Source organism: Gossypium hirsutum, chromosome A10, assembly GCF_007990345.1.
Source record: "Gossypium hirsutum isolate 1008001.06 chromosome A10, Gossypium_hirsutum_v2.1, whole genome shotgun sequence".
In the NCBI taxonomy this organism is placed as follows: Eukaryota; Viridiplantae; Streptophyta; class Magnoliopsida; order Malvales; family Malvaceae; genus Gossypium; species Gossypium hirsutum.
In genome coordinates this window covers 2520346-2591537 of record NC_053433.1, presented here as the reverse complement: position 1 = coordinate 2591537, position 71192 = coordinate 2520346, and the positions used below count along the sequence as shown (strand labels likewise).

General features: G+C 31.1%; 7 protein-coding genes and 1 long non-coding RNA gene across 12 annotated transcripts; 7 read left to right on the top strand and 1 right to left on the bottom strand.

Moving 5' to 3' along the window:
• The first annotated feature begins 6246 nt into the window (after window positions 1-6246).
• Window positions 6247-7182, top strand: LOC107924986 (protein DMP4). Its single transcript, XM_041079523.1, has one exon. It carries the CDS (start codon window positions 6732-6734, stop codon window positions 7125-7127), a length of 396 nt encoding a protein of 131 aa, XP_040935457.1. The 5' UTR covers window positions 6247-6731; the 3' UTR covers window positions 7128-7182.
• A 3314-nt stretch (window positions 7183-10496) lies between these two features.
• On the top strand, window positions 10497-14565 carry LOC107925315 (triose phosphate/phosphate translocator, chloroplastic). Its single transcript, XM_016855978.2, has 12 exons — window positions 10497-11061; window positions 11144-11218; window positions 11369-11434; window positions 11539-11617; window positions 12133-12253; window positions 12346-12441; window positions 12544-12656; window positions 12742-12819; window positions 12935-13051; window positions 13735-13834; window positions 13922-14022; window positions 14222-14565. Exons 1-12 carry the CDS (start codon window positions 10799-10801, stop codon window positions 14237-14239), a joined length of 1227 nt encoding a protein of 408 aa, XP_016711467.1. The 5' UTR covers window positions 10497-10798; the 3' UTR covers window positions 14240-14565.
• A 1271-nt stretch (window positions 14566-15836) lies between these two features.
• Window positions 15837-19375, top strand: LOC107925316 (tropomyosin). Of its 2 annotated transcripts, XM_016855980.2 has the most exons (9): window positions 15875-16141; window positions 16245-16372; window positions 16537-16584; window positions 16716-16829; window positions 17300-17368; window positions 17498-17551; window positions 17725-17880; window positions 18741-18821; window positions 18907-19375. In XM_016855980.2, the coding sequence occupies exons 1-9, from the start codon at window positions 15991-15993 to the stop codon at window positions 18970-18972; spliced, it is 867 nt and encodes a 288-aa protein (XP_016711469.2). In that variant the 5' UTR covers window positions 15875-15990; the 3' UTR covers window positions 18973-19375. The 2 variants fall into 2 exon arrangements, with proteins under 2 accessions (XP_016711470.2, XP_016711469.2); XM_016855981.2 differs by lacking the exon at window positions 17725-17880 and having other exon boundaries at window positions 15837-16141.
• A 6093-nt stretch (window positions 19376-25468) lies between these two features.
• On the top strand, window positions 25469-26817 carry LOC107925267 (protein E6-like). The gene has a single exon (XM_016855914.2). The coding sequence runs from the start codon at window positions 25679-25681 to the stop codon at window positions 26588-26590; it is 912 nt and encodes a 303-aa protein (XP_016711403.2). The 5' UTR covers window positions 25469-25678; the 3' UTR covers window positions 26591-26817.
• Window positions 26818-32599: 5782 nt separating this feature from the next.
• Window positions 32600-35082, top strand: LOC107924955 (protein NUCLEAR FUSION DEFECTIVE 6, mitochondrial). 4 transcript variants are annotated; one of them, XR_001691889.2, is made up of 4 exons: window positions 32625-32886; window positions 32967-33088; window positions 34230-34302; window positions 34849-35082. XR_001691889.2 is itself a non-coding variant. In XM_016855535.2 (3 exons), the coding sequence occupies exons 1-3, from the start codon at window positions 32738-32740 to the stop codon at window positions 34854-34856; spliced, it is 279 nt and encodes a 92-aa protein (XP_016711024.1). In that variant the 5' UTR covers window positions 32600-32737; the 3' UTR covers window positions 34857-35082. The 4 variants fall into 4 exon arrangements, 3 of the variants coding, with proteins under 3 accessions (XP_016711024.1, XP_016711023.1, XP_016711022.1); XM_016855535.2 differs by lacking the exon at window positions 34230-34302 and having other exon boundaries at window positions 32600-32886; XM_016855534.2 differs by lacking the exons at window positions 34230-34302; window positions 34849-35082 and adding an exon at window positions 33651-33882 and having other exon boundaries at window positions 32600-32886.
• A 3980-nt stretch (window positions 35083-39062) lies between these two features.
• LOC107924945 (uncharacterized) lies at window positions 39063-40057 on the top strand. Its single transcript, XR_001691885.2, has 2 exons — window positions 39063-39485; window positions 39756-40057. It is a non-coding gene; the product is annotated as an uncharacterized lncRNA (long non-coding RNA).
• Window positions 40058-45421: 5364 nt separating this feature from the next.
• LOC107925277 (ethylene-responsive transcription factor 4) lies at window positions 45422-46931 on the top strand. Its single transcript, XM_016855924.2, has one exon. It carries the CDS (start codon window positions 45911-45913, stop codon window positions 46643-46645), a length of 735 nt encoding a protein of 244 aa, XP_016711413.1. The 5' UTR covers window positions 45422-45910; the 3' UTR covers window positions 46646-46931.
• A 17856-nt stretch (window positions 46932-64787) lies between these two features.
• Window positions 64788-65805, bottom strand: LOC107924927 (ethylene-responsive transcription factor 12). The gene has a single exon (XM_016855506.2). It carries the CDS (start codon window positions 65501-65503, stop codon window positions 64994-64996), a length of 510 nt encoding a protein of 169 aa, XP_016710995.1. The 5' UTR covers window positions 65504-65805; the 3' UTR covers window positions 64788-64993.
• Between the last annotated feature and the right edge of the window lie 5387 nt (window positions 65806-71192).

The window sequence follows — 71192 nt, the reverse complement described above, 5'->3', positions numbered from 1 at the left end:
TAAATTAGTTCAAGTTTGGAAGCTAGGCTAAGAAAGTAGGAATAATTAGTTTAGGATTGTGCACAAAAATAATATAAGACCAAAAGAGAGAATATTGTTTTGTGAATTATGCCTTCTACTATAATATTTTTCTGCATTGATCCATTTTTGAAATCTATAGATTTATTCAAAACAATGTTTGAAACATAGTACTCAAAGAAAGGCAAATTCTATTGTTTTGCAAGCTAGTATTAAAAAAAAAGAAAAAGAAAAATTAGCCTTTGTAAAAGTGAGGTCATGGCTATGTCATAATTGAGGCTTTTTTCCAAGCATGCAGATCACCTAAATTTGAGGGGGGAAAGTTCAGGTATAGCTAATCAATTGGAGATGGAGGCCTAAGGGGGAAAAGGTTGAGGGTTTCAATTATTGGAGAGCAATGGGGTTGGTGAAGGGAGCAGTAAAAAGTAATAAAACAAATCCCTTCACCACCATACTTGTTTGTGCATCTGAGCTATATGCCCCCCCCCCATGAGTTTGTCTGCAAAAAAAGATAGTGGCTCATTCTCCTTTTTATCATCACAAAAATTAGCCTTTTTTTTCAAGCTTTCTCCCTCTTATTTATATGATTGGAGTAGTTGAGAAGGAAAATCTAACATGGTTGATCAAAGAAAGAGATTTTTAAGGATTTAATATGTGTTAAAGAGGTAAGGTTTAGGGTGTGGAAGAGAGCCTCTTATGTCTTTAGTCATGGAGAGGTTTTGATATGTATTGTGTAATGTAATTGGAAGATATGTTGTATTGCTAGGATGTTCTCTCACGTGGGTTTTGATTTCTTTGCATGTCATGTCTCGTTGTTATCAGGAAAGTTAAACAACATAGTCTTATTGTCAGGTTCGTAGAAGGTGTCTGACGAACGTTGGGTCTTTATCATGTTTTGTCGAGGGATTCCCCCTTCATTCATCTTTGGCAATCTGGCCATGGGTGTTTTGGGTGAGGTTTCTCGGGGAAGAACGCGAAGGTTTTTTGCCTTTTCTAGATTATAGTCTCAACAAGTATATATTTAAAATTAGACAAAATTAGGGGCACAATCAAGGGTGAGACTGTAAAGTTGATTATAGGTCAAGTTGGATTAGTGTAAAAATTTAGATCCGTTTTTTAGGCCTGAATTTGGTACGGCTTAAAAGATAGACTTCAAAATTTTACTCAAGTCCAATTTGAATAAAAAATGTTAAATCTGAGCTTGACTCGATCCGCTCGTATTAATTTTTTTAGATTATTTATTATATAAAAATAAATTTAAAAATATAATACATTAAATAGACAAAAAAATATTAAAATAAATGTTTTCCAACAAATTAAAAATACATATAAAAAGGTATTTATACTAACACTAATATAGTTGCAACTTAACAAGCAAATACCTCTAAAATAATAGTAAAATTAACAATAAAACAAAAATTATACAATATCCAAACAGTAACAATAAAATAGTAGCAATATACTATGAAAATGGTAGCAAAACAACATAACAGCAATAAACAACATAATTTTTTTGTCAAATTCGGGTCTAGCCAGGCCCGAGCCAAAAAAGTCTGGCCCGAGGCCTGACCTGCTTTCTAAACAGGCCTTTTTTTGTCTAAGTATATTTTTTGAACTTATATTTTTACTCAAACCCTCTCACTTTTAGAATAAGCCTTCAGATCTAAATGAGTACCTCGACTCATGATCAGATCTACCTGAGAAATCTTATTTTAAACCATTCACATAAATAAAACATTCAATTTCAATCTTGTTCACCTTTGATTGAGTGAAGATATTTCACTTTTAAACTTTTAAATACAAAATAAAATAAAACAAAGTTGACAATTTCTCTTGTAATTTTATCTTATATAGCATAGAAGAAAACAAAGTTACTATAAGGGTCCATTTTGATTAGGTTATTATTTGTATCTTAAAAACATAATTAGAAATAATAATTAATGTTGGAAATCATGATGATTATTTTCCCTATTTATTTTTTAGCTAACACTTGTTAACACAAAGTACAAAATTATCAAAATAGAATAAATTGATGGGGAAAAAAATACACATAAATTTAGAACATCATTAAAAAAAAAAGAGAGAGAGAGGAAAAAAAGAAAGTTTGGATGTCAAATTAGGCATGCATATGGTATCATTATGTCTTTATCATATCCATGTTACCAAATAGCCTCATGATCGATGCTCATAAGCAAAAAAGTATATTAGAGGTGGGTGTGGAAGTTTGTTAATTTAATGGTAAATTTAAACTCGAAATTAATTTTGAACTCAAACATTTGAAATGATTGCGAATGTCCCACACCAAAAGAGAACAGTACTTTTTTTTCCACATGTATCAAAACTCGTGATTAATACGCACATAATAATTTAAAGGATGTCAATTAATTAAATTGGACTCACTTAATTCGTTAAGATTGACTCGATTTGTGAAACATAAAAAAAAATCCATTTATTTGAAGTCTGGTAACAAGGGTAATTTTGTAGCTCGAAGGATAAGATTGTATAGAACTTAAATTCCTTGAGAGTTTCATATTGTAGTTTGATTTTAATCTCAATTGTTTATGTAAGTCATTTTGTATCGTTGAATTTTGAGAATCTCAACTATAAATAGAGGCATTGCCCTTTCATTTGTAATCACTTAGGGACTCAATTTGCATTTAGAGGTTTAAAGAAATTATAAAACACATTGAATCAAGTTGTGTTCTTTCCTCAACCTCTCTCTTTTGTTTTGTGGCTTGCTTCACTTGCTTTTATAAAGCATCAGTTCGTTAGAGAATTTTAGTTGAGATTCTCACTTTTTGAGGGCTTAGGCTGACTTAGGTAGATTTGGAATGAATTTATTATCTAAGACCACACGATTTGCTAGGCTAAAGTCCAACCCTGTGACACTTATAGGTATGTTCTAAGAATTGAACCGACCAGTTGATTTGATTGACTTGAAAATCAATTATATATAATTAGAAATAGAGCAAACCATTATGAATAAGTAAAAACATAAATTGAGATAAAAAATTGACAGTTCAATCGATTATAAAATTCTGATACTTATAACTTTATTCAGTCTATTAGAAATGTATTATTATCATGGTGTCTCGTATCAATAAAAAAAGATGTCAGAGGACACCATGATAATGATACCAAGTGACCCCATTGACATGGGGCACCACACAATGATCTCAATGTGGCGTTATTGACATGCAACACTATTTCTATAGTGCCACATGTTATTTTAAAAATTATAAAATTAAAATAATTATTGTTTATTAACACATATCACCACTTAATGACGCCACATAGCATCGTAAAATATGCCCTTAGTGTATATTTTAAAATTAGTCGTATTAACATGTGGCATCATTATCTATTGCCATACCATTTCTTCTTAATCGCAATAATGACAAGTACCACTTTAATAGACGAAGGGAAACTTGGGCTATTTGTAATTTTCAAAAAACAAGTATCACATTGAGAGATTTATTATAGTTTAGGGCTATTTGTGGAATTATCCCTTTCTATTTAAAGGCAATTTTTATGATATGGGCTGAGTTTCATCATTGTTGGGTTGCTTCAAGTAAATGGGGCCCAATTGGAAGTAGATGAAGATGAAATTTATTATTATTATTATTATTTTAAATTATAAGAAGAGGGTAAAATATTAACAGTAACAAAAGTAAGGTAACTCGACAGTGAATATCTTAATTATCGGATTAACACAGAATTTATTTAATTGCTTTGCTTAAAACTTGAAAAAAAAAATTAAAAATGCAAATTTAACCTTATTTCCATTGATAAAATCTAAAAGCACTAAAACGTAAACTGCTTTGATGGGAAGTTACTTTTCGTTTTAAAATGTATTTGTTTGGGAAATAAGGGATGATGATCAAACAAGAAATGGCCTCCTTTTAGGGTTTTACAGTCGGTTTGTGGATTTACCTAATTTCACAAGTATTATTCGACCAAAACTTCTTAATTATGTGAATTTAGAGGTAATTGTTTTAAGTTCATTTTATAAGTATGATCTGTAAAATAATTTAAAATTTTGTTCAAGCTCAATTCAAATAAAAAAATAAAATAAATTTTAAAAAATATAATATATTAAATACACTAAAAACATTAAAATAAAACAACAGTCATTTTCTTTTTACAAATTCAAGCTGGGCTCAAGCCAAAAAAGTTTATCTAAGACCCAAACCGTTTTTTAATTTAATCTTATTTTTTTACCCAAACTTATTTTCAGGCCTATATTTTTGTTCAAACCCCCATACTTATGTCTATGTAAATTGTGTGGTGCATGATTTGTCTCTTCAAGCACTCAATGAGGTGCTCCATTCTATTGACTCCACCACCTCTTTTAGACAACTTCGGTGGAGTTGAAAGACAAAACTCCAACTAAGGATGATATTAAATATGTTGAGAGGTTTGTCGATTTCAAAAAGACGTCATTTCAAAAACTTTTTCTAGAAAAAGACCAAAAACCTTACAACCTAATTCGAAGATAAAGAAGAACAACTTTCACTTGAATCAAGCTTTGACCATAAGATAAATCAAGCAAAGGATTATTAAGTTATGAATTAGTTAGAGTGGCATTAGGCAGGGATTGCGTCCACAACCCGAAGGGCAGCACATCACAAAGTCTCTCCCCCCATTAATCTATAAGTAATCTGTAGTTCTGACGTGCAAGCGATGGTTATATTCATTTCCCTTTTTTTGCAGAAAAAAATTTATACAAAAAGGCAGCTTGAAATTGCAGAGAATAATATTAGCCTCTAAAACAAGCATTGAAATAAAACCATAAACAAATAAGAAAAGACAACTTCAAATAAAAATTGAAAAGATTGCCGGTTCACATGTAGTTTATATTATGCATTGCGTCTCGGCAAAAAGAATGACATCTGCTGACTTTCCCATAAGCAACACACACTTCTCATCTGCTGACATTAACTCTAAAATTTTAGGGTAAATTCTAATGTTAGTCATTCGAACAGTTTTTATTTCCGTCATCTCAATTTTTTTTGTTAATTTAATCACTCCAAAACTGAAATTGGTTAAATTGATCACTCAACCGTTAAATGATAATGAAAGATTAACGGTATATTTATACGCAAAAAATTTAGAGTGATCAAAATAGTGATAACCCCTATTTATAGTGACTAATGGTGTCTAACGTAGAAATGCACCATTAGTCACCATTTAACAGTGGAGTAACATACTTGATCAATTTCTACTTTAGAATGACTAAAATAGAAACGATTCATATTTAAAGTGACTAACGGGGTAATTTACCCTAATTTTTAAATGAATAACATTTTTTTAATGTTATTTTTGTCCACAAAATTCAAACATTAGATATTACTTAAAAGGGGCATTAAAGTTTTTACTACTCCACCTAATAATCATTAGTTTTAATTGCTCTTTTTAATCACATTTTTTTCTATAACCTTGGTAATTATATTGGACTTCGATTAAATTTGATGTTGAACTAGACTAAATCTCTAAATGATCTGTCATAGGGTTACAACTAAATTCAATGTTGAGCCAAATCAAACCCTATTTGATTAATCATATTCGACAATTATATTGAATCCTTGTTATCTGAAGGCGAGTTGGATTGGATCTTAAAATGAGGCACATTTTTCTAATGTTGTTTTTCTCGTTCATAAGACTCAAACATAATACATTATTTAGTGATATTGAAATTCTTACTACTCGACCCAATAATTGTTAATATCAGTCAATCTTAACTTTTTTTTTAAAAAAACTTAGTAGTTAAATTAGACTCCCACTAAATCTAGAATTGAACTAAATCGAAACTTTGAACAGGGAGTAGCCATATTAGGCTATGACTAAATTCAAACTTGAGTTGAATTGGACTAAAAAACTCTCCAGACATTATTTTTTCTCCATCCACGATATTCAAATATTTAGCTACTTACTATTTCCCCATAAATTTTATCCAAGTAAAATTTTGAAACCAGTGGCGGATCAAAAAATATGACTTGGGAAGTAGGGGTGAAGTTAGAAATTTTGGGGGCAAAATTAAATTATATATTTTATGATAGTAAAAATATATTTTTACTATTTTAATAGCCTATATCTTTATAATTTTTAAAAAATTAAATCAAATTAAAAAATTAAATCAAATATTTATATTTTTGAAGGGTTAAAGTATAATTTAAAATATTATAAATTATAAACAACCTAAATATAAAATTTCCCGTTTTAGGGACCTTTAGATCTGCCCTTGCTTGAAACCAAAACTCCCATTTCAGGATATGGCGGAACCTCGATGATTTTCTATATTTTGGAAGCTTGCTTTTCCTTGCAAGGCATCGCTTCATTCTCTTCCCTTCCTTTACCACCACTCAAGAACATGTCTACTCAATGGATCAACTTCCATAATCTATATATATATACACAGTTTCTCAGCAAAAGTAACAGAGAAATTTTATATATGTATAATTTAAGAACATTTCTCAGCCATGGATATCAAATTTCAAGCTAATGCTGATGATGAATCGCATGAACACCTCCTACAAGACTTGGCAGTACTACCCGCACCCGAAAGAAAAACTCTCATACAAATAGCAATCAGTTAAACATTTCAAAGCACAGCACATTTGGCTAACTTATTACCCACCGGCACCGTCCTTGCTTTCCAGCTTCTCTCCCCCATTTTCACTAACCAAGGAGACTGTGACTCGGTGTGTCGGTCCATGACTGCCGGACTGATACTCCTTTGTGGGTTGTCGTGTTTCTTCACCAGCTTCACGGATAGTTTCAGAGACAAGGATGGGAATGTTTGTTACGGGTTGGCAACTTTGAATGGGTTGTGGGTCATTGATGGTTCGGGCACTTTACCGTCGGAATCTGCGGCGAAATACCGGTTGCGGTTTATAGATTTCGTACATGCTTTTTTGTCGATACTGGTGTTCGCGGCTGTGGCGCTGTTTGATCAGAACGTGGTGAATTGCTTTTATCCGGCACCGTCGAGACAGGCTCAGGAGATGCTCACTGCGTTACCGGTTGGTATTGGGGTTTTGGGTAGTATGTTGTTTGTTGTCTTCCCTACTACACGCCATGGAATTGGCTTTCCTTTGTCGGCCAATTAACGTTTATGAGATAAAATATTTATTGTTTCCATTTAATCTATTAAAATTATTATTATATGATTTTCTCTGTTTATATTACTGGTAACAATCGAAAAATTTTATTTTTCTTATTTTTTATTGTTTAGTTTTTTTTATAAAATAGTTTTAAATGTCATTAATTTATGAACCAAAATCTAAAAATCTTTCTTCTTTGATCTCTGATACTAAATATTAGATTAACTTAAATATAATGTATGTTCTTCAACTTGTCAATAGTACCATATATTAAATCGTTGCTTTGAGCTTGTTAGCTAAACAATTTTTTTAAAGAAAAATTAACAGCTCAACGACTTAAATAAAAACATTTAAATAGTTTAATGACCATTTTGTAACATTTTAAAGTTGATTGATCAAGACGTAAACTTTTTAATAGTTTTAGTGACCTTAACATATCAAATCCAAATTGTCCATACGATAGACATGAATATGGTTGACAATTAATCCGTGTGTTTTTTACATGTTCTTTTTTATATCAAAATTAATACAAATTGATAGATTAACCGAAAGAAAATACTTGATTAATGCGATATCGATACTTTAACAAGTTTTTGAAGTATTTAGAAGTAAATTATAGTCTCAACCATTGTTGATATGTTTAGGGAAATTAACTCTAGGAAACACGTATATAATTAGTTCTTCAGGATAACAGAAGCATAAGACCCAAACCTGAAACAATTCAACAGCCCAATCTTTTGGAAGCTGAAAAAGATAAGCTTGATACTCGAGAGCTTATTGTGTGTTTTGTTGGGCTTAATGGCATCATCTGCGTATTCAACCCAATATGCCAAACCGTTAGTTGCAATTTCCCTATCAAATTTGTACCCAAACATGCCTAGTAACCTGAGAAAACGAGTTATCACTACTAGCCCCAATCCAGGGTTGGGTAAAAAGCTGCGGAGGTTGTGCTTTTTATTTAAAAAGTTAGGTGAATTAATTTTTACATCGAAAGATAAATTAGTTTTTCAAAAGAAAATAATTTATTTTTAATTGGTGTAGTTAACAGTAGAGTTGTCCATGAGTCAAAACTTAATAAAAGGTTTGGCCCGAAAATGGGCTTAAATTTTTGCCCAAACTCGATTCGGATAAAAATGTTAAAACTCGACTCGACTTGTTCGTATTCATTTTTTTACTTTTATTTAAAAAATAAAAAATATAATACATTAAATGCACTAGAAACATTAAAATAAATGTGTTCCCGATAAATTGAAAATAAATTAAAAAAGGTTTTTTTACTTCAATAACATTAAGATAGGTACAATTTAACAAGTAAATATCTCTAAAATGGCAGCAAAATTAACAACAAAATAGTGAAATGGTAGCAAAGCAGTGAGAAAATAGTAGCAAAATAAAAAAAATACAAATTCAGGCCGTGATTAGGCCAAAAAATTCTTACCCGAGATTTGACCAGATCATTTTTTCGGACAAGCCTCTAGTTGACGGATAATAAGACAGTTATATGTGACATGTCAAGTATCAGTTTTTAATAATAAAAATAGATAAATTTTTTAATAGAATGATTAATTTGTTTTTTTATTTAACGTACTTAAACTAATTTACTTATTTTTTTAGTAAAGACAACAAAATGCAATATAACTTTTAATATAAGCGCCTATACGATACCTTTATTGAAATATTAATGCATACATAGGATCTGTAATTTGGTCAAGTTATTTTAAGTGAATATATAAGTTCTTTTACAAATTTATCTTTACTCATATCAATTATTGAGTTTGGTGTTTAAAATTATGATAAATTAAAAAGAAAAATGAAAATCTCAAATGATTAGAGACAAGTAAATGAGTTTGAATGCGAGAAATTATTTTATGAACTTTTTTTATTACATCATTCATGATTCTGCTCAATTAAAAGAAGATATATCATTTTTTATTTGAAAGTTTAATTTAAATGTATATACAATGTAGAAAAAAAAGGATGATACGTCTTTTTATTATTAAATGAAACCATGAATAATATGATAAAAACTGTCCGTAAAATAATTTCGGGTTTGAAAGGAGATCGAAACAGGTGTCGTGTTTACTAAACAAAAATACATGTGTCAGAACTATAACCACAGCTCAATGAAAATTACATGCAACAACAACCTTTCCCATGCATACCACTCGCTACCAATCTCTTTCTTCTTACCAATTTTTTATTCATATATATTAAACTATCAAATCTTTTTTAAAATGATCCTAAAATGGATATTATCTGACAAAAAATAATATATATATTTTTTCAATTTTCACCACACAAGAGAAAAGGAAAAGATTGAAGAAGATAAGGATGTTATGGAAAATCAAGGAATAGACCAGTAAGGATTGGACAAGAGTCACTATATCCTCTTCCCTTCACGAGCCTTTCATTGGGGATAAGAACCGGCCCTACTTTTCTCTTCATTCTCCAAATATCTTGCCACCCCTAAATCTTCAGCCACAATTTAGGTCTCCACCCTTTTACTTTTCATTCTCTCGGATTAGTCTTGACTCTAATAAATACTGTCTCACAATTGGCTACTAGTTAATAGCGGATTGCTGTGGTTGGTCTAGTTCTATTAACTGTTTACTGATAGCTGAAAGTAGAAATATGTAAAATGAGAAATAAATATATGATATATTTTATTTTTAAATATTTATTTGGTGAAATTATTGAAATAAACACTCTTACCAAAAAATTATAACATATATTATGAAAATTATTTAGCGAATATTTTTGAAAATTTAAATAAACAAATTTTATTAAGTTTCTTATTTGCAAATATTAACTTTTGTGGAAATTGATAAATATTAACAGTGTATCAATATAATTGTAAATTTATATTCTTAGTGAATGTCATGTTCTTAATATGTAAATTAGTGGTATTTATGTCACACTCTGAATAAATTTGTCAAATAGCATATTTCAATTAATATAAAGTTGCATAAGAAATTATTTTACACAAATAATTTAAAAGTACATAAATATTCAAGAAATAGATATATATCTCATTCTAAATATCTCGTTACAAACCTCTTACAAACCTTCATACACCCAAGTCCCCGGCCCTGGGAGTTGTTTAGAGGTGCGGTCACCCAAGGCCTAAGGCTAAGAGGGGTCTAAAATATTATTTTTCGATTTTTAAGGGTTGAATTTTTTTTTAAATTTTAAAAGTCAAAAAAAGTTTACCAAAGATGTAAAAAAGTTTTTCTCTAAAAACTCTATTTTATCATTTTGTCTAGTGCCCCAAAAATATCAAGAACAGACCTACCTATACTAAATACTATAATTAAAAAGTTTAACTATTCAATCTTCTATTTGTACCCAAATCAATAAATAAATAAAAAAAAGGGAAATGCTGTGTTCACCGAACCATATTCCCTCTTTCTATGTTCTTTTGTGATACTGCACCGTTGATCCTACATGATGAAGTAAGAGGTTTCATTATATTGTCCTGTGTTTGGGTGCAGAGGAACAAAAGTGATGTAATTGTTTTTGAAATTTGAGAACCACAAAAATAGAAAATATTAGTAGTTGAGAAAAATTAAAAAAAAAATAGAGACAGTTAATTTGCGTCTCTCCATTAAGAGCTCACTCTTGCTAGCATACACTCATTTTCGTTCGTTACTTTCCATTCCTTTTCTCTCTCTCTAGCAATGGAGTCGCGATTGTTATCACGCGCTTCTGTTATCACCGGCTTACCTCAGCTCAGGCCGAAGCTTTCGCCAGGGATTGTCAACGTTTCGTTTGCTTCGGCTAAGCCGATCGGAGCCGTCGGTGAAGGCGGGAACCTCATATGGGGGAGGCAACTAAGGCCCTCCTTGCTACTAGAATGCTCGTCGGTTAGCAAGCCAGAGGTCCTGAAACCGGTTTCGGCTGCCGCGTCGTCACCGGCCGAGGGAGGAAGCGATTCCGCCGGGTGAGGTCCGTTTCCTCCGTTCTGACTCGGTCAACTCGTCCACGCTTCAGTCACTGACTCACTGACTCGTGTGTTATTGCAGGGATGGGAAGATTGCTCCGGTTGGATTCTTCGAGAAGTATCCCGCTCTTGTTACCGGATTTTTCTTCTTCATGTGGTAAGTTACGTAAGCACAAAAAGAAAGAAAAAAAAAGAACCGTTCAACGATACACTTTCAAATGAGTCAAAACGGCAATTAAGATTCCGTCAAGTTTACTTCAATTTTTTTGAATTACACGATCATCCATTTAATTTAATTTTTTTCCAGGTACTTCTTGAATGTAATATTCAACATTCTCAACAAGAAGATCTACAATTACTTCCCTTATCCCTAGTGAGTACATGAATTTCCATTTTACATTTTTTTTTGGTTCTCAATGTTTGTTCATAGCATGGCTTTATTATGAAGGATTTTTTTTCATGGCATTTTCGGCGCAGTTTTGTATCGGTCATTCACTTGTTCGTTGGGGTAGTTTACTGTTTGGTGAGCTGGGCCGTAGGCCTCCCTAAGCGGGCTGTAAGTGAACCTTCAAGTCTATTATCTCAACTTACTATTTCCTTTTCTTTTTTTTTGACACATACTATTCGGCTAATTCTGGTTTTAGTCGGTGCATTATATTAAAATTTGAGATTTAAATTTTTTACTCTTTTTTTTTTTGGTGAGATTAAATTTTTACTTCAATTTCACACAATGTGATCTTTCTATTTTTAATATTATTAGTAGGTTGAAGTTGATCCCATTAAAAGTGATGATTTAGAATTTCTTTTACCAGCCTTATCAATTTGTCTGACCTGTAATTCGATTGGAATTCCACGGGCCCTAACTATATGACCAAATAACAATATAAAACTTTTACATTTTGGACTTACTAATAACATTACAAAAGAAGAGACACATAATTATGTAAAATTTTAGCATGGTAGAGGACAAATATCAGAATTAGACCTATTTTCTCCTCCTTTCCGTTATAATGTATGCGTTTGCATTTGATTCCTTACATTGGAATTGTTATATTTTTTTCATGTGTGTAGCCTATTGATTCAAACCTACTGAAGTTGTTGATTCCTGTTGCTGTATGCCATGGACTTGGTCATGTAACTAGCAATGTCTCCTTTGCAGCTGTTGCTGTTTCTTTCACCCACACTATCAAAGGTAATACATCATGCATTTATTCTCTTGTGCATATATGTATAGTGCACTATTGCTTATGAGGCTGATAAGGAACAACTTGTTTGCTTTTGCAGCTCTTGAGCCTTTCTTTAACGCTGCTGCTTCCCAGTTCATACTTGGACAATCAATACCAATCACTCTATGGTTGTCTCTTGCTCCTGTTGTTATTGGTAATTTCTCTGTTTCTCTGTTCGATCACCTCATGAAAACCAGTTCAAAGTGTGAATTTTACCATGTTTGAATGCAATTAATTAATTGCAAACTGAATGCAGGTGTATCCATGGCATCACTGACTGAGCTGTCATTCAATTGGACGGGTTTCATTAGCGCAATGATTTCCAACATCTCCTTCACTTACAGGAGTATCTATTCCAAGAAAGCCATGGTGACCTTTCTCCTCTTCTTCTTACTTTTCAGTTTGTTCATAACTTTGAATTATAATAATTGTTGGTTTTTTCATATATATGCAGACGGATATGGACAGTACAAATGTCTATGCTTATATTTCCATCATTGCTCTCTTCGTCTGTATTCCCCCAGCCCTCATTGTAAGTAAAAGAAAAAATGTTTCAATGCATGCAGCTGCAGCTTTTTAGATAGTTAAAAGCTTAAGCACACAGTCTGTTTAAAACCCTTCCGTGTTTCCCCATCTGATTGTCGCAGTTTGAGGGTCCTCAATTGTTGAAGCATGGTTTCAATGATGCTATTGCTAAAGTGGGTATGACTAAGTTCATCTCAGATCTTTTCTGGGTGGGAATGTTTTACCATCTCTATAATCAGGTGAATTATTTTCTCCATATTTAGTGTTTTAAGTTTATTTTCTGTTTTTGATATGCTTCATCTGTCTAAAGCATGACCTCACTTTACCGGTTAGAGGTGTTCATAGTTTATTTAAATCTGTTTATATTTATTTATGAATGATTAAATCCAACCTTTAAACTTGTCTCTATTATTTTTAGTTTTTTAAATAAAAAAATATATATTTAAATATATATTAAAATTATACTTTTATGAAATTTGTAAACATTAACACCTTAACGTATTTTTTAACATAAATTTCATATGAAATTAATTATATAATATATAAATAAAACAAAAATAACATATTATGAAATTAAAAAAAAAAGTTCAACTATGTTCAAGTTTTGAATATTAAAACTCAAGCTTTACTTATATTTTAAACAGTAACTATTTTTTATTCAAGTTAATGTTTCTATCATGATCTATCAACTAGCAATATCCGTCTAAGTTTGAATTTAGGAAGCGTACCTTCAAGTGATAAATCTTTGAGAGATCAATTAACACTCAAAGATAACAATACCATTATACTCATGGTGAGGTCTAAGGAAAGTGATACTATCTTGTTGATTGATGTTTCGTAATATTTTCGAATTTAATATTTTTATTCTAATCTTTTCAAATATGCAACCGAAGCTAAATAAGGTTTTTATTTTCTTTTTCAGTTGGCTACCAATACTCTGGAGCGGGTGGCACCACTGACCCATGCAGTGGGCAACGTGCTGAAACGTGTATTTGTCATTGGCTTCTCAATCATTGTCTTTGGTAAGTATAATATTTTGTAGAGTCCATGATTTTGTTCTTCATTTTAGGATACTGGCAACCATATCTAACGAACCATACTTGGTGCAGGAAACAAGATTTCAACTCAGACTGGTATAGGAACAGTCATTGCAATTGCTGGAGTGGCAGCCTACTCTTTCATTAAGGCCAAGATGGAAGAAGAGAAACGAGTGAGTTAAATACATTCAAGACATATATATAACTGCTTTATCCGTCCCTTAAATTTTTAATTATTTCAATGGTTATTTAAAAATTTTAAATTCCACAAATAAAATTATAAGAATTGTGAATATATAAAAAATGGTATGTATAGTTTTTAAACTTCACTTTAGTGTATCAAATACCGACCCAATCTGTTTCTCTTGGCAGCAAATGAAAGCAGCATGAGAAGAAAAATGGAGGCAAGGAAATTGGAGGAAGTCCTGATGAAGACCAAATTTTACTTTACCTTGCTGTTATTGTGAAGTTTTTCTTTTTCCCTCTTTCTTCTCTATCATTTCATTTTATTTTATTTTTTAAAAAATTCAGAGAACAAACTATTTATAACTGTGGATCAGCCTGTGTTGACTGAAAAATAATGTGTACTGCTATCACTTATTCTGTCTCTCAAATTAAGCTTTATTTCATTAGAAGCTTTTATAAATTGGGAGTTTGAAACAGAATATGTGCCCAAAATAAAAGATATCATGTGAATAGTATTTGTGATTTCATCATGTAGAGAACTTGTTTTTAAGGCTACATATTCTTGATTTAGAAGTGTCCAAGCTATGATATGATCCCAAAATTTATATTAGAATTTGAAATATATTAAAAACATTTTTTATTGATTAATCAATAATTTGATCACAAAAAAAATTCTATCTGCCAAATTTCAAAACCTTGTAACACGCATCATTAGCAACAACAACAACAGCAGCTAAAATGAAAGCATGTGCTTATTTTGCTGGCGGACCTCAGGGGACAGTCCTGAAATGATAGTCAAGTCTAGAGGAAGCACACCGTGGAGCCAAGTCCTATTACAGCAGTTATTGCTGATATTGCGGAAGGTATTTTGAAACCTGAGAACTATTGTTGATATCCAATAATCTGGGCTCAAATTCAGCCTAACAAAACACAAGCTTAAGCATAAAAGCTCATCAAACAAACTTAGCCCATTAATGGAAGATAGCTCAAATGCGCAACGAGCACCCCATCCAGCCTTCAAAGGGACTCCAGAAGAATGCTTATGCTCTGTACCTTGCAAAAGCATCGATGCTTTCTGAGGAAAGGAAACTTTTATAATCTCTCCTTGTAGTTCCACCAAAGAAGCACAAAATGTGTAAAGAATTTAATCACTTTAAAGAAAAGAAAAGCCAAGCAACAAAACGTTAGATTCGAGTAGAGCAAAAGCCTAGGCATGAGATTCAATAGGTACACAGGTAAATTAGTCCAACTCTAATTTTCTATTTCATATCAAAACATCTGATTATTGTGCTCAAAATGTCGCATAGAAGTCAACTTATTAAATTGGGTTCATTTGACCCATATGAACTGTCCCAATTCGTGGAACCATGAAGGAACTCGTATACTTAAAGCCTTTGTGGCTCAGTGAAACATTTCAATAAAACTAAAATTATTAGGGTAAATAGTATATATCTTAAAGTGATAAAAGATTATATATAGATTAAATACTTCAATAGTAGAGAAGTTTTAATCTTGATCGTCGATTTACTTTCCTTAAAAATAACTAAATCTGTTCAATTTGCCAAACTGAAGTTCTAGTCCCGTTATATTAATAGTAACTTAAGCTTTAAAAGATATTCCGAAAGTTTAATTTTGACTCTTATTAACTTTTTTCTTTCATTTTATAAAATTCTACTTCTCCTCCGTAATCAATAACTCACTCGCTAAAATTAAGTTAAATAATATCTAAAATGAATATTTTATCCTTTCAAAAATATTTTTTTAAATTACAATATCAAATAAACACTTTTTTTTTTAAATTACAATGGTAAACTAACCTTATATATCAAAATAGAAATAAAACTATAATGGGAAAGCAAATCTGTCCTTCCAAAGTCCACCATTACTGCATCTTTCTCTTAGCAACAAAAAGCTTCTTTAAGAAAAGATCGTATTAGCAACTTCAAGAAGCAGCAATGGCGGCTCCTCTCTTTCCCGCCATTTTCACTGGTTTCTTCTTCTTCGTCTTCCTCATCTCTCTCACGTCGCAAGATCAACTAAATAACAACGACCACAACCTCTTGATCCGTGAATTGGATGACGCCAAGCTAAAGCTCTCTCGTTTGGGTAATTTTCCCTCTCAATTTCTTTTTAACGATAGACGCTTCATTAGAAACAAATTACTAATCGAAATCTTCAATTCTTTGATGCTTTGTAAATATGATTGTAGAATCTGTTCTCGAAGAAACAATTCAAAGCATTGATGCTAAAACCCTTCTTCTCAAGGAACGCGAGAAGCTTCTCGAAGACATGGAAAACAAGATCACTTATCTGCAGTCTGTTATATCCACTCTTGAGGTTCAATTCTTAGCCAAGAAGCTTTGCTTTTTTATTATTATGTTTTCAATTATTTTCGGTTATTGAATGTCTTTCCCTAAAGAAGTGTAGATTGAAGAGTACAGTGTACTAAATTAGGGTTTAATCGGCTATGAATTTTAATTTCTATATTATGTTAATTGCAGGATGATTCATTACTTGCTGATGAAAAGCTTAAGGCTCTAGAAGAGGAGGTTCGTTTTAAATGGTTTAATATAAATATAATCCCTAATTCCATTTTTTTCTACTATTGGATTCCTTGCCTGTAATGCTTGCTTTATTTGCAATATTCATCTGACTTGAGTAGTAGGCCTCGTTCTCCTAGGTACGTTTGCTTTGGGATGCTTCGAGAAAGAACAACTTTGAACTTCATGTTTTGGAATCAGAAGCACAGGACACTGAAGATAGGGTGGAAGCTGTTAATTTAAAAGTTGAAAAGGTCAGCATTGTGCATGCATTAATTTTATTTCTGTGTAGAGACTCTGCTAGTGAATGTTGAATGACTAAGCATTTCTATGTATTATTATGACCTTTATCAACTTAAAGAATTTTCATCAAGAACAGCAAAAATGCTTTAAAGACCATCTTATTTTTCTTCTAATTTCTAGATTTATGTATCGTTTTTGGGGAAGGGGGTTCATTCAGACTTCAGTTTCTGGTTGCTGCTAAGATGTTAAACCATGAAAAGAAAAAGAATAAAGGAAGTTTTTTCACCAGGATATTCTTTTTAATTTGTTAATCGAAATGACCATTGTTCTCAGAACTCAATCTTGGTTAATTTGGCCTTTCCTTGATTGTGTTGTGTCGAAAACTTGAAAAAAATTATTCCGTTTTGATTTTGTTTTCTCTATTGCTGATGTTGAAACAGTTGTACTTTTCTCTCTTAAAGTTTCATTCCCTTGTTTTCAGATGGCAGAAGTTGTTACAGAACAATGGATTCAAATTCAACATCTTGAGCAGGCGCTTCAACTTGCACAAGTATTGCCTTCGATGGACCCTATTAATATCAGTTATTCGTCAATTCATAAGGAAGTTTAAAAGAAAAAAGTAAACATTCTGCCATTAAAATCAATTTGTTAATTAGCATAATTGCTTTTTGTCATACAGAGGAGGGCATTGCAAGATCAAAAGCAAAGGTACATGAGATGCTCATTCTTGAGGGTAATATAATAAGCTGACATAGTCTTTCAGACCTTTTATTATTATTATTATTATTATTATTACATCTCTCTCAGTCCATTTGAAATTTTTGTAAAAGTAATGATATTTTGCCAAATGCTTATCTTTCATTCAAGTCTTAATCAAGTCAAATCAAATCTTTTCTGCAAATATAGTTCTTTAATGACCTTTCTGAAAGACATCTTCCAAAGATGCTTGGTGTATTGGAATATTATTCATTCGGAAAAGGATCTACCATTAAGTACTACATGTCTCAAGCTCTGCAACAATTAAGAAGATTTTACTCAGCAATTAAAAAGTATCACCATCAGGTATGTTTAGCATTGCAATGCGATTTTCTAGGATTAATGTACCTCAAAACGAATCAGGTTACCCTTGGAGATCTTCACATGTCAAAACTACATAAAAGTATACTTTGTGAAAGTTTCCAACAATAGAAAATGCTCAGTGGATAAGTTGACCATTTCCTTTGGCTCTGTGTAAACTCCTAGGCATGATCTCTTTCTACTAAATCAGTTTTATGCTTAATCACCATGAATCTGGAAACCTGTGGCCTCTTCCAACTAGGTTGCTTAGTTTCGTAAACAAGATTGTCAGTAATCATAGAATCATAGTTCTATCAGCCAAAAAGATTCTTTTCCCCTGAATTATAGAGAGTATGATTAGTGTCTTGATGAGTTAGATTGTGAACCTTCTTTGGCTCTATCTTAGAGTCCCATGCGAATGTCGCCCAGAATGGTTTCAGCTTTATGCGGGCATTATTTTTCAACACACTGAGATTAATTTGTTTATGTTACACAGGTTCAAGAATTATCTTGCACTTCTAACTTGAATCCTCTGTCAATCATCTTTGTGCAACATTTGCAAACATGAATTCTGCATTCTAATACTTTTTGGTCCTTAAGTGATAACAATTCATTTTTCCTCCAAAGTGCAGAATTTGATTTGCTATACGAATTAAGGATTTAGATTTACCAGCAATTTGTATTTCATCAATTGTCTTGTTGCAATAATGTTAATGGTTTAAGGGGAAACAATATAACCAAGTTCCAGTTTACTAGTTAATGTGCATCAATAGTGCCTAAGAACAAAGATACATATGTATCCCTTCACTGGGAACCTTTGCCTTTGAAATAAACAAATATCTTGTTTCTTACCCGTTTGTTGACAGTTGCAAGGTTTCATCAAACAAGAAATGCGAAGAAATGAATTTACTGCAGCCTTTGTCAATGATGAATTTGTATTCTTTCTGGTATGTTCTCGTGTATCTACTGCCTTCTTCTGTTCCTGAAATTTTACTTGAATTACTGATATAATTCATTTTGGTTGTATTTCAGGCTTCGGCATTGATTACCTTCCCTGTACTGGGTGCTTGGATGGTGCTGTCATCACAGTTCAGCTAGGTCAAGAAATCTCTTCCATTGCAGTTTATATTCTCTTCTGTCATCTAGAATATAGAATCTGATTCCGCACAGCTAAAAGGTGAAAGATGAGTTGGGACACGCACACACCACACACAGGGACAATCTGCGTATAATCATCACATCAGCAGTAACCAACGACACGAGTTTATTCCAGTGTCCAGATTAATACAATATGATATGTACTTTTGAAATTTGCAGCCTGAGAGTTTTTCACGCTCGAAAATTGAAATAGTTACCATCAGGCTTGCTAGCTGCTACATTTTGATTTTACTTTTTATGCTTTTATCACCACAATTAGAGCTTTACTGCAAAGTAATAATGATTCATACGGAATAATGCACAAATATTTAGTTAGGGTAAAAAAGATGAACTCATTTCAGCATTCATATTCTCATAATTGTTACCATTATCCTTTTTGTTCTTTTAACCTTTACTTTGGACAACTTGCCTTCTCCCTTCTTCAGGTAAATTCTCCCATGTGCTTGAAGCACACACATATATCTAACTTTTACCAATTTTTCTAATGATTTTTGTTAGAAATGTTGGTATTGATATAAGTTAGTAAAAATTAAAAATTTTGCTACACTCAGCAGAAGTCCCTCTTCTTCAGCTCAAGTGGGAAGTCTCTCTTTTTACTCAAAAAGGGTTTCAGAGATTTCCTAGAGGTCCAACTGCCCCTAACTATCAATCACCCAAAAAAATCAAATCATATCTCGTAAAAGCATATTTTATAGGTTAAGGCTATGGGTAATTTTAGGCATTATGATAAAAAGAATAGATATGATCAGAATTTATGATAATATTGTTCAAAATTTTTGGGTCGGTTTAGATCAAACTTAAACAGTCTTCCCTCAAATAATATATCCAAAAATGTATTTTTTTTTAAATTTTATAACTGTTTTTATTTTTTTAATTAGAATTTTTTGAATTTCTATAAGGCTTTATAAAAGAATTTGTTTATTATATCAAGGTGGAGCGGGGCGGATTAGATACGAGTTGGAGATTTTTTTTATCGAGTTTGAATATTACAATTTTAAATAAAATCAAATTTGAAATGAAATATATAAAATTGGATTGATGGCAAAGAGGAATGGTGGTAGAGTTGATCATGGGCCGGGTAGCCTGGCTCAGCCCGGCCCGAAGGCCCGCCCGAAAAATGGGAGGGTTTGGGTAAAAATATAGGCCCGAAAAATGGGCTTGGGCAAAAAAAAACGAGGCCCGTTTAGAAAACGGGCCGAGCCTGGGGTAAGAGTTTTTTTGCCTGGGCCTGGCCTGACCCAGCCCGAATTATATATTAATATATTTTTTATTTTATTTTTAATCATTTTAAATTTTTAATATAACTATTTTTTATTATATTGTCAATTTGTGTATTGTTTTAAGAATTGTTTTAGTATCATTTTTATTTGTTTTAATATTTGTTTTTATGTTTTTAAATATATTTGATTTATTATATTTTTAAATTTTTTTATTTAATGAAATAAGCAAAAAAAAAATTAATATGGGTTGGGCCGAGCCGGGCTCGGGCTTAGTAATTTTATTTCGGGCCGGGCTCGGGCCTAGTAGACAGGCCTAATTTTTTGTCTGGGCCTGGCCCGAACCCGGCCCAACCCATGATCACCTCTAAATGGTGGGGTAAAGGGATGTTTATTAATTGAATTAGGTATTAGGAGTCAAATTGTATTTTGTTCGTTCTAATAAAAAAATGGGTAAATAATTTTTTAGACATTAGATCAAAGAATAAATTGATTATTTTATTAAAAATTTTATTCATTTCTACTATTGAAAACTAGTCTCTATATGTTAAAATGAGATACAAGTGACATATCATGTGTAACAATTTAGTTATTCTATCAATCATGTCGGGAAATGATCTACTTCTTCTTTAATTTAAATATAAAATTATTTTATTCATTTTTAAATAAATAGAACAGAGTGCAATCTAATTCTATAAAACCATCCATAATACTACTAAGATCATAAGTGGTTTGTTTATTTGGTCCCTTGGTGATTCTTTTACCACATGAAATCTAAAATTTCATTCTAGCACCTTGACCTTTGCCTAGCCCACACCTTATCAATGCCATGAGTAGGTTTAATCAATCAATTTGAATTTGAATTAATTTATTTTAAAATTAAAATGGTTTAAAATTAAATCGATTTAAAAAATTCAATTCTGAAATGAATCATATTTAAAACATTTTGAACTCAAAATAATTCAAACAAATAACTTAAAATGACCCATCTAAAGTGACAAAACCACCTAAATCGAAGCTTGAAGACGACATTGTTGGAAGGAATAGTCACAAACCCTGAACATAAACCTTAAAATGAACATGAAGAATACTAAAAAACAAATCTCAATCTAAACGATGAAAATTTGAAACAACTTGAATTTAAAATAATCTAACTAAATCGAAATTCATCCTGCTCAAAATGATATAACCAATCAGTTGATATGTCCATCACCCACTTATTTATTACTACAATACCAACTCTTATTTTAAATGTTGGTAGGGAATTACTGAACCCAACTAATAACTTTGAATTTATTCGATGTACAACTACTTTACCCATCAAATTTCCTTGAAATATAAGCCTACCAAACCCCAACCACATTAACAGAAACTCTACTTTTGTGAATTCAGTTTAGTTGAATTTTCCAGGCAGCTACCTTAGACTTTTTCCTCATTTTTAGGGACCAATTGCTTTGACTTTATTCATCATGTTCATGTACCAGCTTGTGTTTTACTACACTTTGGGGTATTGTTCACTTAGATTCAATTAATTTGAATCCAAATTCAATATCATATAATTTAATTATAAAAAGCCGAAAATTTGAATTTAGTCAATTTAAAACTAAAATATCCAACTTAAAATGATACGAAAGAGTAATATGAGAATTGAAAAACATGACTTAAACTCGAAACAATTCATACCTAAACTAATCCAAACTTAAAATAATTCAAAAATATTTAAAATCAAATTTAAGTAAATTCAAAATCAATCTGATTCACATAAATTGAAGTTAGCGATAACGCTTTTTTTCTTCTTTTTCGAACAATCTAATTATGGGTTTTGATTGTATTTGTTCTTTTTGATATAATGCCTAGAACTATTCATAGCATCTTCCGACCATAAATAAGAGGATAGTGCGTTTCAGTGCAGTTAAACCCACGCCCTATTGTATTGACAACAATACCCATATCAATCGAGTTAAAAATCTGCTTTTCTTTTTCTGTTAAAATACATGTCTTATTAATCTGTGCAAACATTGTTTTTCAAAATTAGGTTAAGAGGTGGGAGGAGTTTGATTGCCAGCTCTTATGGATACATGCTTTGCATTGGCTGAAATGTCCTCTGCCGCTGATCACGCAACTAAAACTTCACTTAAATCAATGGGATGCAACAAGAAACCAAAAGTAAAATAAAATAAGAATAAGAATTTACAATTATTTTCTTAACGAAAAAAATCGTGAGTTTGAACATTAAAAACGATGTTACATCTCTTCACGAAACCCCGAAAATAGATAATAAAACTGACCTAGAAAACATCAAAAAAAATACAATGTACTTTTCTTCAATTTTAAAGATTATTTTGCATCCCATTTATTTGTTAATATGTCGATTAATTTATATTTTAAGTCCTTATACTTTTTTATATGTCCAAAACTTTTTATTTTCTTGGGAATGAAACACTCTCAGCTAAGAATAATCAAAAACCCATAAATAGAAAATTGTTAATGTAAAAAATATTCAATTTTGTGTTAATCAAGATTAACCCTAGATTAGACTTTAAGTCGCACTTTCATGTTATTTGGTTATCAAAACAAAAAGTCTAACATTCATTTTTTTTTCGTATATATTTAGGTTGCTTTAGACATTGGTGCTTGAATTTTCATCGCATGAGTCATAAAGGTGAGTAAGAATAATTATGAAAGGAAATAAGTTTCGATTATATCTGTTTTTCTTTTATGTAATATCTAGAATTACTTATAGTTTCTTTCTAAATCCTTCAATGTACTTCAGCGTATTTAAGTTTACATTCTCCTGAATTGATAACAATATACATATCAATCAAACTGAGACTCAATCAATTATTTTTTTAAAATCCCGTCAATTTTCGTGAAATTTTATATATTTGTCTAAAGGTTATTTAAAAAGATTTGGTATCCAATATTCAATTACAATTAAAGAATGTTTGTTTGTTTTTTCCTTGCTAGCTATGTAAGTAATTTGCATTTGAAGCACCTTATTAGGGTAAATACATTATACCATTCTTAAAATATGCATAATTAATAAATCGTAATTATGATTTTTTTTTAATTTTAATTTATTAGAGGTGTTTAATTAATAAAGTGTAATTTTGTTTTAATTCTTTATATTATATTTGATTTTTCTTATTTAATAAAAATATATTTTTTAAAATCTTTAAAATTTATTATCAATTACAATTCTTAACCACTCCTTTAAAAATATATTTTGGTATGGATATTGTTGTCAATGTAAGAGGACATAAGTTCGAGTGCGCTGAAGCCTATTATCCTCCTATTTATGAGTTGATGAGGAGCTATACTTATTCTAGACATTATGTCAAAAAGAATAGATTTAATAAAAACTTATAAAAATAATAAGGCATATAAAATTATACGTAAATTCAATTATTAATTTTTTATATTAAAAAAAATCAACCTACGGTGTAGAAAAATAGCACATGGAGACAGCCGCTAAACGACATAGTTTAATGTCCCACCACTTCCCCCTTAATCCTCGCATTATCATCCGCCGCTCCCTTTCATCTCTAAATTTCCACAGCCCACGATGCCCTCTATTCCCCCCTAATCCCACCATTATAATGTGTTCTAAGCTTTTTAAGATTTGATATAGTTACCAGATATAAGAGGGTTTAGGTTAAAAATAATGCTCCGAAATTAAAAGTGTTCATGGATCAATTTTAATTGAGTTATATAATTCTTATTTTCTTGAGTTTGATCTGATCGCTTAAATAATTAATTTTAATATTAAAAAAATAAAAAAAAATATAATTTTATATCAATATTATTTTTTATAATTGAATTTAAATAAATATTTTTAGGTTATTTAATTTAAATTCAAGTTCAACCAATCGAATGAAATTCTTGTTTAAGTTTGATTTGAATTAGATTAAATTTTACTAAATCGAAAGAGCCACCCAACACGTAAATAGGTTTATTCAAAATGGAATTCAATCTATTTTAGTCGATACTGTTTCAGCCCTTAACAAGTACTAAGTAATATAGGTTCCATTCCGATCAAGATTTTGGTGTGTACCAATTGTTCCAAGAGTTTTGACCAATACTAGTTTGTACAAAATTATGATACCTAAATTTTATTTTATTTATTTCTTAAACATTTTAAAAAAAAAATTTTAACTTAAAAATAATAATAAATTTTTTTCCTTTGAAATGTAACAAGTACAGTATAGTTACAGACATAAGTCTAAATAACCATAAGTATCAAAACTAAAAAAACCTACAAATACAATTGCGCATGGTAAATTTTGAACTTGGCTTAAGACTCAAAGTCTCCACCTTTGCCAACTATAGTTTTAATTACATTAATTCGATCCAACTTGTTTACTACTCGCATCGATATTAATACATACCAATACCAATACAAAAAACGATACACTAGTTTTCAATGATATTAATTATTGTGAGATGAATATTCTGTTTTTAGAACTTCCACACATTTTTTCTTCAAATCTCTTAAACTCCATTATCTTTTTTTTTCCTTTTATTGTTTTTTTAAGAGATGAAAAATGAAATAATAAATTTACAGGTTCTAATTATATCTGTTCTTTTTAATACAATGTTTAGAATTACTCATAACCCCTCCCCAACCCATAAATGGGAAGATAATGTGCTTTAACACACTCAAATTCATGTCTTTTTACATCGACAACGCTCATGTCAATCGAGCTAAGATACAATTAATGACTTTTATTATAATATTGAAATAAAATGAGTTTGGGTTTTGCTTAGAAGATACGAAACAATCAATAGTTTGATACACAAATAATAGGGTCACTTAGTAGTAGTGATTTTAATTAATAGGATTGGTAAAGAATTAAGTGGACTGTCAGGAGGGAATCTTATGTGACCAAAAAACAAATAAAGCTTACACATTTCACTTGTTTCCCACTGTGGGGAAATAGAAATTATAAACAATCCTAGTAGATTTATTTTATAAAAATCACTTTTAAAATATAATTAATTAACATAAACTTTTTTATGCCATGATTGTTTTTTATATGCACAAAAGAATTTTATATTTTAATTTTCTCTCATTTTCCTTTTATGTCAATATTTTTTTATAATAGAATATCATGATATTGAAAATGAAATAAATGAAACATGGTTGATTAACAACAAACACAAAGTAAAGGGGCCTCTTTTGATAAAGGTTTTCTTTTCTTTCTTTTTTTTTTTAATTTCTCTCTCATCCAAGTCCCTACAATCATAACCATCTTCACCCCCTCCGTTAATTGAGTAGAAAATTTTAACAATTTAGAGTGAAAACAAAATCATTGCTCTTCTACTCTTCCTATATAAGCACTTTGCATCATCACGGATTCCTCGTTAGTGTGTAGTCTCTTACATTACCTACAAAATCTTTGCTTTCCCTTTTTTTCTTTTTTTTGCCGATGGCTTCTTCACCAAAACTCATCTCTTACTTCTTCCTTTTAGCCCTCTTCTCCGTTGAAATACATGGTAGGGATTTCTTTAGCAAAATCCCAAGCGTTAACACAAATGAGAAAGAGGTGACCAACAAAGAAGAACAAACCACTTTGGGGAAGAAGGAGCAAGAGCCAAGGTTTATCCCCGAGACCCAAAGCTATGGGCTTTACGGTCATGAGTCTGGTCAGCTCCCTCCTAGCACCACCAGTACCAAAGAAACCTATGAACCCTATGTCACACCTGTTAAATACCACCCTGATGAACCCTACAATAGCATCCCAGCGTCCAAAACCAACAACAAAGACTCTTACTTTTATAGCAAGACAAATGCCTACGGGAACGCTGAGCAGCAAAGTGAAGCCAAGTTCAATGAGAAAGGATGGGCCACCAAAGAAACCAACAACTACAATGTCAACTATTACAATGGTAACAATGAGGCCTTGTTCACTGAGAAAGGGTGGAGTACCAAGGAAAACCAGAATAGCAACAACTATTACAATGGTAACAATGAGGCCTTGTTCACTGAGAAAGGGTGGAGTACTAAGGAAAACCAGAATCGCAACAACTATTACAACGGTAACAATGAGGCCATGTTCACTGAGAAAGGATGGAGTACTAAGGAAAACCAGAACAACAACAACTATTACAATGGTAACAATGAGTACAACAATGTTGAGAAGCAAGGTATGAGTGATACTAGGTTCTTGGAGAATGGGAAGTACTACCATGATGTGAGTTCTGAGAACAACTACTACCCGAACCGGTTCGAGAACTCGAGGGGAGTCGGTTCGAGGAACGAGTTCAACGAGAACCGTTACAATAACATGGGAAAATATAATCAGAATCAAGAGGAGTTCGAAGAAGAGTTCGAGCCATGAAACCACACGTATATGCTAATTAATTAGCAAAAAGAGAGTAAGGAAGAAAGGGTTTATTTATTGGGTTTTGTGTTTTATTTTGTGATCCTTTTTATTTTATTTGCAGGGTTTGATAGTATCCTTTGCTTTTGATATTGAAATGCTAAAAGATATGATAATGGAGCCTTATGCTTTTTACTTTTCTTAAACAGTGTTATGCAATAAAAATGTAATTATATGTTACAATACGATATATATCTTCTTCGAATTTTAATTTTGTGCAATTAAAAATAAGCAAAAAAGATAATTAAGTCTAGTTCAATTGATATGAAAATTATTACTTACGCGAAAGAGTGTAGGTTTGAGTGCTCTAAAATGACCTAGAGAGAAATTATGAATAGTATAAAGTGATTGTCCAAAAAATTTAAAAAAAAAAACTAGAGTTTAATTAAAGAACAAAATGACAAAAAAAAACCAAGTTTTAATTAGTTTTTTCATGATGACATTGATGTTCCATATGATTCTCATCATTGATAATCTTGACAAATCTTAAATCATGTTTTTGATCTTTTCTTCTTGTTTTATCAACCCATGACAAAGCCTATTAAAAAGTTCAATTCTATCTAGTAGTTTTCATATATATATATATATTCATAAAGATATTTAAAATTGTATACTTTGTCTATTCGATTTCGTATATATATAAATGATCCTTTTTAACTTTAAAGATTATATAAAATTGTAATTTTCTCTCATCTCTATCTCTTTTTAACAAGAGAATAATAAATTAATTTTTCTCTCCTAATTTTTAGCATTTTTAATTAAATTTAAATTTTTTTAGAAGTAAAATATGATTTTTTATCATTCTTTTATTAAAAAGAGATAGAGATGAGATGAAATTTCAATTTGATACAATCCCTTCTCAAATCGAGCAACACAAAATACTAACTAGCTACCATAGTTGATGATATCTAAACTTGGGATGGTGATAATAATTGTCAATAACATGGGTCATAAATGGTATAAATACGCACCCATTTGGCATGTGGTAAAGAGATATGAATAGGGACAGTTGATGTACATTGATAGTGCTTTTTATACGGCGGTCCATTCAATAGCTGAAAATAAATATAAATACATGTGCATGCCTTTGACAGTAAGGCACTTTTTGATTTGGTTTCCTATTATTTCCACCGAATGAAATCAATGTTGATTTAGTAGTCAAAAGATGTGAAATTGATACTTAAAAGGACTAATTGTATAATAGTGTATATTTTGTAGGACTTTAAAATCCAAGACAATGAAAAAGTAAATATCATTGCTTTCCTTTCTCAAGCTCTTATGCTTTATCATCATCCTTAGGCAAGTCACAAATTGCCCTGAATTAAGCAATGAAATAATGAAATTAAGAATCCCATTTATTGAGATTTTCTTTGAAAAGTGGATATGGAGCGATTATAAATGGTGTTAGTTTGCTCTACTTGCTCGTTTTATTTAAATTGGGTTTTTATATTATTTATTATTATTGATTAAAATTATCATATCTTTTCTTTTGAATCCAATATTATGAACTACTCATTGTCTCTCCCTAAATTTTAAATAAGAGAATAATGTGCTTCAACGTGCTCGAACTCACGTACTCCTACACCGGCAATAATGTCGATGCCAATCGAACTAACACTCATTCGCTTTGAAATTAAAGAATTTAGAAAGAAACATATAATTCAAAAACTCTAAAATAAAATAATAATAATAAAAAAGGAAAGGAAAGGAAATGAAAGTGAAAAATCATCCATTTGAATTGGATTATCTTCTCCGTGAATGACGGAAAAATGATGACTTTATTCGTGTTCTAAAGCTTTGGGTCCAATTTCTTTTTGACTTACATATATAAACTTATATAGCCATACAAAGACTAATGTTGTGTAGGTCTATATTTTATATATGGTCACCATGGAATTAATGTTTAATACTATAGTTTTTATAAAGGGTTAGGTTCTGACGTTAATATAATATATTGATAAATTTCAAAAGTGTGAGGCTAAGCCTAGTAATTATTTTTGGGACCAGGGTGCCCTAACTAGCAGTACAGTGTCTTGATATGGAACCCAATGTGAGAAAATAGGAGCATATGATCGTGGGAGCACTCATGATGCTGGGAATTGAATGGTTAATTTTAAAAAGAAATGGACCAATTTGAAGAGAGAGATAAAATAGTGGTGCTGTACTGTAAAGAAACAAATGATTACACTCACCCACACATTATTTCAGTTCCCTCTGCCTCTCACCATTGATTCTAGCTGTACCCAGATCTTTCTATTTTCCCAACATTTTAATGCAAATATTTACAAAATGCTTGTTAGAAAAGAAAATACATGGCAAAGTGCATAATACCAACAAGTCATAATAAATACAAGGAGGCTAGGTCAGATTAGCCTTGGAAAGAAAGGTGGTGGGTTTGATATGGTTTCATAATGTTACGAAATGAAATTAATTTTCCCATCTGCTGGTCTACTTTGCTTGAAATGGAAGTTAAAGGGGGACAATAGCTGACCATGAGCTAGAATTTCATCACCTACTTTATCTCTTTTAATAATTCCATCTTATTGCAGATTGAGTTTTAGTTCGATATTTCGATATTATATTGAAACGCATTATTCTCTTATTTAAGGGTTAGAGAATAACTATAAATAGTTATAAGTACTATAATATCAAAAAGAACAGATTTTTTAGAGTAACGTATTTGGATGATAGAATCCAGACAATGTGATTTCTATTGTAATTGATAAAAAGGAAAAATCTAATTGAGAAGAACCAGATTATGATCTTGATCATCTTACTATATCAAAATTTGAAATTTAAATTATTTACTTTAATTTGACATGTTTTGGTCGATAAAAGTATTATGGAGATTCTTTTACTATAAGCCAAATTGCATTTGACCTCAATTACTCAAAAATGGGTAAATTAATTTCTATACGTTAGATTAGAGAATAAACCAGTTCTTCCCTTAAAAGTTTTATCTCTAATTTTATTGTTAAAAACCGATCATTGTACGTCAACATAAGGAACATATGGCATACAACATGAAATTGTCTGGTTATTTCGTCATCCACGTCAGTTTTTAACCGTAGATATAACTGTAATTTTTAATAGAAATGACCAGTTTGTTGTTTGATCTAACAAACATTGTACAAAGACTAATTTGTCTTCCTTTTTTTTTTGTAAAGGGGGCAAAATACAACTTAAAAATGATTGAATTAAATTAATGACATTCTAAAAGTAAAGAATCAAATTAAATCTTATCAAGGTATTGAAATTAAACCCTATATATTTTGAGGAAGATTGAGGATCAAAATCATAATTTGATGAATTGGGAAGTAAGGGGCAGCAACTTGTTGCCAGGCTGGTGAGAAAACAAGATTCATTGCCCTATGATGTTGGCATAAAATAAGGGCATGTCTTGATGGTATATTGGCCATATAATGATGGCTATATTGTTTGCAGTTTGTTCCATTTTGGAAGGGGAAAAAAATCATATTCGTATCATTTGTGATGGACTACCAAATTTCCTTTACAAGTTTTAACATGGTAATTATTTAATGTCCCTCAGTTTTAGGTATTTATTAACCTGTAATTGCATGTTCCTCAATTTTCCATTTTTAGGTCAATTTGTATGGGTTTTGATGCGTAGACACAGCGGGATAAGATTTGATTATTTTTTATATTTCTTATCCTAATTTCACTCTAAACCCTAACTGGCTGAGTTTACGGTTTTCTGTCAGCCTTTTTCTCCAAGGGTAAGTCAGAAATTTTTTATTAGAGGGACCAAGATGAAAAAATAAATTTCATGATAAAAAGTTAAATTGAATTGATAATTTTTAAGAGGGTCTAAAATTGGAATAAAACCATTTTATCCCGGGCCAGGCCCTTGACTCTTTTTGGAATCGCTTTGCTTTTCTTATTTCAAAACCACAATGACTGACCAGGTGACTGTTGTGAATAAATCCAAACAAAGTGGATAAACACAGTGAAATGCCCAAAGAGCTGTTGGCTCAGCATTCAGAATCCAGTAGACCATTACGGCATTACCCATCCATTTTGGGGCCTTCAAGACTACCACATAACATCAGAGAGGCAGAAACTAAAAAGCAAAACTGAATTAGGCTTAGAGATTCATTTTTAAAAAAAAGTATTGGATTTTCATTCAATAAATCGGGTAATGTCTAATGTGAGATCTTATTATAGTGAAATCTTATAGTATTTTTTTTAAATTAATGGTCGTGGTCAAAAGAAAATAATAAGGTGACTATAGTCATTTGATCAAATAATGTCAAAAACTGGTAAAATTGTGCTAATGATTGAGAACTTGTTAAATCAGTTACCAAATACATTGATTTTCTTTGAAAACTAGTTTCTTTCCTTCTTTTGTATTGAAATCGATTGAATTGGTTAAAAGATAAACACACGTTTTTAATGCAAATCCTACATGGCATGACCAACGGTGGATTGATGTTTTTTTTTTCTTATTTTTTATTTCAACCATTAATTTAAAAGAATCTCACGAAATTCTACTAGATCTTTAAATAGATGTCATTGAAGAAATTGTTGTTTTGATGTATCAAAGATTTCGAGATAACAACGTAAATGAAAGTAACTTAGATCATTTCATAATCTACCTTCAACCAACAAGTGTTAGAGTGCAATGATAAGAGACATTACACTCTTAAAAGAAAAACTTAAATTTAAACTTTAAAAACGACATTATTGAAAATGAAAACCACAAAACTTTGAATACATTAATCTCCATAAACCAAATTATAATCCAATGTTTTGCCTTCTACCAAAGTGCAAACTATCCTTACAATAAGAATCCCATGTTCTTTTGTTTCTGGCTTGTTTGAATTATTGGCAACTTTGCTTGAATTTAATCTATTACAAAAAAAGAGAAAAAAAAGAGAAAATCATAAATGTTATTAGCATTACTTTTTTTATCACGTTAGATCTAAATAGTTCATCCAATACATATATGTATGTTTAAGTGTTTTAAATATACTTCACATTAGATACAAATTGTCATGTAATGCCTATATTTGATAGTTAGAATGATGGAAGAACATGATTGATTTAATTACAAATACTTTTGAAAATTTAATCATTTTATTTTAAAATTAATGAATCTATTAGAAACTGTGCAATAGTTTAAGGATCTCGTAGAATCTTATAAAAGGAACTTTGGAAGGTAAAAACCTTTTCAAAAGTTCGACCTTTTAGATAGAGGCTGGGCTATGACATCCTTCCTATGATTGAGAGATGTGACATGTTTTCCCAATAGGCGAACTTGAGGGAGGCATTTACATTATGTAGTATTTATAATGATTTGCTTTGTTTGTATTTCTACAATGTGATCGATTGGCTCGAGACAACTATGCGGAAGATGGATAAAAAAGCCTTCACTAGTTTTCTTGTGCTTCTCTGGCAACTATGGGAGGCAAGGAATTAGTTCATGCATCAGGGGCGAGTTTCTTCCCCTCAAGATGTAATGTTAAGGGCTTGATCCTTTCCATCATGAGTTCTTGGTGCATAACCTTCTTTATGCTCCTCCATTGTTACCTCGACGTCCGTTAATGTTGACGCAGCATGGAATGTGGAGACAAGATCTGCTACTTGCGAAGCCATTGTTCATGACCACGAAGGACTGGTGCTAGCTGGTTTCACCTGTTCGATTGCTGAAGCTTTTGGCACTTCTTTAGCTGAGGCTGTCGCTTTAGCTTGTGCTGTTCAGAAGGCCTTTGAGAAGAGTTTCTACCGAATTATCCTAGATTTTGATGTTGTTAGCTTTTCTTTTGCTATAGATCAATTAATCGTGTTGCTCATTGTTTTGCACATTGATTGATGGATAAAAATGTTACTTTTGAATTTGGTTTGAATTATCTGGATTTCATCCATCAGTAGATGTGTTGAATGATATTTCTTAGTTATGCCCTTTGGGCCTTTTTTATTTTAGAAAAAAAAGAGTATCCACGTGTCGAGTTAGATTTGCAAGAACCAACAGCTTTACCATACGATCACATACACAGAAAAACAGTCCGATTTGCAAAAACCCCTCGAAAGCCTAAAACCCTTCAGCCCCAAAACACAAAAACCCTCCAATATCTTCCACCAAAAATGTCCGCCGCCAGGTCCGTCCTCCGTTCCGCTGCCACCCGAGCGACCGCGGCCGCGAGGCTCGCCGGTGCAACCAAGTCCATGCCACGACCCGCTTGCTCGCCCTTTCGGATCTCTAAGCAAAACCCGTTTCCTGCTCGCATTTTCAGGTAATGGTTATTATTAATTCTTCTCTTGTACTCGTTTATGAAATAAATTAACAGTATAGTTCTAAAATGAATTTGAAAAGGTCACCGGTGGAGATGAGCTGCTGTGTGGAAACGCTGCTACCTTATCACACAGCCACTGCTTCTGCTTTGTTGACTTCCATGCTTTCTGTTTCTCGCCGGAGATCCAATTGGACGGCTGAAGGTATTCCTATCCACTTTCTTTTTTCCTTTTCATTTTGATCTGTTGAATTATTTTAAAGGATTCAAAGTTTCTAGCTTATTTTTAATGAATCAATGGAAATTGAATTAAGATATAATGCCTCATCGAGTCAAAGTTAAAGTTCCTAGTAGAAGTATTTGATCATACTCATAGAAGCAAGATTAAAGAAAATCCTCTGAGTTAAAAGTGTGTGCACTCGTATGACAATATTCAAACCTTTTTTTTTTTTTTATGATTGCTATACCTAAACTTTGTGGTTTCCCAGTGATAAGCTTCAGTATTGGCAATTAAATACCAAGAAGGAAAGAGATATATTGTTGCAAATTTCATTAGAAGTAGAATTATGAGGGAAAGTTGGGTGTATCTGCTAAGCAAAATCGACTGACTTTAAGACTAGCATCAACCACTCGAAAACAATATCCAAATGTAGCAAATTGTACTCCCTCTTTCATCTTTTCTTTCTCTCCCCTTTTTGGATAGGTAGTAATTGCTCCTCTGCCTCGTAAATAAATGGAAGAATGTAAATTATTTTCTCCTTTTGTAGGGCAAAACCAGACTAGATGAAGGGCAAGCACAGAGAGGGAGTGACTTGCATTAGTTTTTCATTGTTAAACTTTTTGGAACTTCTACTGTAATTTCTCTTCAGTGCTTGAGGAGATCATAATTGTGAAATGGCAAGAGATTGAATGCTATGCCCTGTAATTTCATGGCTTTAGAAACATCAGATGAAATCTTGCTAAACATATTTTTAATTCAGTTAACTGATTGATTTTGAATTTACTGTTAAGCTTCTGAAAAGTGAATTTTGTGTTGTAGTTTGTCATTTTGTTTGGTTTTCTGAATGTTTAGAATTGCTTACTTGTTTACCTATGGTATGGATGGGAAAGGGTTAAAAAGGCTCTCAGGGATGCAACTTAGTTATAACTTTTCAAAGAAAAATACATGAAATCTGATATGCTTACTTTCAGATGATATAGGCTTTGCTTATGCATATTTGAGCTGAGACTGTTATTCAGCTGTTAATAAGTGTTATAACTTAACGTGAACTAAACCTTATTTACGTTCTTATTCATGCCAATATAAGGTGGATATAAGACCAATAATGATTTGTTGTTTCACTCAGATTGCAATGATGATGTATGATGAATATCGGAGAGTTCGGGCAGAGTTTTTGATAAATGCACTCTTAAGACAAGGTGGTGGAATAAAGCTTTTATAGGATATTTAGATGCTTTTCCCTGTTCATAACTTTAACAAGTTGATGAGTGACATTCTTATTAGTCAACAATTTGTAAGAAATTAAAACCATAAATAGGTGCGTTTGAAGGTGTTGTGATTCAAAGGTAGGATCAGCTGATGAATATGATATTTTGTTATTTTCATCAATGTTTGTTACAGTTAAATAAACCGAGATATTGAATTTCATTCACATCTTGACTAACTTGTGATTTCAAGAGAAATTTATAATCTCAGGATATTCTAGTTCGTGGAAATTGATGAATTGGGCATATGCTTCCACACTTGGCCTTTCCCAAGCCCTAGATTTTGAACCTATAACCATCCTAGAGTGATATCTTCTAGTTGTTCTCTTTGTGTGTCAATTAAGAGATATTTGACCTGAGTCCTTCATAAAATGCAGCCAAAATGTGAACCATACTGTTGAATTTCTTCTTTTGTGTGGATAAACTGATAATACATTTCTAATACCATACACCTTTTTTTTTCCTTTTTTTGTACTGTAGATGGATGATTGTGGTTGGGATGCGGAGCTATTCATCTCCGTGAAAAATTCCGATCAACCTCGTAGGACTTGATGCATTGTATTCTTCTTGGACGAATGTGAAAAATCTGATGTTATTACACAATATTTGTTCTGTGAGCATCTGAAAGTAGGTATCAGATAAAAACATACATTCAAAAACATTTGTTCTGTTCTTATAAGTTCAAAAAAGATATCATCACCAGGTTTAATGTTTCTTCTTCCTTGAATAATTAAAGCTCTTTAATATCATTTGTGGGTTAATATGATCAAAGTAGTTCCCCATGGATAGTATGCTTTAGAGAACAAAACCAGGTGTCTTTATTTTTAAGTAGCATTGATATCTGGATGCTGCAGAGTGAATTAATGATGCATGTTAGAGTAGAACTAATAAAATACATTTTGAACTTACAAGACCCATGGTAAAATTTGTTATAACAGATTTAACTGCTACGACGATTTGGTTTAGGATTGAAATTTTAATATTTTAAATATAAAAGGACTAAAACTGACTAATTTGAAAAATACATGCATTAAATTTATAATCTATGCATAGTATAGGGACTAATAAAGGAGTTTGACCTAAAAATGCGAGGAAAAAGCTTGCCGTTTGCTCGGCGTCATCTCATTTCTCTCTAGCTTTGTCTCAAGTCATGTTTTGAAGCTTACTAAATAGTGCTTAAAAAAAAAACTTTTAGTTTTAAAAGTACTTTCGGAAGAAAAACAGTCTGAAACAAGCTATTTTTAAATGAAATTTTTAACTTTTTAGAAATGTTTTTTAAAAGAACTTTTGAAAAAGAAAAGTTAAAATTTTTAGTTTTTCCTCTCTTAAAAGTACTTTTAGTGTTTAATTACTTTTTCACCCCTCTAATAACATAATACTTTACTTTTTTTTTGTGTTTAATTATAAATGTGTTAAAATCATTAATTAAAAATAAAAAAATATTTTTTAAAATACTAATTACAAATATTTAATGGTTATATTTAAATATTTAAAATATAATTTATATATTTTAATTAAATTTTATAAATAATTAATATTACTTAAAAATATTTAAAATTTATATTTTATATATTAAAATATTAACAAATTATAATAATTTTTTTATATTCTTACTAAAATATAATAATATTAACTAATTTAAATATTATTTAAATGCATATTTGTTATTTAATAATAACATGTATAAAATAGATATTTTATTTTTTAAAAGTATTTTTGACAGCAATTATAAACACTCAATTTTTAAATTAAATTTTTCAAAAGTACTTCTAAAAAATAATTTTTCACAACACTTTTTAAAAGTACTTTTTAAAATCATTGTCAAACTAGCCCTAAGATTAAGATTTTTTAACTTTAATAATTATAAGAAATAGTCAATTTTTAATCATAAAACCATGCAACATTAATCATGCTTATTGAAAAAAAAAACAACCTTGGGTTCTTTAAGTGGATTCCATATGTAAAGGGTTAATGTAACTTTTTAGTCCTTGAACTTTGTAATTAGGTCTATTTTAATTTTTGGACTTGGCAAAAGTAAAAGGTTTGATGATGTGATATTTTAAGATTGTGTCATGTTTAAATATTAAGGTAGATCAACAAAATGTAAAAATATTAAAATAAATCTAATAATAATTCAAGGACTAAAATTTATATTAAATTCTCAAATGTGAGATTTGACACTAAGAGAAATTTGTATAAGAGATTAGATCCATTTAAAAAAGAATAGGTATTCTCGAATTTATCATTTCATCCAACAAATTTAAACTCGAAATTTTATTTAAGAGATATCGAATTTTTTTATCGGCAAACAACTATTACACCAAAACCCTCACGTGCCACCTACTAGCAATGGCAATCTCACATCTAACATGGACCAGTTTGTTGGGTTGTCACGTTATATTGGTGTGGCTAAAACACACATTCTTATACAAAGTGGAACAGAAAATACGTGAGGAGGGAATGATGTATTACTTTAATGGTCTTACTGCAATTAAATATATCCCTCCCATGGTAATTGAGTTTTAGTTTAATTGATATTGGTACCGTTGCTAGTGCAAGAGAATACGGATTCGAGTACGCTAAAATATATATATAATTCTATTTAAAGGATGAGAAAAGGTTATGCTTAGTTCTAAACATTGTATTCTATAAAAAATAAAATAAAAAAACAGAAATAATAAGAACTTATAATGAGATTAATCTTTAAAATTTTTTAAAAAATATATTAATTAAATATTAGCTCGATTGACATTGACAATGTTACCAATGTAAGAGAACATGAGTTTGAGTCCGCTTAAGCGCACTATTCTCCTATTTAAGGGTTGGGAAAAGGCTATGGATAGTTCTAAACATTTTATAAAAAAAAACATATATAATAAAAATCTATATATCCCACCCATCTCATACAGCAATCTATATTAGATTGTTGAGGATGATAATGAATTAAATCTCATCTTATCTCACCATTTTTAAAATAATGGAATCTCATCTCATCATTGATAGAAAAAAAAAACAATAGAGGGTGTATATTATAATAAGCCACCGACTTCATTTTGTATAATAATTCATTATAAAAAATGAATTAAGACTCTCACAGAGATCATATGATCCCACAAGACTAAGGGGATAATGTTCTTATTGGAAGGGGTCTCTTAGCAAAAAGAAAAAGATAACCATATTAGACAAAAGACTTTTTTGATATAATTTATAGATCAAATGGGTTTGGTCCTTTATTATACTTCATTTTCATATAATTTGATCTTTTCTTTTCTTTTTTTGTAATTTGGTATAATTTAGTCATATGTTTTGGTTAAAATATTGGTTTTAGCCCATGTAATTCTATAGAATTTAAGATTTAGTTTCTGTATTTTGAAGTTAAAAATTAAATCCTTTTACTTTTTCAATTTAAAGATCCTAGTCCCATTATTATCGTCGTTGATAGTTTTTGTCAAATTTTATCAACTTAGCATGTTTATCTTTTGTCAATTATATGTTGCCTTGTATGAAAACAACTTAATCGATGTGCCAAGTTGAGAACTTTTTTTATAGAAAATACTAACAATATTAATAATTGGACTGGAATATTTAAATAAGAAAAGAAAGAGGAAATAAATTTCAACGTTTTAAGTACAAGGACTAAATTTCATATTCTATAAAAAGTATAAAGATTAAATCTCAAATTCTATCAAAATACAGAGACTAACAACATATTTTAACATTATACTTCTAATTAAAATGATATTTTAGATTTTTCTTAAAAATATCCCATGCAATACACACTCGCACTCTATGTCACCATAATTAGTTAGAAGCAATATTGTTGGAATTAGACCGAAATGTTCGGTCAGATTGAAAATCAATTGGTGCATCAGTTCAAAAAATGAGGTTATTGAATAAGGTTTTTTATTTTTAATATTTTTGATGATTTTTAATCATTTATTCAATCAAACCAAATCAATTAAATAGATCCAGAATCGATGATCTAATCAATTTAATTACCAATCTGATTATAAAAAAACATTGATTAGAAGAGATGTCTAGTAAGAATAATTAATGGTTAACAATTTAAACTAACCAGTGATTAAAAAGATAAAAATTAAACAACCAATTATATAAGTCGATGCTTGAATCTTGATGAATTAAAGCAGGGGGGGCCACTTGCAAATGCCAACAGCCCCAAGTAAAAAAAGTCCAACCAAACCCCAGTTAGGAATGCAACACCAGCGGTTGGTGGCGGCGGGTCGGTCGCTAGGTTGTGGCTATGAACGATTACCCGCAACGAGAGTTGGCAGACCATATTATAATACTCCCCATTTCCCCCAATAAATTCCAGTCTCTCTCTCTATTTTTGGAATGGTTAAACTGTTTGGGGGTCCCTATGTTATAAGGACAGTATCAAATTAATCCCTTTATTATTAAGTGAATCAATTTAGTCCCTATACTATTTTAATAAGAGTAGTTAACAGTTAACTATTTTTACTAACAAATGATAAAAGAACAAACTATATCAATTAGTCTTTTTAACTGTACAGGGACTAATTTGATCAGATCCCTATACTAGAGGGAACTATCAAAAATTCACCCATTCTTTTTATCTTCTTTCCTTTTCCCCCGTAAGCTACACCATTGTCAAGTACGCCACGAAAAATCACACGGCCAAACACACTAGTGAAAACATTGTAAAAAATCTCCGCCGTCCAAACAATTTCAATCACCCCCAATCACGTCTCCTTTTCGTGTTGTAAAAAAGTGGAGAAAGTCATTATTATAGGAATTGGATATGATCATACTCTGACACCCAAAAAACACATTTTTTTAATTATTATTAATAATTTAATAACACTCCTATTATTAGTAATTTTTAATTATATAATCATCATCGAAACAAAGTCCAATTTATAAGCCATTTTAGCCTCTTCTCCTTCACAGTGTTTCGGGATTTCTCGTGCTCTGTTTTTTATTCTTTGTTGAGAAAGAAGGATCCTTGCTTTGCTTTGATTATTTTTCAATGATGATGGAGCTTTTTGTATTGGGTGTACGGGAGTTGTGGTGTTCCTCCACGGTGCCAATTTCTTCTTCCATGTTCTTTCTCAACATCTCGCTGTTCGATCTCTCAGGTTCGTTCCATTTTTTCAACAATTTCTATAATTTTCTCACAATTATACCATGTCCCAAATTGCAATAAATCTGGGTAAGCTTTATTTTACAAAAAGGAATGATCTTTGAGTAAAAAAAAATTCCCAACTTTCTGTTTTTTGGATGAAATTTTTTGGCTTCACAAGCATCACCTGCTAAACTATAAATTGGGTACTGAGTATTTTGTAATAATTTTGTCATGTGTTTATAAATTCTAATGTTTGGACATGTGATTTTGTTTGGTTTTTCAGTTTCTTGGGATTTGTTGGATGGTAATACCAAAAAGGGAAGAAAACAGAGATGATTAATATATCTTTTTGCAAATTGAGATGTGGATCATGATGCTTTTGTAAATATTTGATTACAACTTAGATTTTGGGCAAATATAAAATATAATATGATAATTATGTATTGGTAGAGCAAAAATGGAAAGGCTGTTTGCCCTCAATATAGAGCAATATCATCTTTCTATACTGTATTCTATCCATTTATGTACCCCATATTTGATTAAATCTTAGATTTTGAGGGTATCAAATATAATGAAATTTATGTATCCTTAAAACCAAAAGGGAAAAGCTTTGATCCCACTTTGGAGCGAAATGGATGATTGTATACTTGTTACAGACACTCCGCCGGAGACTTCATTTGACTCCACCGGATCCATCACCTTCGCCGTCATCTCTTCTTTTGGCACAAGATTTGTTCCGTTCAGTAATACCTAAATCCATTACCTCTAACAACTGAACAACTCCTATAAGACATGGTCACTTCACACACATAGTCGATCTAACTAGAAATCAATGAGTGATAGGTGAACCTATTAACGAGCACCATGTGGTATAAGGGGTCAACTCATAGCACCTCAATTAGTAGACTCGCAAAGTTTAAGGGAAAGTGTTAGTATAGGGCACATGAATAAATATAGAGCTTACATAGGCTTAAAGCTTATTTAACCTGTAACTGTGGTACCATTGGGTCTAGTGATACCAACTTTCCTAAAAGGTAATTTATATGAGATAAGTTAGGGGTTCTTCCCTTGGTAGGTGGTCATGCGTCCAGGTACTGAGGTACTCTTTGCTCTGTAAACCCTCTCAAGACAACTGGTCACGGCACATTGGTTCTTGGTAGAGTACAGGAAACAAAACCATCTTTTGAGGGACAATACTTTCAATTATCGGAAACTCAATCGATTGCATAACAAACGATACTTTGAAGACTTTTCTTAAAAGAGTCGATCCCTCTTAACAATCTTTGTTGGGTGAACTGTGTTCAGCCTTTGCACCACATTCTTATATCAGCAACAGTAATCTATCCATCCATTTCTACACCCGTATTGGGGAATTGATGTCTTGATTATTCTTCATGTTGAAAATGAAGCCTAATTTTCAGATTACGAAGAAACTCTAACCTTAAAATTCATAAATTTACGTTTTAGTTAAAGTTTTCATGTATTTTAAACCTTTAAAATTTTTGTAACTTAATTTTGATTTCAACATAAAATTTTTGGCTTAACCATTACCCATTTCTACCTAAAAAAACTGTCATTTGTTTATTCAAGATATTAAGATATAATGAGCTTGTTTTACCTTTAATACAATTGAAATTTGGTATCTGAAACATGTATACAATTTTATGTGTTTGATGTGGGTGTTAGGTGGATGTTTTATGATACAGGTAGAAGGCGATATTGTGATAATGATAGATGCAAAACCCAAAAGACCAAATATAAAATGTTGCAGAACTCGCAAGCAAATGATTTAGCGTAACCTCAAAACTGAAACATTATTCTAATCTTGTTTGGTGGAACTGTGTTTTTTTATTACATGGAGTGAAACAAGAGAAAGAGAGAGAGGGGCAATGGTGGCTGGCTAATGGTTAGTGGGGGGAATCTGATAGTTGAAACAGAGTGGCACCACTAAAATCAGTGGGAGTTAGTGCATCGAATCAACGTGTGTAATCACCATCACACTTAAGCAATGCTATTAGGGTTTATCGTTTTTCAGCAATCAGTCTTTTCTGATTCAATGGGCTTAGGTTTCACTTTCACGCGATGTTCAATAAGTCTAAAGCATAATTAGTGTTGATTGATGATCTTGTCAGATTCTCACCATGATGATATGATGATGTGATGATAAGGTTTTACTATAATTCTCAACTAAACTTGATTAGGGATGAAAATACCCAAAAATTCAATAGGTTTTGATTCAACCTGATTCGTTAGGGTCAAGGTTGAGTTATGTTTGGGGTATATCAGGTGGTGGTTGGGGTAGGTTTTATTAAGTTAAATATCACTAAATGCTTAAGTGAAATAGTAAATAGGTCAATATCTCTGAGTAAGATAGTGGTTCAAAATTTTCTAAAAAAAAGTGTGGAACTCGACTTAACTCCGAATTTAATTAAGAATATGTTCTTGTTCTAAAATAAAGAAAATAACTTGGATAAAGGTCAGAGAGACCCAAAGAGGAGTTCCACCAGAACAAGTGAAACTTTTTGGTCCTTCCAACTGAAAGTGCAAGTAAAACATAGCCCATCAGCTTTGAACATTGGACCTAAGCTTCACTATCAAACTGTTGAAGCTGGTTTTCTTTAGACTTTTAGCCACATTCTTTTGGACTTGTCAACAGTCACTCTACAAACCTTTCGTTCAAGTCCCATGTATAGATTAATTAGCTACATAAATTAGCTAGTTGGGTTTAATTAGTTTGAGTTAAGTTATTTAGCTCAATGCTCGTAATTATTGATTGTAACTTCAGTGTAATGATTGATCATTATTGATATAAGCTTTAAGTATGAAGTTTGGGACTGATTCACCCGGTTAAGCTTAGAGTCGTATAATAGTTAAGAAATTAAGTACTAATGGAATGGTAATAAAGGTCACTTAGTTTTGACAAGAACATGTGTAGTGAAGCTGCTTGGTCTCTCTGGTCAAGGCCTTGGTTTATATACGTGGGATCTTTTAATTCGATGACGTTACGAGTTATGGCATGATTAAATTCATGTGAGCAGATAAAATTTATTAATAAATTTATGTAGTTTAATGCAACGGTATATACAAGACTACTCGAATTCGATAAAGTTATTCATGTACAGGTCCATTTGATGTGAATAGAGATTCTATCAAATATTATCAGAGGAGGTGTGCCTTGGACTGTTAGAGATCAGCTTAGCAAGTTGTTTGATGAAGAGATAAAACAATCTTATTATAACTAAACAAAAGCACGTGGTATGGAATCACATTCTTTTGTTGACATATTACAGAACTGCAAGAACATGAGAATTCCATTGTCCATTTGATGGGGAAGAAGAAGGGAATAATGCTAAAAACATGATTCGACGTATGGTCAACAAGCATAATTGAATTACGGTGAACCCAAATGCATATTTATTTTTTGAATAATTTCTTTGATTATTTTTTCTTTACACAATGTTTAGAACTATATATAGTCCTTCCTCAACCCATGAATAAGAGTATAATACGCTTCAACACAATCGAACCAATGTCTTCTTGTATTGAGATGCGTACAAATTTTAGACTTATTAAAAAAAAAACTAAAAGAAATCGGTATTCTTTTTTTTTCTCCCTACATATTTGGAATGTTCTATGTATTGAAAAAGAATGATCATGCATACAAGGGCGTAACTAGGGGCTGGCTGGGCCCGATCCCCCAACCCCTTTAAAATAGAAATCTTTTTATTGAGGTTTTTTAAAATTTTTTAAATTTTAAATTAGTAAAGATAAAATTACACATTGACCTACTTAAAAATATAAAGATTTGATTTTAATCCTTTAAAATTTGTAAAAGTATAAAGCGATTAAAATTGTGAAATTATATTTTTGCTATTGTAAAAATTATAATTTAATCTCGGCTTTCTTAAAAAAAATTCTAGTTTTTCCCTTGCATGCATACCACAAGCCATTAATGTTTCAAAAGTAAAACAATTGATACAAACCCTATTTTTGAGGTTTCACAAGAAAATTATTATTTTTAAACAATGTCATTATAGATTAGAATTATATTTGCTTTTGTTGATATAATATCAAGAACTACTTATAGCCCCTCCTCAACTAATAATGCGCTTCAACGCACTAGAATCCACGTCTTCTTCCATTAATAACAATACTCATATTAATCGAGTTTCCTAAAATATATTTTTTTAATATTTTAAAATTATTTTCATTATTTATGTATAAAAGATTTATTTATAGTATAAAAAATTATTTATAAATTCGATTCGATAAAATGGATTTTATCATTTCAACTATAGGTACCTATCCCACAGCCGCCATCAGGCCAAAATTCTATAATATATATAATATATATATGTGTATATATATTATTCCATCCATACACTTGGTAGCGCCACGTTGCTAATTTTTTTAATCTAAATTAGATCCTTAAATCTATCTAATTTATTTATGCAAATTTGATCCAATATTATCCTTTTAAAAAAAAACCCATCAAAGCTAAACACGTGAAGATTAGGTAGATAAAACCCAAAGTAACAACTTTGGTGAAATTTTGCTATTAGTCCCTATACTTAGCAAAAGTAATGGTTTTAATCTCTATACTTTTATTTGGTCAAATTTAGTCTCAGTGTTTTTCAAACATTAAAAATTATGATGCGTCAAACATATTAGCATATGTGTAACGTTATTTCAGTTTATTATTTTCACATATTACTAAAAAATTCAGTTAATGAATTACAAACTTTTATTTACGTTAAGACTAAGATTTTAAATTTTAAAAAGTATAGAGACTTATATTGATCTAATTGGAGAAAATGTACTAAATTTACAATTGTACGCATGGTAAAAAATTAGTAATTGAATTTAACCAAATAAATTTAATTTCTACTGTTTAGGTTTAGACTAAAAATTCAACAAATCCAAGAATTAAAATCAATCAAATGAAATATAAGGACTAAATCTATAACTTTCAAAAAATACAGAGTCTGATAGTAGAATTTAACCATAATTTTACAATACATTAATTCAAACATACACAACGTGATGCTTAAACAGTTAATTAAAAAAATCCATTAGTGGCAACATGTATTTAACTTATAATGGCCAACAAGAGAGGCCGGGGGAGGGGGGAATTGGAAGGGTAGTGGGGTAATTTTACACCGAGAACGTGCGATTGACGCGGGGAATGAAGGGAGTAAGGGAAGAGAGCTGTCGGGTGAGATTGATACTAGATGTCAGAAGCTGCAGCCAGCCATGCGTTGGAGTGCCTATCAACGCGCATAAAGGCCACAAAAGAAACGTGGCGAGATTTATTGGGCGCTGGGACGAACACCAGTTGGGTCCCATGCGAGCGGTTCAATAGGGGAATTTAAGTAAAAAGGAAATTTTTGAAATCAAAAGAGAAAAAACAGCCAAGTCACACGGCGAGTTAGCAGAATATGCCGACAACTTGTTCAACCTTCCGTTTTTTCTCACTTTCACCTCTTTTCTTCACGCGCATCTTTTTTTTTTTAATTACAGCCTAAACTTTTTTAGGCAGGTTAAATTTAATCAATCATCCTCAAATTATTCCCAAATTTTTTAATTGATCCATGAAATTTAAAATATCCTAATTTAATCTTTATTCTATTTGTATGGCATCAATCAAGTATTTTTTTTACTTAAGCGTTAAATGATAATTCAAATTTAATATAATGCATATTTAAAGTACATAAATAAGACTGTAAACAAGTGTACTAGCTACATAGGCAACTCGAACATAATACTAAACTTCATTTGAATATTTTAAATGTATCAAATCCATGTTGTTTACGCACGACAATTTAACCAAGGGTGTAGTTAACAAGGGCGCCAAAAATGGTAAAATGTCTTTTAGTCCATTTGAAGTTTATAAAATTATAAGTTATTATAATGATAAAATTACATTTTAATCCGTAATACTTTAAAAACCCGATTAAAATTTTTTAAAATTCAATCCTCAATTTAAAATCTAGGCCGTAATTGTATAACAAACTTTTAATACAAAGGGTAAATGTTTTTGCTGTTTATTTTTCAAGGCGAGTGAAAAGGACGTGAAGGAAGAGAGAGTGATATGCAGCCCAAACCACCGCACACAAACGAGAACAGTATAACTGCCGTTGGATGATGATAATGATGATAGAGAGTATGCTGTCTTCAAGACAACCCGCAAGCCACGTAATCTGGTTTTTTTATTGAACTTACGAAACTCCCATCACGCGCCAATCTTTTTCTCTCAGTCAAATCTGTTGTTGACTGTGGCCACCCCTCGTCATTCAATTCCTCGCCGATTCGTCCTTTCCCCCTCTATAAAAACATCGTCGTGCCCTTGCACCAATTTCAACAAATACCAACGACAATCCCCCCACCATTTTTTCCTCTCTCAACAAAATTTCATCACTCTTAAACGGAGCTTCCTAAATGGCGCCGAGGGAGAAAACGGCGGACGTCAAGGGAAAAGGGAATGGGTGTAATAAAGAGGTTCATTTTAGAGGAGTAAGGAAGCGTCCATGGGGTCGTTACGCCGCTGAGATCAGAGATCCAGGGAAGAAAAGCCGTGTTTGGCTTGGAACTTTTGATACAGCTGAGGAAGCGGCCAAGGCCTACGACGCCGCCGCCAGAGAATTCCGCGGCGCCAAGGCGAAGACTAATTTCCCCCTCCCTGGTGAAATTCTCAACAATGGTAGTAACTGTAACAACAATGGCGATACCAACTGCAACAACAACAATAACAACCACAGCCCTAGCCGGAGTAGCACCGTGGAGTCATCAAGCCACGAGCCGCCGACACTCGTCAAGTGTTCACCGTTGGATCTCAATCTCGGACACGCTGCGGTCACCGGGTACGGATCTCCTGCGGTCAGGCTTCCTTTCCCTCAAATTTCGCCGGTCGCCGGTTTTTTCGCCAACGGCGTCTCGGCAGTTGCAGCCCCCCAAGTTTTTTACTTCGACGCTTTGGTCCGACCCGGTGTTATGAAAGGACAGCAGTATCAACAACGGTTGAGATTCGATCACCGTGATTATCACGAAACTTTTAACGCTGGTGTACAAAGCGACTCAGATTCATCCTCCGTCGTTGATTTAAACCACCACGAGATCAAACGGCGACCGCTTCTCAATATCGATCTCAACCAACCTGCTCCGGAAGTCGCCTGATTATGATTTTTTAAAATCGCCGATATCAAGAACCGGAAAAGAAAAACCCACAAATTTTCAATTTTATCTCTTTAAAATCGTTAATCTTCTTTTTAGTCCCAATTTTGAAAATTAGACGAGAAAATTATACCCAAAAAGAAATTACGCGAGAGCGGCGTAAATTGTGAATACGTAGATGAAAAATCTCCTCTTTTTCGCAGCAGAGTAACGTTAGTTTGTTGTCTGTTGTTTCATATTAATTTCTGTAATTATTTTAATTTTCAATGAATTAATTAGTAATTACGAAGCCCAATTTTCTTAATTAACCTCTGTTCATTAATATTTAACCCTCTTGATTAATGAAAGGGTAATATTAAATACAAATTACCAGTTATATGTACGAGTTAGACGGTAAGTTTATCTGCGATCACCATGAGAGATTCCTCTGATTTAAGGTTTATTTGAGTTTGATTTCACAAATTATTGCAACTCTAAAATTTCACACATTATTTGAGTTTAGGTTTCGTGTTGTGAGTTTTTCGGTTTATTCCCAGATAATCTAACAAAGTTGCTCATCTTAATGCTAAAGAGGGTTTTCAAAGGAGAGAGGCTACTTATCTTACGAATACGATTGTTTCTGGGGCAGAGGAAGCGATGTTAGACAATCGGAGATGGACTGAGTCTGTGAGAGGGTGAATCGTCGAATTTGCTGAAGGAAAGATTTGGGATGGAGTTTGAACAGTCGGGAGGTGTGGTGGATTTCCAAAGTTTTCCTGTGGGAAGTGATGGGGCCGCTGCTAATTAAGGGAGTGTATGCTGTTTCTCAGATGTTTGTTGCTTTTTGAGGGAAGGGGTTATAATGGTTAACAGCTGAAAGATTGAAGTTTCTAAAACTTGAGATAAATAAAAAGTAATTATTTTAATTTTTTACCCTATATTTTTTTCAAAATATAATGTAGTATATTTTAACTATACAAATTTAGAAAAATAAAAACAATTGCGAAATTTAATAAGATTAGCAAAGGTACTATTTCTTATACAGTAAAAAGATGGGAGTGATTTTATAAGAGGAAAACAAGCGGCGCGCGTAAGCAGAGAAAGAGCGGGTTTCTAAGTAGGAGACCGGTAATAATTATTAAAAACATTTTCCCATGCTTTTAACTTCTCGAGATTCGTGTGTGTACTACACGTGTTATACGGCCGTCCGATCTTTTGAATCTGTTTTTATGTCTCTACCACTTCCAAAATCTAATCATTTACCGTCAAACTAAATAAAATAAAAAATAAAAAGTGGAGGGGAAGGAGACAAGACCGGGTCCCACGTGGAACGCAAGCGCTGGAAGTGGGAAGTGTGGATGCGCGGCTGCCGCTTTTTATTTTTTGTTTTTTGTGGGCCCCGGTCTTTGGTCGCCGATACATTTGCTCAAAGTCAAAGATTTCGCTTTCCCCCCTCATTATTATTGCTGGTTTTGTTAATTAATATAATTTCTCATTTTCATTATACTATATCTCTGTCATTGTTAAAAAACAAAGCATGGTATGAAATACAAACCTCACGTTTTTTTATATATTTTTTATCAATTATTTAATAATATTTTAATTTTTCTAAATCATTGACATTTTCTTTTAGTAATTCTTTTAACTAAAACTTTGATAGATCTGAAACCCTTAATATTAAATTTTAAAATTTTAAGTCTTAAATATTATATCTTGAATCTTACAACCTTAGATTTTAAAACCCTAGATTAAACTAGGTTCATTTCTTTTAATCTGAACTCTAAACCTTAAACCTTGAAATTTTGAATTCTAAATTTTAAAACACTAAACTTTAAACTCAAAATTTAAATAATGAAACACTACATCTTAAACCCTAAACTTTAAATTTTAAAACTCTAAACCTTAAACTTTGAAACGCTCAACATTAATATCTAAATATTATATTTTAAATCTTGAAACCCTAAAACTCTAATTAAATTACATATCATATTTATTTTTAAAAAGAAATTATATATTTTTTTAAGAAAAAGGACAAGTACGTAGTAAAATCGACCGTTCAAAATAATAATACAATAAAGTGGAAAGAGGCAAATAAATAAATAAATAAAGAAGCGTAATAAAGGAAATGTTAGGTTAGGTTGAAGAATTGTGGGGCGGCTGCCGGCTTACCATTATATACATATATTGCCTTAATTCGTTTCTTATGAGGTGACACTTTTCTCTCTTTAAAAAAAAAAAAAAACTGTTTTCTTTTCATTTCCATGGCTGTTGATTTTCCGTTTCTATTATTTATTTATTTTATTTAGTTTTCTAGAAGGCTCTCCCGCATCTTAATTCTTGCTTTGGGGATTTATGCTACGTCGTTTTCGACCGTCGTACAGATTTTACCATTCATGGGCTTAGAAAATAGTATTTAATGTCTAATCAAATTTATTCAGGTTATTTATTTGGCCTACTTTAATAAATAATTTTTATTTAAAAAAAAAGAAAAGAAAAGAGGAAATTATGAAATTTCGAATTCAAAGGCAAGACAGCTTTGCTATTATTGGATTGCCCCATATCATTGAGGAAACAAAGAAAAATGTTAAAGCCGTCAGAGACACGTACGGTGTGGGGAGAACCTGACAGCCTCACACGTGGTTACACTATTACCTAACTAACAATAGGTGTAATTGTAATTTGTAATTCTCCCCTTAATTCTTTTTTCAACTTAATCTTCTAACTTTAAACTTTGTGATTATCTTTCCATACCTGCCCCACATGCTATCCGCAACATATATAGCATATTTGTATCTATAAAGGTCGTGCCTTAAGAATTATCAAAACGTCGCAAAATTCGTACTCTATCAATCCTATAATATGTCAACTATATCTAATTCTGCTCAAGTAATTAATAGGGTAACCAATAATACAATTTTATTAATTAATTCATCATATAACATAATATGTTTCAACTCAATTTTATATTGGATATCATAAATTAATTAATTCATGCAATTTATATTTTATGCAACTTAGTCCACTATCTCACTAATCAATCTCAAACATTACGATTCAATCAAACATTCATTTTCAACTCACCTTAATGTTATATTATGCAAAATATCACAAATATATAATAATTAAATTGATCTCGAATCGTAGAAATACAAATTAAAAGCTTACATCACTCGTCATCGACTCTCACCTTTCCTTTCCCTCTCAACGACTCAATGTCGTCATTAGTTAAATTTGATAGTCAAATATCCAAATGTTTCTCTCTCTTTTTTCTCCAGTTTGCATCTGTTGAATATGATAACATTTTCTCTTTCTTTTCATTTTGTTTATTATTTATACTTTAATTAACATGTTTTAATATTAATTAATTAACATAAATCCTTAATTAACTTAAGTTAATGATATCCACATCAAATTTCAATATATTATTTTTTAATTTGGTTTATTTAATATCTTAATTCTTTGAATAATTATTATCTAAGTTCTCAAGCCTTTTCCTAATTAAAAATATATAACGATTAAAGTTTTACAATTTAGTCTCTAAGCCTTAATTCATCACAATTTCAATTATTAAATTACTTAACTGAAATTCAATTCATCAATATAATAACTTTGTAAATATTCATATTTAATATTTATAGACTCGATTTATGAAAATGAGATTTCGAAAGCATATTTTTCGACACTACTAGAAATTAAGTCCAATCGAGAAAGAGTGAAGGAGACGCACACACACTCGTAAATACCTAAACCGGCCAATTAGTTATCAACACCTATATTATTGATGGAAAGCAAGTTGCAGCTCGTTTTGGTGGTTGTTGGTTCAGATATTCCAATAGGAACAAGAACCATATGGCACTTCAACCGACCACCAAAGGCTTCGATTTTAACAAGAACAAATACCGGGTGGAGGAGCTGCTTGATTTTGCCGAGGTTGCGGCAACAAACCATCGCTGGTGGGTAAATCCATCTGACTGAAGTTGGGACGCTCAAGATTTTTTCAAAGCTTTATTTTCTTTCTAGAAAGCTGTGTTTATGGTGTCCTCTGGTTTTACTTAGTTTATTAAAGGAAGGTCACTCATTTAGCGAATGTAATTTTTTAGGAGAGAGTGTTTTGATTATTCACTGTGGATTGTAGTTTTAGGTGATTTTCCCTCTTTTCAATAAAGTCCTTTTTTTTATTAAAAAAATTATAACACTTTATATTCTTAATGAGAGAAATTACATCCTAATACTAAAGACTATACGTTATTAAGATGACTAATAATCTAAAAAAAATCAATTTTCATAAAAAAAATACCACTAACATATAATATAAAAATATAAAAACAACTTAAGTTTAAAAAAATTTATAAAAATTCGATTCTATCTAATCCAATCCAACTCACTGCAAATATTTAATAGTATTGCGATATCCGTAGCCATGGGCGATTGCTTTCAAAGGTGAGAAGAATATAAAACAAACATTAAAGTTCATAGACGTAAGCCGCCAAGGTTGTTCGGCGGTCACGTTCCATGTTCCCCACTATGCTCAACAACATTATAGTACTCTTGGTCCAAAACCACTATCCAAACCGCCTACTTCTTGTCCATTTGCCATCATTCATCGTGGTGGGATTTCATTGGTTGCCACTATTATTCCATTGAAGATTATATTTGTACCAAAAATGACCTCTCTGTCTAAATACCTAGAATTTAAAATGGTTCAATTTTGTTATTAGTCCTTGAGTTGTAAACTTAAATTTTTGTATTTTTTGTTCCTACTTTCTAAGTTTTAAAATTTCAATTTAGACGCAAGTTGAAGGGTTCTACATTTTTAGAAGAAGCCTTTGAAATATTGTCTATCAAATAGCAAGTTGAATCCCAAACAATGATTGGTATTGGATCCAAAGTGTTCGTGCTTAGTTTTGGCCCCAAATAGTCTCCTACTTTTGTCTAGAGCTTCGAAGGGTTTACGTTGGGAGTACCTTCACCCACCAAGGAAATGTAAGCATTTTGCTCTTAATAGTATTTAAATTCATGCCCTTATATAGCATTTGTCAGTAAGATTAATATCTAGGTTCAAACCCCACCAATAGCAAATGCTAACATTTCTATAGTTGATGTATGAACTTTGTGATCCCGCTCGAGGCACCTAATGGAATTGGGAGACAAAGCTCATAACTAAAACTGAGCATAGTTGTCCTAAGCCCAGTAACGACCATTGTTGGGAGTTCGATCAATTGCCCAATGGACGATACTTCGAAGACTTCTCTCGAATGAGTCGATTGCCCTCAACAACCCATAACAATACAATTAACTCTATTAGGTCAGATTATGTTATTAGTCCCACACTACGTTATATTATTGATTTAGTTTTTATTCTTTAATTTGATTGTGTACAATTCTTATTATTATTTAAAATTTTGAAATTCTATTCTTAACTCAAGCAGTAGTTATTAAATTCATTAATTAAAATAACATAATTTTCCGTGAGTATGAGCAAATTGACACGACATTATACATATGAAAATAAATTGTCAGTACAAAATTTTAAGAATAGCAAAATTCAAATTCATGAATTTAGTTGTTATTATCTTGATTAATATTGAAATTTCATATTTAAAAAAATACAAAGATTAGAAATGACCAAATTAAACTAGAGGAATTAAAATACGCAACTCAAGCATAATATAAGGCCTAGTACCAAAATTTGACCCTTTCTTCATTTCTCTTTTTTCTTCTTTTCTTCTCCCTTTGAAATTAACAAAGCGTTTACTTTAGTCAACACACTTTTTATATAGCCTTTTCTTTTACGTGTTAGCTGTATTATTAGGACTAAATTGATAAAAAAATGTAAATATTGGTGATTAAAATGATGATTATGCCTAAATGTAATAGTGAAAGAAAAGAAAAGAAAATTGGTTGTAATGGGTCCCCCATTGTCCTACATGTTACGGAGATGTATGGAATGATTGTTGTGTTTTCTCTCTTTTGGGATTTAATTGAATTTTTGTATTTTTATAAAGAAAATTTGAAGATGAAAGTGAAGTCCTTATATTTAATTATGTATTTTGACTGTCCACATTGGGACCACCGAATTTGCGGACTGGATTTAGCCACCGTCCAAACAAAGCCTCCCTTGTGTGTGGATCCTAAGTCCTACCCCCAACTAACACATCTTTTTAATCCTTACCAATAAACTAAGGACTTGATTGGAAAATAAATAAATAAATTTTTTTAAGTCAGATAATTTACGAATAAAAACAATTGGTATAATTTTTTAATAAAAAATGTGGAAAATGATAAGTCTGTTAGCAGCTACTTATCAAGTGATTGGTAAACAGAGTTTTAAGTCATTTTTAATTGATTTGAGCACAAATAAACGATTTGGTAGTTAAACCATTTATTGTAATGTTTGATGAATGGAGGTATGTAAGAGTTTGCTGAGTTAAAACCTCAAAAAGAAAAAATGCCAAAATGGACAACTTTTTTCAAAATTGATTAGGAATAAGATATGTGCAATGACAAATCTGATCATACTTGCTAAAAAATTACTCACTTTACCGCATGCTCTCAAACTTACGATATTAGTAGCTTCCATTCTCTCATTTTCACTTTCACATTCAAAGTCTAAAGTAAATCTAAAAAAAAAAACTCCTCCGTGAATCTATAAAAATCAACATTGCCACAACATTATTATCATTAATTTACATACAAAGAACATGACAAAGTTTTCACAAGGCTAATATCGATACACTCTTAATATTTATCAATTCCCACAAGGTTAATATTTGCAATTAAGGAACTTAAAAAATTTGTTTATTTAAAATTTCAAAAATATTCACACTTAATTTCCGTAATGGGTGTTTTATTTCCTTGATAATAATGTGTTATTTCAATAATTTCACCCAATAAGAACTAAAGTATTATAAACACACAGATCGTTAGCAATAAAATATATCATGTCTTTATTTATCATTTAATACATATAAGTTTTTAATATTAATTAAATTTTATCTAACACTTTTAAATAAACAATTAATAGAATCAGTTGGTTAAACTAATTACTGTAATCAGCCTATTACCAAACACGCCAATATAGATTTTTTTATAAGAATTAATTTTTTTCTTTTTATAAAATAGAATAAAGAAACTCAAAATTATACAATTTTATATATAAGCAAACTGCCGGCATTACCGCTAAATTCCATTGTTCAAAGAAGCGTTTACATTTATTGTTCTGCGTTTTTAAATTTTTTAATGAATGTAAATTAAAATTAAAAAAAAAACTAATAGATAATTTTTGCAATAATAATTAAATAAAGCCATTAGTTATTTTTTGGCAAAATGTGCTTCAGGTCCTATATTCTTCACAGATTTGAAATTTATCCCACTACTTTTGTTTCAAGAAAGTTAATCTCTTTAATTTTTAAATTTAAAAATATAAGCCCAACTGTTAATATTGTTAGCATCATTTTATTTTGTTGCATGGTTGTTAAAGTTAATAGAAAAAGTTCCATTATACTAAAAATTTGAAATCTCAAAAATAAAGGGACTAATTTCTTAAAAGTAAAATCTTAAGAATAGAGGGACTTGTAACAGATGTTGACCTTTTTTTAAGGAAAAATAGGCCCCCTATCCATACTTACACGTGGGAAGGGAGAAACCTTAATTAAAACCTCCTAAAACATTACACCAAAACTAATGGCGCTATTAATTATCACACGAAACACGACAATAGGGAACCGTTGGCGTAAAACCATGAAAAAAAAATATAAAAGAACAGAGACAGCGTTGAACCGTCGCCGCCGTCAACGACAATATCACGGTGTTCTCTCAGTACGACAAAAAAACAACACAAAAACAGAAAAAACCCACAAAGTAAGCAATACCATTCACTCATAGTTAATATATTATTTCCCTGACGTTAAAGATTGCCGTGACGACGTGGCTGCCGACAGATTCTTTAGCGAGTAAATGGGGGCCACGTCGGGAATCGCCACGCGCCCGTTTTAACACGGTGCCCGCCCAACATTAGCTTAGGGGGACCACGACATGACGAGGCAGGAAAAGGTTGGAGATTGAAATGACGGCCGCCTGAGTGAAGCAGGCAATGGTGATGCTGATGACGAAACTGTGGTTAAAGAGCAGTGACGGTGGGAGTAGGTAAAGGTTGTAAGAAAGAAACAAAATAAAAAAGGGAATCACAGTGAGTTTGCGTGTTGGACTGTTTATATGTATCATTTTTAATTTTATAATATTATGTATTATTGCAGATGAACAGTGTGGTTGCCGGCGGTGCAGGGCAGCTACTCTGACAATTGCTTTTTTTTTTTTCACTTGGTGTTTCTTTTATCCATTCAAGATAGCAGCGCTCTCTCTCTCTCTATTTTATAGTTAAATTATTAAAATAGTCACTCTTATTTACCTAAAATTATATTTTAGTTATTCATGTTTGAAATATTCCAGTTTTAGTCATTTACGTTATTATATTGTAACATTTTAGTCATTGAGCTGTTCATTATCGTTAATGGTGTAACAATAAACTGATATGACATGTTAAATCATCATTTCAAATAAAACTTTTGGGTTAATTTAAATAATCGGACTCATATTTTTCTATGTTCTTCATTTGTTAAAACTATTCCCTACACTTTTATTTTTTTCAATAATTTATTTTTTTCGAGTGAGGCAAGCTTCTGTACTAATTTTAACAAAAGAAAATCATAGAAAAATTACATTAAAAGAAATATAGAAGGGAGGAAAACAGAAGGAGACGTATAAGAGAATGAAAAAAAAGGAAAGTTAAAAGAATATAAGAGAAAAAAATTAAATTGCTACAAAAGAAAAAAATATTGAGACCAATTGTATAAATTAACCAAAAATTTTTGTTTGAAATGATGATTTAACGTGCCATGTCAGCTTACCGTTATACCGCTAACAACAATTAACGGCTTAGTAACTAAAATGTTACAACGAAATAACATAAGTGACTAAAATGTAACATCTAAAAAATATAAATTTTTTTTAAAAAAAGATTACTAGTGCCAGGTAAAAGTACCATGAACGTCATTATAATAAGTGTCGGATTACATTTTGACTCTTTACTTAAAAATGGTAAACTAGCCATTGTACATTAGATTAATGAGCAAACTAATCATTTTTATTAAAATTTCCTCTATTTCTAATGTTAAAAATCGAAATAGCTAACAAAATAATCAAATAGTGACATGTAATGTGCCACGTGCACCTTATGCTGACATACAAGGACCAATTTGTAATAGAATAGATGAAAATTTTAATAAAAAGATCAATTTATTCTTTAATCTAATGTATATGAACTAATTTATCTATTTTTTAATAAAGAGGCAAAATATAATACGATCATTAAAATAAGTGCAACAATCATACTTTAACTATTAGTACTATTACTTTCAACCTTATTCTTTAATTGGGTAAATTGCATCATACTCTCCAAACTATGACTTTAGATTTTAAATTGATTACAAAAGTTTCAAACATGTCCTTTTGCTCTAACAATTAGCTTGTACATTTAAATGAATCCTTGGAAGTATTATGCTTGTCCTTTCGCCAACCTAACCATTAGTTTGTACATTAATTGTAGCTCATATTTGAGTTTGTCAATAAAGTCTTGACATTATTGCGAAAAGTTTAGGCTTTAGGGCCTTAATACCTCAAGCAGTCAAGTTCAGCGTCTACGTTGTGTAAATTATCTGTGAATTTTTTTTTAATTTATTATGACTTAATTCCTATCACATGTGAGTTCTCTCCAAAACTATTATTGTTTGACTTTTAATATTAGTTCACTTATTGATTTGGATGTGTACGTAATTGTTATTGTACTTATATACTTAAAAAAAACGACCTATTAGAAAATTGGGTACTTATCGAATGAATAGTTTGGATATAGTTGTTGATATTGTAAGTGTAATGGCGTAAATTCAATGTTATCGGAACAGTGATTTCGTAACCACAAATCCGATTTAAAGAGAAATTTATTTCAATATTTTTGCATGAAATTTGATATGATAGGAAAATCGTATGAAAATATTGATAGAAAAATTTTACCGATTTAGTGATTAGTTAGAAAAAGAAATTATTGAAGAAATTGGGTAAAAACAAGATATCGGGACCTCTATCTTGTAAAACCGAGTCGAAAATAATTTTATAAATATTTATGAATTGTTATTAGTGTGGTATTAAAATTTCGTTAGGAAATTTTAATGTTTGGGTAGTCAATTAAATGAAAAGGACTAAATTGTAATAGGTGTAAAAGTCGCTAGAATGATTAAATAGCTTAAAAGTCTAATGAGAAAGGATTTAAAAGGAAATTAAACCTAAAATTTATTTGGGCTAGACGGCAAGGGCATGAAATCAGCAGAAAAATTGATAAATTAAGGGTAAAATTGGAATATTGCAAAATTAACTAAATAAAACTAGGACTAAATAGGAAATATCTAGATTTTTCTTCATTTCTCTTCAATTCCAGCAGCTAAAAACGCCATAGGAGGGTTCTCTAAGCTGGTATTTCATAATTTTTGCACCAAGTGAGTTAATCATTGCCTTTTTCTTGTAATTTTTTTGTTTCTAAGACTTTTACAACTAGATCCTACTATTAAATTCATTAGTTTTTGATTTCATGGATGAAATTTAAAGTCACCATGGTTTAGTGCTGTAAGTTTATGATGAAATAGAATGAAATTAAAGCTTTAATTTGTTTATGAGATGATTTTATTAGGCAATTTCAATGGAAATTGATTTTTGGGACCTAATTGTGAAAATGTTTGGAATTAAAGTCTATTGCTGAAATTATGATTCCTAAAGGTTGTAAACTAGTTTAAGGTGATAGAATAAAATGTTAATTGAGAAAAATCATCTCAATTGAGAGGCTAATTGAGTAGGGACGAAATTATCATTTATTAAAAGCTTAGGGGAAAAATGGTAATAAACAGCTTGCACAAAAACAGTTTGGACAGCAGCAGTAGACTAACTTTAAAAAATCACAAAAAATTGTAGGATTCGAATTAGAAGATGAACAAAATATGGAATTAAAGCTTATTGAGTCTAGTTTCTCATAGAAGAAATATTGTAAGCAATGGATTTGTAAATTTTGAGATATAATGAACTTTGTGAGACAAGGTCAGAATGAATTCGGGTTCCCCTGTTCTGACTTTGAAAAATTATAAAAAAATTGAATAAAAATAATTAGGGACTTAAATTTATATATATAGAATCCTTAATGAGTCTATTTTTAAGATAAACAAACGAGAACATCATTTGAATTCTTTATGAAGAGATAATTAATTTTTAGTGAAGAAGGGTCAGAACTGTCGACAGCAGAACAGGGGTGACTTTAAAGAATAAACTGTACTTATTGCCTAAACAAAAAATTCTGAAAATTTTATGGTAAAAATATATATGAGTCTAGTTTCAGGGAAAATTAACGGATCTTAATTTGGAGTTCCGTAGCTCAAGTTATAAATAATTTAGTGACTATGACTCAAGTAGACAGCTTTGAATGAACTATAAATAATAGTTGAATTATAGAGAATATTGCATATGAACATGAAATGTATTAAATTGATAATTAAATTTATTTATTTAGATCCAGAAGATTCAAATACGAAGCTAGATCGAGGAAAGGAAAAAGTTCGGGATTAATAGATTTTTACTGTTTACAAACAAGTATCAAGGTAAGTTCATGTAACTTGAATTATATTCTTAAATGCTTGAAATGCATGTTTTTGATATGAATATGATTTGAATGTTCATTATATGGAAATTTATGAAACATTGATATATTTGATAAAATGGGAAGAAATCCCGTTTGAATGAAAGGAAAATTCGATGAATCTCTGAAAAGGAATTGACGGTAAAAAGGATCTAGCCCGGACGGGTGATCCTATCCTGATATAGCCCTCCCGAAGAATATGTGTAAAATGGATTTAGCCCGGACGGGTAATCCGAATTAGGGTCTGAATTTAGCCTGGACTGGTAATTCAGATCCAAGCTCATTAGAGTAATTGTCGTTGCAGGGGATTTAGCCTGGACTGGTAATCCCAACAATACTCTATGAGTTTATATTGCAGGGGATTTAGCCTGGACTGGTAATCCCGCTGCAAGGTTGAGGTTCGCGGGAGTGTGCTCTCTGAAATGAAAATGTACGCACATGAATATGAATTGACGGACCCGGAATTGTACACTAAAAGTGTACCTTTGAAAATCCATCGAAATTTCGATAAATTCAACGGGATAAATATGAAAAATAATAAGGGAATGAAAATCATGGTATTGATGAGTACATCAATCATGATATATATATTATTGATACATGGAAATTATTGTACTAACTTGAATGTTGAGTTTGTGCATGTTAGGGTAATAATGCATTGGATGGATATATGAATGTTTATTATATTGTATTGAAAATATTAGGTAAGTATAATTCTTGTTACATGAGCTTACTAAGCACAAAGTGCTTACCCCGTTTCCTTTTTCCCTGTTTTGTAGTGTTAAGAGCTCGGAGGTCGGATTTGGTCGGAGACACATCACACTGTCAACCTTAGGATTTCGGTATATAAAGAAACTTTATTTTGGAAATCAATGGCATGTATAAGCTAACAAAGTAAATGTTAACGTGAAATGAATGTAAAGTTAGCCATTAGTATGGTTAACAAACATGGTTATAGATATCTGATGACGTTATCTTATATAAATGCATGAATCTATCATGAAAATATGTTGAATTGAAAAAAAAAATTAATTCGTAAACTCCGGTAATGCCTCGTACCCTATTCCGGCAATGAATACGGGTAGGGGTATTACAGTAAGTACCCATGTATTTACTTTTTTATCCACTATCTTTAAAAAATTCCATATCATATTTGCAGAGACGTTTAACACCTAAATTAATTGTCAGATGGATAAAAGAGTTTGATTAATATGAACTGATACTTTAATGATTCAATTAAAAGGTTTTGAAGTTGAAGGTCTAATTTAGAAGCCATGCAATAGTTTGGGGATAATTTTGAAGAAATGAAGCCTAGTTGTTGCAAAATCATTATCAATGCTTGAACAAATGGGTAGGATATAGGCAAAGCAAAGACACCGTCCAACAAAAATGGCCCCAAATCCCAAAATGTTGACCAACCCATAAAACTCCAAACCTTCACTAAGCTCCCCCTTTCCTTATAAATACTCTTTTTTTCTTTTTTCAAATCTATGGTTTTAGGGTTAGAATTCGATATTATCTCTTTTCATTCTTTAAATAGAAAGTTAAATATACTAAACATGTAAGTTAATGAGGTTAGCATGAGTGATTAAGGTTCCAATGCTTTGTGTGGTAAAAATGCTATAGAGGTCACTGTCTTAAGAGCGTCAAATTGTTTTTTACCCCATTTATTAAAAAAAATGAGTAAATTAGTCTATATATGTTAGATGAAAGCATAAATTAATTTTTATGTTAAAAATTAGTCTCTATACATTAAGATGAGATATACGTGTCACTGTTTAGTTATTCCGTTAGTCATATTAATTTTTAACAGTATAAATAGATGTAATTTTTAATTTACTCTTTGATTTAACATACAATGAGTAATTTGTCTACTTTAAAAAAGAAAGTGCTAAATATAATCTAATCCCTAATATACGAATTTTCACGATACTTTTATCTGCTTTGTGCATATCACTTAGATTCGAATTTTATAGATAGTAACATTGATTAAGAGATGTAAATTTGGCATATTTTGACCTTAGAGAAGGAACCTCTCTACTCCTACATACATTTTTTTTAACCAAAAAATAAAAAATAAAAAAGGAAAAGACAATACATTATGTTATCAATCAAAGTTGCAATCTTTTGTCTTCTTCAAATTGATTTATGGTCACCACCGTCTAAACTTCAACTACAAAGCCTATGCCTTTTGTTGTTTTACAACTAGAACCACGAAACATGTTTCAATAGTGTTTTAGGTCTAATTTTATTTTCATCCCCCTACTTTTTAAAAATTAAGAATTTAATCTCTCTTGTTTAATTTATTAAGAATTTTGCACTTTTGTTCTTGAATTTGCTTTAGTGACGACAATAATTCTTTATTATTTACTTGGTTTGTATTGAAGTGATGCTTTACATTTTTACTGATTATATTATTTATTTGTTAAAGAATGTTTTCAGGGTGCTCTTTGTGAATATTATATTAATATTTTTTTTTATTACGTGTTAGGGGGTCAACAATCATATATAATTCATATTGTAGTGATACTGAAAAAAGAAATGTACCTTGATTAAATTATTATTTTTAAAGATGCATTGAATAGTTTAGGTTAAAATATGATGTTAGTCCCTCTAACGTTATAGGATTTTGGATTTAGTCACTATATTTTAAAAGTCAAAAATTAAGTCATTCTACTTTATTGATCTAAAAATCTCAACCCGTCATTAAAATTGTAAGTATTTTTTGTCATAATTTGTCAACCTTATATGATGTACGACATATGATTGACAGGAAATAAACATGTTAAGTTGATAAATTTTGACAAAAACTAATTAGGATTTATAAATCAAAAGGAATAGGAAGTTTGAATTTTTAACTTTTAAAGTAGAGGGACTAAACTCAAATTCTGTATAAGTATAAGCACTAACAACATGTTTTAACCAATAGTTTATAACCTATCTAACTAAAGATGGATAACCAATGATTGAATGGCGAAATTTTATCTTTCTAAAAAAATCGGAGATATTGAAAATTATCGATTGAAGAAATTTTGTTGGGTTAGATAATAAAGTAATCATATGCATGGAACATAAAATAATTTAAGATTGGTAGGTCGTGATCAATACGACATTGCTAACGTTGAATTTGTAGTTGATGAATATATATATATATGAAAAACGTAGGAGAAAAAGTTGTCAATGAGAAAACTATTAGCTTTCATTACATGCTATGAACCATAGGTTAAATTTATTTAAATATAACCCATCGAGGTAATAAAATAATGATAAATATTTTACTTGTGCGAGTTGATAATTAAACGTGGGTATAGAGTAGTTTTAAAACTTGTGATCAGTATTTACCACTTAATGAGTTTACAAAAGATATCTTGAGAAATAAAAAAAAATGACTTTTTTAAAAGCGATAATTAAACTTAGGTAAATTGTTGTTTAAATGAATGTTATAAATATTGCAATAGCACGAACATATCTTACAAGTCAATATTTTTAACTCATAGAGATTTGATTAGATTTGATTTGTAATGTGAAGATTTGTTAATTAGTAGGATTTATCCTTTTTTTTAGGGATAAAGATATAGTTGATTTATGGGTGATATTGTTACATAAAGGGGGTTATTTAATTGTCATAAATTTAGCAATAAACGATGGATGTATTGACCAGACATGTATTTTAAGGGGAGACGCATGCTCAAATCTTAAAGTTAAAATTGTTGAGAAAAATAATCACAAACCTCAAATATGAATTTTTAAAACCGAAATGAAGAATATCGGAAAATCTAATCGTCACTGAGTTTAACTAGGGACTACAATCTTCCATGAAAACCATGAACATAAGAGTATTAAAGCAAATCTATTGGAGTTATTTTGCTTGATGCAATTTTTGTCATTTATTCCATTTTGTAAGAGGTGTTTGCTGTTGAAGGTGTTCGAGAGTAGTTTATAAACATCAAGTAGGAAATGTTAGGTTTGCTGCTGAGTGAGTTCATTAGAAGTCCTCGAGACTAAAACTACAATGATCTTTAGATTGATTAGGTTTAAATTGATGTTTGTACTTGTTATATAATCATAATAAAATATATCATAGTCCGATTCGTAATTCAATTTGATTATCGATCTGACATACTCATAATTTAAGTAATTTCAGATTCGGAGTTTGAATTCTGCTTTCTGAATCGGGACTTCATCACCCTCCATCTTGTCTTCTGTTGATACATTGTATCAACAGTATTCAACTTTTGTAACAAATTTCAACACTGAAAGAAACCCTACAAATATAAATGTATTCACTGAATTACCTAAACAATCTTTAATGTATACATCTTATTAATTTATCTTTTGTTGCAACAAGACAACCTTCCCATGATGTGGTTTGAATACCATTCAATGTTTCTATACCATGATTTGCCAAACCCTAAGCCATCATTTTTGGGGGTAAAACGATCCAATGTTGGTATTCCCTAGCTAGCTAGGCCGCCTCAACCACATTATTATGTTTTTGGCCTTTATTTATCCATGGGGGGTACACAACCAATATGGCAATGGGAATTTTTTTGGGGTGGAAACTATTCAACGGAAGGCTATCATAGGCTTTCATCCCTAATTTCCTATCCAATCCCATATACCAATTTGCTTTTTTTTATTTTGACTCAAAAAGTCTTTCCATTCCGCATGATCCTTTAAAAAGCATAGTGCAATAATAGTATGGTACATTGCTTTTAATATCTTTGCCATTATGTTTTAACCCTATTTGGCTTTTGATTTTGGCTTATCAATCTACTTCAAATTTGTGCTTTTTATATCATACTTGTATCATTGTTAGTATTACTAGAATATATTAAGGTTGTAAATGAATACGGTGTTGGATGAACAATTTAAGTTTTTCTTCATTTACATTCGTTTATAATGCTAAGTGAACGAACATGAACAAGATTTCGAGACATTTTAATTCACCAATGTTCATGAATAACCTCATTTAATAAATCATTGAAGCTTGTTTAATGTTCGGTTATTATAGTATTGATAAATTGCTATTGTTTGTGTGTTTATTTATGTTTTTCTTATTATTCACGATTAAATGTATAATTATTTACAAATATGGTCATGTTCAATTATATGTTCATGAACAAGTTCGTGTCATGTTCACAAACATATTTGTTTGATGTTTAAAAACAAATACATTTAATACAAACAAGAGAATACAAGCATATATAATTTTAAACAAACGAATATGGATATAATTTTGAGATTCTTTACGAACACAGACAAGAATTTTTTGTCACCCACATAATGGGTGTATTGTAAGGTAATCATTTTGTACTCGTTCTTTTATGAAATGCCCAATGTGGTACATGTACTTTGAAAATATCTAATGTAGTACTTGAGCTATCAATTTGTACATTATTTGATATCTGTATTTTCATAAAATATATAATGCAATATCTATATTTTGAAAATGTTTATCAATTTGGATATTATTATAGAATTAAGGCTAGGAAACTTTAATATCATACACAACAGTGTTATTATATTTTCCTATTATTGATTAATATGAAAAGAAGCAAATATCATATTGGTAATGGATAACTTCCATAGGTTTTAAGGCATGCAATAGGTAACAAGGAAAAGATAAAAAATGGACCACATTTTCCCATGAAATCGAGTGTAACTAAGAACCCTACCCCCATCATTTGCCTTCCTTTTCTACAAAATTTCCCTTCATTTTTTAAAACCCCATTTTTATTTGAAAAAGCAAATTAGGGTTTAGGTAAGAAGTACCTCACTCTAAAATTAAAGCATGACCCAATATTTTGGAGTGTTGAAAATGTTATAAGATCCATTGATAAGATTCCAAATGGGAAATATATTTTTATATATTTACTATAAAAATAGTAAAATTAAATATTATAGTGTATTATAGTGATACAATAATGCAAGAAAAGACAATGATAAAATTGTATTTTATCAATGAAGAAATTGTAATTAAAATTTTATAAAATAACTTGGAAAATGAATAATCAATCAACAAAACTAAATAATAAACTAAGATTTCGGAGGGCAATATAATAGGAACTAGAGAGTAGAAAGAACGCGCGAAGAAGCGAGTTGGTCTAAACAACAAGCTGCTGCTTTTATGTAAACCACATCTCTGAACACGCGAGCTATAATAGGAACGCAAAATCCACACGCTTTGGTTCGAATTTTTACCACGTCTAAATACACCCCCCAACTTTACACAGTGTTAGCTGCCATCGCCAACTGTCCAAGCCCCACTCGCACCTAACCTGCGCGTGCAAGTGCTTTTTCTTTTTTTCTTCAACAAAAATACTTGCTTTATGGCTTTCTGTATCTGTTCGGTTCCCGGGTGGCAGATTAAAATCGACGATTAAATCATATTCATGCATTAAAATGAAATAAAGAATAAAGGAGAAAAACAGCTGATAAAGTGTTTTAATTCATACATAAGTTAAGGAAAAAAACATATATTTACACAAAAGGTCCTCAGTTTTTAATATGTTTTTTTTTATGATTCTTAGTTCTCAAAATACAGAATAATTACTAAACAGAAGTAGCAAAGATGCCTAAGGAAGGGTTAAAAGGTTAAAAAGGGCGCCTGCAAAATGCCTAGAGAAGAAAAACCACATTCACAGCCACAGTGGAGGTGGCTCATTCAAATCTATAGGCAAACCACGTCGAACAATCCCAAGAAACGACGCCGTGTTACCATTTGCGGTCACCGGAGGGGAAGTGGAAACGGAGAGGACATTGGGTCTCGTCGAAGACGATGGGTCGGGACCAAAGTTCATATCTTTAATACCACCAGCATGAAGGAAATCACCCACGGCGGCAAAACGGTGATGGTGATGAGGTGAAGCTAAAGCCCAACGATGGGGATTATGAGAAGCGAGATTGAGATCAAGAGAAAGAGCCGGCGGCGGAGAAGAAGAGGAAGACGGTGTGGGGAAGTTGGTTTTAGCTTTGGCACCACGGAGGGACCTAGCTGCTCCGTCGTAAGCGAGTGCAGCTTCTTCGGGTGTGTCGAATGTACCTAACCAAACCCTTGTTTTCTTCCATGGATCACGTATTTCAGCTGCGTATCTCCCCCACGGTCTCTTCCTTACACCTCTGTAGTGACCTTCCCTTGAGGACGCCATGAAAGAGAAGCTGAAAGGTTTTAGCTTTTGGGGTTATTAGTATTAGTGGAAGAGAAAATATAAAGAAAAAAGAAAAAAGAAAAAAGTAAATATGATATGAAAAGGAAGACCGGAGGGGACTTTGTGTGCGTCTGTTTGTAGTTAAAAAGAAGTGACCCACTACGGTCTCTCCTGTACCCATTACTGCAAATTTAAATGTTAAATGCTAATTCCATAGTTAGCCCCTCAACTTTAATTTAATATCTAATCCAGTATTTGTATAACCAAAATATTCAATTTGGTATCTATACTATTCTGGAATGTTGTTTGAATTGGATTAAATTGGTTTGGAGCATCGGTGTGATTAAGATCTGTTGACTTGTGACTTAGTCGATAATCTAACTGATTCGATCATTAATCTAATTTTAGAAATCTTACTATTCTATTATGTACCAACGTACCCCAAAGCTTTAACATCATCTAATTTCGCGATGACTTCACAAAGACTATAAATGAATGTCATGTCTTATTATATGATTGATATAATATTTTGAATATAATTTTTAAAAAATTTATTTATTACTTAAAATAAATGATAATTTAATAAAAACTATACAAATTAAATTCAAATCCCAACACCAATCATTAATTTAAAGTTTTGTATCAAATTAGACCTTTTCTTTATATAAATATCACATTGCCCATTAGATGAAAGCTCAAGGACTAACCAAGACATTTAACCCATTATAAAATAAGTATATATTTAAATAAAGAAAAGAGAGAGCCGCCGCCTCATTAGACGTGAGGAGCAGAGGGGAGGTGTGTCTGTCAAGTGCGTGAACTGAGCGCCGCTGCTTACGTATGCCCTATTCTTTTTTCTTCTGTACGGGTATTCAGCGGCGCCTGCATTTAATATTCTTTCAGTATAAAAACTATAAATAAAAGAAAGGCATAATAACGTGTTTGACCCTCTTAACTTTACAAAAAAATCATTTTAGGCCTCTATTTATTTTTTAGCTTCTTTTTAATCTTTAAACTTGTATTTTTTATCAAATTACTCCGAAATATATGAAAAAATTTACTTTTGTTAACTTTATTGACATAACATATATGTGGATTGACATGTCAGTATTTAATTAATTTTTAAATTTTTTATATTTTTTAATGATTTGTAATTTTAAAAAATTAATTAAATATAAGTGTCTTATCCATGTTGCAATTTACATGTATATTACTACATAAAATTTTTAAAAAAATAATTTTTTATAAATTTTGAAGTTATTTAATAAAAAGCGTATATTTAAAGGTGAAAAAAAATGGGACTAAAGTGAGTTTTTCTTAAAGTTGGAAGGCGAGAAAAGATATTATGCCTAAAAGAAATAGAAAAGATGATGATTAATATAAGAGTGGGGACTGGTGGAGATGGCAGAGAGAGGATCAGAGAGCAGGAGGAGAGGGTATGACGTGTGGGGTAGTTGAGTGGGAGGGTAAATATCAGAGAGAGAGGTAGAGACCCCACGTGGAAGGTACATAAGGAGGTGTCTGAGTTGCAGGAGACAGGACCGAGTTTGAGTTGGGGAGGGAGTGAGTCTGGAGTGAAGTGGGGTGGCGTGTTGGACTCGGTTTTGAGAGTCAGGAAAAAAAGGGTAGCAGCAGCAGTCCAGTGTTGGGAAGAGAAACTGTGAAAGGAGGAAAGGGGTAGGCGGAGTGAAAATCACTGCAGGTTACTGACACCTCCTCACGTGATGTTATTATTTTTATTTACTTATTTATTTTTGTTGTATGTTTTTAGAGCTGTTCGTTCTTGTCCTGGTATTACACTACATCAATATTAAATAAGAATGAATTGATCTAGGGTTTGATCCTTATTTTAGATACGTAATAGTTTTAAATTTTATGGTTAATATTTATTTTTTTAATGAGTTTATTGAATATAATTAGTTATAAAATTTACTTTAATAAATATTTAAAAAGGTTAAAATAACTAGTATTATTAAAAAATATAGTCACAAATTCATAATATGAATAATAAAATTTTACATGTATATTAGTTCGAATCTAAAATATTGATAGATCACAATTTAAATTTCTAAGTCCTCATAATGATTTATTTGATGACCTATTAGTGATAGCTCATTCTATCTTGGGTTGGGTTTAAATAATTATTTTTGCATTTTTGGATCGGCTTGAAATTTAATTTAAATAATAAAAATATTTTTAAAATTTAAATTTAATTATAAAAATATATAAAATATAAATTAAAATATATTTTTTAATATTTTATTCTCTTTTGAATAGTGAAATGAACTTTTTGAATCGATCAGGTTGGGTCGAAAATAAATTTGAGCATGAATTTTTTTAAAACCGAACCTCAACACCTCTACTAGCAAGGAGAGAGTATTTTTTAAGAAAAATTAAAAAATCTTTCAATTTACTAATAGCTTATCTAAAATTTAAAATAAATTATCAATTAAATAACTTTTTTTAATTATAATTTATTATAAATCATATATTGATTAATTTTAATAAATATCGGTTTTTGTATTTATTAACAAAAACATTCGTATACCTTATTTGTTTGGACTTAGGGAGATGGATTCGCTGCCTGGAAATCACAATGTCAGACCTCTAACCTACCTAGACCGAAGCATGATGTCAATCAATACAGAATTTGGCGTCATAATTAAAAACAAATTTGAATTACTATCCATACGTAATTATTACTTGCCTCAAAATTAAAGGATTAATATATACAAAATTACCTCAACTTTGTAAATTCTATTTATTTAGTACTGGAATTTATTTTGGATTTATAGGATGTTTAAACTTGAAAATTTCAAGCCAATTTAATACTTTTTTAAACACCTAATTAACACCGTTCAAATACGATAATGTATCATTATGATACGTAGTAGCCTCACATTTTGACATGCTACACGTGTCATCATGTTATTGATCGTTAACATTACATTAAATTTTTTATATTTTACAATGTCACAACAATAATTTAACAAAAAAAGTTAAACCAAATTTTAAAAATTTTAAAAATAAATGCACCAAATTCTTAGGTAATACAAATATAAATACTATAGACACATTTCAACCTTTATACTTTTAATTTTTTATCAAAATATAATAATAATACTTCTTAATTAGACTGTTACAGCCCATTTTGCCCGGGCCCAAACCCACCTAAACCTAAACTCAAAACCAATTACAAACTAGACAAGCCTAGACCTGGCCCAATTAACCCAAACCCAATTACAACCAGCAGGCCCAACACCAATTTACCTAACCCTAGCCCATTTGCAAAAAAGAAAGAAGAGAAACAGCAGCAACCCTAGGTGCGCCGCACCTAGGGCTTCCGGCCACCTGCTCTGCCACTTGCGCCGCGCACGTCCCATCGCCCAACTGCTCACCTGCAAACAAGCAAAAAAGCAGCAAGCAACAGTAGCCACATTTACTTAATATTGTAATCGGCTATAAAGCCTAAAGGAGCAGTTTAAAAAAGGGGGATTTTTCATTTTTTTGTTTCGGTATAAAGAAACCGATTGCAAACCATTGTAGGGGGACACTAGTGAATCAAAAGCAAAAGAAAAACAACATTTTGAGAAGTAAAAGAACCGAAATCGTGTCTTAAGGTGGTGGCCTTCTTTTTTTCTTTTTGTTCTTTTTCTTGCTATTTTATTATTTATATTCAAAATAAAAGAATAAAAAAGGGAAGTTTTTACCATTTTTTCGTCGTCGTTGGAGTGCTCGGGATCAGAGGGTTGCGTCGAAGAAAAAAAGGGGAGACTTTTGGTCTCCCCGCCGCCGTGCACGGCGGTGCCGGCGCCGGCGACCGGTGATCGACACGGTGGCTCTCGGCCGGGCTATTGACCGGAGAAGAGAGAGGGAGAGAGATTTCAGAGAGAAATTTTTAGTCTTTTTTAGGGAAGAAAGAAAAATGATTTTTTTTGTAAAAAATTTTGATTTTTATAAAAGGTTGAAACGGCGCCGTTTTGGCATGGATCAGACCCGGATCGATCCGACCCGCTTACAGAGGATCCGCGTGTTTTGATAATTGGGTTATTTTCCCATTTGGTCCTTCCGCAATTTTGGGGTGTTTCAATCCGGTCCTATTGGCACTTTTTATATTTTATAAATTTCGCCCAAATTATTTTTAATGTTTTTGATTTAGTCCCGAGTCCTATGAAGGGACACGTGTCCCAATAATTGGAATATTTTCTTATTCGGCCCTTCACCCTTTCGTACATTTCCAAATCGGTCCCCCCGTAGTTATTTTATTTCAGTTTCAGCCTCTAACTTTTATTTTATCCCTGATTAGTCCATTTGTGTTTATTTTGTTATCATTAATTAATCTATTTATTGTCATACTTATATTTTCTTTTTATATTTATTTGCTCATTATTATATTATTATATTTTATTATTAGCTTATTATTATTATGGTTATTATTATTATTACTATTATTAATTATTATTAGTTTTATTTTCTTTTTATTTATTACTATTATACTAATACATTAATTAGTAATATATTATTTTAGCTTTATTTATATATCTATATATATATATACATTTTCATAATATATATATGTACACGTTTTTTATATTTAATATGTACATACATGCTTACATATATATATCTTTTTTTTCTTTTTCCTCTCATTTTTATAATTTTACTCTTTTTCTTAATTCATTTATTTATTTATGTTTTATTATTATTATTGTTTTTTTAGAATGTTTTAATATTATTTGTTTATCTATTTGTTTTGTATATTATGGGTTTGTCTTTTTTATTTTATTTTATTTTATCTTATTATAGTTACTGTTGCTCGCATTATCTTCACACCACCGTATTCATTAGGTTTGCTATGTACATTAATAATGTCATCCGTTTTTGCATTTCTTTTATCACAACGTCGTGTTTCATTTTACTCGATATAACAAAATTTGTTTTAAAAAATGGCACTTCGTGTTTAGATTCGAGAAGATCATACCCTAACTTATTGGGTTTCAATTTTCACGATAAATCTAAATATACGAATATTTTTAAACTCAAGTTTTTAAATGATCTCGGGAATTAAGAAAAGATCGTGTCCTAACTTACGGGGCATGATCCCTTTCCTAAACCCGAGATAATAAAATATCTTTTAAATAAATAAAATTTTGGCATTCATTAGCGTATCGAAAATTCGAGACATTGTGTCCTAACTTACTGGATATGATTCTTTTTCTCGAATAACGTGAAATATGCCATTTTCCTAAAAATTTTCAATGTTTTAATACAAGGATCGTATTTTTTTGAAATTCTTCAAAGTTCTCAATTTTCAACATTAAGACATTAAGTAATCAACTAGGTACCAATTTTGGGCGTATCGAGGGTGCTAATCCTTCCTCGTGCGTAACCGACTCCCGAACCCGTTTTTCTGAATTTCGTGGACCAAACTTGTTGTTTTAATAAAATCAAATTGTTTATTAAAAACAACCATTTTCGAGGTGATCCAATCACACCTATTAAAAAGGATTGGTGGCGACTCCTGTTTTTTTTCGTTTTCGTCAAAACCCAAGTCGACCCCGTTTTTATCCGAAAAATGGTGTCAACAGCTTGGCGACTCCGCTGGGGAGGAAACACGAGAGTCAAGCCATGAGTTGATTACTTTTTGTCCTTTTGTCAAAAATCAAAAACTTAGTTTAAATATACGATC

Bases quoted from the DNA above. Each gene is read 5' to 3' on its own strand.
- LOC107924986 (XM_041079523.1), top strand. From the start codon at position 6,732: ATGACTGCCGGACTGATACTCCTTTGTGGGTTGTCGTGTTTCTTCACC.
- LOC107925277 (XM_016855924.2), top strand. From the start codon at position 45,911: ATGGCGCCGAGGGAGAAAACGGCGGACGTCAAGGGAAAAGGGAATGGG.
- LOC107925316 (XM_016855980.2), top strand. From the start codon at position 15,991: ATGGCGGCTCCTCTCTTTCCCGCCATTTTCACTGGTTTCTTCTTCTTC. The intron at 16,373-16,536 runs GTTCAATTCTTA...TGTTAATTGCAG, and splicing joins CTGTTATATCCACTCTTGAG to GATGATTCATTACTTGCTGA. The intron at 17,369-17,497 runs GTATTGCCTTCG...TTTGTCATACAG, and splicing joins AGGCGCTTCAACTTGCACAA to AGGAGGGCATTGCAAGATCA.
- LOC107925315 (XM_016855978.2), top strand. From the start codon at position 10,799: ATGGAGTCGCGATTGTTATCACGCGCTTCTGTTATCACCGGCTTACCT. The intron at 11,435-11,538 runs GTGAGTACATGA...TTTTCGGCGCAG, and splicing joins AATTACTTCCCTTATCCCTA to TTTTGTATCGGTCATTCACT. The intron at 12,442-12,543 runs GTAATTTCTCTG...AACTGAATGCAG, and splicing joins TCTTGCTCCTGTTGTTATTG to GTGTATCCATGGCATCACTG.
- LOC107924927 (XM_016855506.2), bottom strand. From the start codon at position 65,503: ATGGCGTCCTCAAGGGAAGGTCACTACAGAGGTGTAAGGAAGAGACCG.
- LOC107924955 (XM_016855533.2), top strand. From the start codon at position 32,738: ATGTCCGCCGCCAGGTCCGTCCTCCGTTCCGCTGCCACCCGAGCGACC. The intron at 32,887-32,966 runs GTAATGGTTATT...GAATTTGAAAAG, and splicing joins TTTCCTGCTCGCATTTTCAG to GTCACCGGTGGAGATGAGCT. The intron at 33,089-34,229 runs GTATTCCTATCC...TGTTTCACTCAG, and splicing joins ATCCAATTGGACGGCTGAAG to ATTGCAATGATGATGTATGA.
- LOC107925267 (XM_016855914.2), top strand. From the start codon at position 25,679: ATGGCTTCTTCACCAAAACTCATCTCTTACTTCTTCCTTTTAGCCCTC.